We start from the raw sequence: 72,089 nt of genomic DNA, 5'->3' as shown, positions 1-72,089 counted from the left end.
TAGTAAATCATGGAATGTTGCATCGAGCTACCGTGCAATATTTGCGCAATATAAAATCGTAGGAAATAACGACATCGCCCACATACATCACAATCTGTCAATATGGACATTCCAGTGGGTAATGCAGGATAATAATTTGAATAAAAGCGGCAGAGCCGGCTATTGACCAATACCGGCGCTGCCAGTAGGCAAGGTGGGACACTAGAATGGCAATGAACGGCAGAGCCGGGTATCTGCCTGTATTGGCGCTGCCACATGACGGCCGAAATAGGCCCTTTAGTGGCATGCCCGCACTGGGCCATTCCTGACGTAGGTAGCGCTGCCGGTGTCGGGCCTATATTGGTGCAGATGTTCGCCGTGATATTGCCGTGCTAGGGCCAACCTGGTTGTGCTGCCTGGGTTGCCGGGCGATATCCGCGGGCTGGACATACGCCGCTTGCCAACGACAGCTAAAAGCCTCGCGCACAACACTCAGAGACGACGGCCCGGCCTTGCTCTCAACAATGGCCAAGCTGGCACTTTGTAGGCGATTGCGGCGCTCCTCGTAGCCAGGCGCTCGTCGAGTCACGTGGTGAGGCGGCGACCGAGCTGCGGAGAGCGCATGCGCCAAGCCGGCAGCGGCGGCGGAGCTCTGCGCAGCGAGTCTCGTGATGCGTTGCCAAGGCTACGACGAAGTTGAGGTAAAATGACGGTCAAATTCCTGGCAATGCAGAAACGTGGATCGACGTCCTTAGTAAAGCTTTCGCTTTAAAAAAAGAATAAGAAAGCTCGCCTTTGCGCATAGCGATCGCCGCAATAGTTTCCCTGTAGAGATTACTGTTGCATAAGCTGCAATTGCCGGTAAGCGGCAACTATGTGACCGGTTAATGCAAGGTAAATACGCCTGGTAGCGAAGCTTCGATAGACGCCCATACGTACAAAACATGGCGGTTCATCGGCGGTTCATGGGGCTTAGCGCCATCTGCGTGAGGAGGGAACACTTCCGGCGGAAGATAAAATAATGTGACGCCATATCCGTTAAAAACAGAAATGACGTCATTTTGTTCTCAAAGGCGCGAAATTTGTTTTCGTGGGACATTAGAGCTGTATATTCAAATGCCCCGCCATTCGACGTGATGGGCGTTTCGAGCTTTCAGCATGGCAACCGAGTTCAGCCATACGGGTGTCGAAACCGCGCCCTTGCGCAAAACATACTTTGTTTGGAGGCTGACAAACGTTTTGGGCGTAGAGTGCTCGTCCTTCGGCCAGCGCTGTCCCACAAAAACAACTAAAGTGAACAATTATATGGCGGTCGCAACTCACTACTTTGACTGAACAGGTTAAGAAACAATCAAACTACACGCGTCACCAAATTCAGACAAATGTCGACAAGCAAAGCAACACAACATGTTAAGGGGGCGTATTGTAACAGGTGAACTTTACGAGTGCCCATTTCTGCCCAATGCAAGAGCTGCATTGCATTGCAAGTGACAGCGGCGTCAACGCCCACCGCTATTGGTGGGCGCTCTTACGATGGGCGCTGAAAAAAGATATTTATTGTTAATGATCAAGTAAAATAGGGTTCTTTTCTTGCCATGCGTATATAAAATTGATTAGGAATTTTATTTCCGTTGAATGAGTCTAACTGTGTCTCGCTTTATTTAAAAAAACGCTTTTTTCTTTCGGAATGTTTGTTCCCTCCAAACATAGTCGCGCTTTGATCGCTGCTCCAATAACCACCCTTGCTGATGTTGGTGACAATTCTTTTTGAACCGCTTTTCGCCCGAAGCTTCGCCACCATTTGGATCGACCTTGGTTAATGCATATTGCCGCACGTCGCGGCGTTGCCAGGCCGTGCGGTGATTTCGGTGAGTTCTGTCGTGGGCTCCGATAGACGAACCTTCGACTTTTAAGTCAGTAGCTGCGCTCTTCTCCTTTGGACGTCCACGCAAGTACGCGAACGAGAACGAGGTGCCATCAGAGAGACGTCGCAATACTTTCGCATTCATTCAGGTAGGGATATCCAAGTGCCCCGGAAGTTTTCTTTCATACCACAAGCGGCATAACGTAGTATATTAAACCGGTAGCTTTCCTCTGAGCTTGCTTTCGAATTTTCACAGAAAGCCCCAGTTTTACCAAGGGTATAACTGCCAGTCATGGGAGTTTAAACTCTCCCTTTCGCAACAAACGGCCTTTCTCAAGGCGGTATTTGGCTAGGGAGCCACGAGTGTGTCAGAAGCACCAGCGTTAGCTCTCATCTTTCCTATCATGGACATTCAATGCACATTCAAAATGATTTTTGTTCTGAAGTGCTCTTGACCCCTGGTGGGTCGGCTTCACTAATGATATGTCTGCTACGATTATTACAGAGTATACCAGCTCTATAGCGAACATTTCTAGCGAAAGTATACGTTTGTGAACCTGTTTTTCTATTTCTCTCCATTATGTTGACTTTGATCCAGAATCTCCTGATCGTAAACTACCTAGTAGTTACAGCAAAGTAATGTGCCAACGTCGCATGTTAAGAAGTTTGTCGAACAGCCACCGATTAATCTGAGAAGCATACTCGTAATACCAAAGTTGTAATATTTTGAGGCTTGCAAGCCTCCTTACAAACATCAAGTTCAACGATAAGCTGCGCTTGGTTTCCTTGCCTCAATAACTCAGCTAATGCAGTGACAAGGCGACCTTGTTGCGTTATCTGCCGCTGTTCATCAAAAGCTTGCAAATCGCTACTCACCTGTTTGGCTGGCATGTGCTCGGTGAGGGAATCATGGCGCATGGCAGCGTGAACAAGCTCCGATATTGTTTATACTTGCAGATTCACCCTGACTGATCCTCACTTTAAATGGTCTATGCGGCTTGCGTGAACTGTCTTAAGTACTGTGTAGATGAGGCCAGAAGAGCTCACGTGAGCAATATACTCGTTGACGGCTAATATTGCACGCTGCAGCCATTACAGGATATGCGCTGTGACTAGGTCTGGTCCATTAAGTGTATAGCCAACTTCGTGTCCGGTGTGCTAAATTATGTAGCGTTCCTAAGGAGCACCACTAAAGGAAACAGATACGTAACATCATGGCAACCCATGTATATTATAATGACACGTAGTGGCATTGAAGAAACAGACAGTAACGAAAACTGTGGGTCTCGAGACAAACCCTTTGTTCGGCGAACCTGTGTCAAGACGAACAAGTGACACTTAAAGTACAACGACAGCGGAGAGGGCAAAAGTTATGGTACTAAGCAGAGGAGGATGAAGTGAGACACAAACGACGTATACGGGCGCGACTTCGTCCTCGTCTGGTTAGCGCCGTAACTTTTCTCCTTAAGTCATGAAGCATCTAACTCAGCAACGCGTTTTTTTTTCAGGTAGCCGATAACTCCGGTCCCCTCTTAGAGCACATGGTGCTGCACAGGTTCTCTCCTCACCTCGAAGACAACGGGAGGGTGACGAACACTGTGTACGACTTTAGCCCGCACCTCGCCACCCAAGACATTGTCGTAAAGATCAACGACGACCTCATAGACAAACCAAGTACTGCACAAAGGAGGGCCCTCCTCGCCTAGGACGTGAAGGGGGCATTCTAGTACGGGCCGCACGAGGTGCTGTTGAGGAACCTCTGGGACATGAACTGCAGCCCGGAAAGCGCACGGCTACTCTCCATTGCAGACGTCTCTTTATTGTATGGTGAAATCAATAACCAAAACGATCAGGCGTCACTTGGTCAAGCCCTTAAAGCTGTAGAACTCTGGGCCGCGAAATGTAAAATGAAAATTCACGAATCTAAATCAGTCATGCTCAGAGTTACAAACAGAACAAAACATCTTATTCAGTGCAATTACGAGATGAATTCAACAATTTTAACTGAAGCTGAAACAATAAATTACCTAAGTTTAACAATTTCGTAAGACTTCAGTTAGAAACCACACGTAGATAGAATTTGTGAAGCTGCAGAAAGAAGGTATGGTTCCTTTACCGCAAATTAAAGCTAGCAACCACACCCGTCAAGCTGCATGCATGCTTAACTTACGTTAGACCGACGGTAGGGCTTGTCAGTGTCATATGGGATCCGTTTCGACCAGGATTAATAAACCACAATAAACCGCATTCTTTCCCAGTATTATCGTACTGACTCTGTTTATGAAATGCTTAGGTTGCTTGATTTGCCTCCACTGGCTCAACGGCCGAAGTTGGCTAAACTTAAATTTCTTTTTTATTATCAAATGGCCACTTCAATATGGAAACAACACCCTATATTGCTTCCATGTAGGCTAGAAACGTCAGGTCAAACAATCGTTGCACGTTCTCAATTCCAAAAGCATTTCTGGACATGTACTCTTATTCATTTTTTCCGTGAGCGATTAAGGAATGAAACAGTTTGCCGGCGTCTGTTTTGCAATCCAGTAGCATCGAAGGCTTTGAGGAACGCGTTAAAAACCTTTTATGAAATGGAATTTTAGTGGTGTCGTGCAAACGTTGTCACATTGTTCTAGAATACATACTATAGTCTTTATTTTATACTGGTTGCGATATCACTGTCACATTGTTACAAACATGTATTTCTTAGCCAAAGTATTGTACTTGTATTCGGTTATTTGTTTTGCTGGTTATTGCATTGTATGTTCAACATTCATTGCTTCATGTCCTATTTACGTTCGTAGGACGTTTAGATTTTCTCGTTATGTGAAAACTTGCTGTATCCACCCTGTTACGACCAAGCCACCCAACAGTATTCTAAAATATAATAATAATAATATTATTACTAATAATATAATAATAATAATAATAATAATAATAATAACAAAATGGTCGGACACGGCTGGTGACTGTACAATAGTAAGAATGGATAAAAACCAGTTGTGACTTAAGTAGGAGTGATGTAGGCGTAAGTAGCTAAGGCGAGAACCAGGTTCCAGTTTGCCTGATTAGATGCAACATGGGTCGGAAGCCTGTGGACCAAAGTTCGCTTAAACTGCTCAGTGAGGCCGTTTGTCTGAGGGTGGTAGGCCGTGCTGGTACGATACAGATAATTGCAAGCATGGCCGACCAGACGGGCATGGCAGGAAAGGGGCTGTAGAGAACCGGTCGTAGGATGAGGTTTTTCTTTCTGGCGCTGACAATCCGGGCAGGTTGGAATGGACTGGCGAATGAAGATGTACATCCGACGCAAGTAATATTGATGCCGAAGGCGTTCGTAAGTCTTGCAGACACCGGCGTGAGCATATTGCGGGTCTTAGTCAAAGGCTGCACATATTTCAGAGCGAAAGTTCGTGGTATGACTGGAGGCCACTTCCGACCACCTGGTGAAGAGTTACGCCGGTACAGGAGGCCGTCACGATTAACGAACGGCGAAGCTTGACGACGCAGTGTTCGAGATATCGGAAGTGTGCTTGTTTCGCAGAGAACGTTAAGGAGGGAAGCGATCCATGGATCGTTGCGCTGCGCTGAGGAGACGGCGTCGTAGTCTAGAGAGGACAGCGTGTGTTCAAGGGTGGAGAGGTACGCAGCCTCGGCAGGGAGGGGGGACCGGGAGGGTGCGTCAGCATCTACATGATTGCGGCCGGAACAGTATACAACGCGGATGTCATAGTCCTGAATCCGAAAAGCCGAACGTGCGAGGCGGCCTGGTGGGTCCTTCATGAAGACAGCCAACACAGCTGCGTGGTGGTCTGTGACAACGTCTAAGGTGCCGCCATATAGATATGAAAGAAACTTGCCGAGCGGCCAGACTATTCCCAAGCGCAATTTCTCGGTAACACTGTAGTTTGATTCAGCCTTCGTGAGCGTTCGACTGGCATATGCGGCAGAATATTAGGCGAAGCCAGGTTTCCGTTGTGCAAGAATTGCACCGAGACTAACACCGCTTGCATCCGTGGCCACTTCAGTTGCAGCCGGGGGGTCGTAATGATACAACATACGAGAAGTTAGGAGATGGAAGAGAGTGGAGAACGCGTGGTCGCATTCAAATGTCGAAGTCGATATATCCCTGGCACTGCTAAGCAGCTGTGTTAGAGGGGTCATGGTAGAGGCCAAATTACGAACAAACCGGCGAAAGTAGGAGCAGCACCCTACGAAGCTCCTTAACTCTTTGATTTTCGTCAGACTCTGTAAGATGGCGACAGCACGGAGTTTAGTTGGCTCGGGAAGTATACGGTTCTTGGACACTAAGTGGCTGATAATCATCAGCTGCTGCCTATCGAAGCGAATACATACGTGTCACTTTAAGCCACACAGCACCGAGTCCATGATGAGCTCGAAGGCTGCGGGCGCATTGCAAAGGCCAAAAAGCATGCCATTGAATTCATATAACCCGTCAGGTGTAACGATGGTAGTCTTGGGGTGATCGACGTCTTCCACGAGTACTAATACTCAGTGAGTACGTACTCAGTAAAATGCCGAGCGCAGATCTAAAAATGAAACGTACACTGTAAGCAATCAAGCGCATCTTCGATCCGCGGCAAGGGATATACGATAATAATGATCTTACTAAGGCGCCGGTAATCCACGCAGAAGCGGACGGAACCAAACTTTTTTTTACGAGAACCACTGTAGAGGCCCTTGGACTATGCGATGGTCGGATGACGTCGCGTGGTAGCATGTAATCGACCTGCTCTTTAATAATGCAGCGTTCTGTGGCAGAAACTCGAAATCGCCGTGGACGCAGCGATGAATTAGAGCCAGCGTGGATGTGGTGACGAACAGTTGAGGTGCGGCCACGTGCAAGCTGAGCAACCTCGAAAGAATTGCGGGACTGGCACAGCAGGTGAGAAAGATTGGAGGGTTGAAGAGGAGAGGGTCCGTTGGCGATAGATAACTAGTTGAGGGTTTCCTTTGGGCATCGAGGTGGGCTGTAGGCCATTCATTTGGCGCGTTGAAAATGCCCCAGGAATGGATGGGTTGGACGCATACAAGACATTCACCTTGAAGCAGCTTGACAGGAAAAGGAAGGCGATTGGTCATACAGAAGATGCTGGAGCCGGTCAAGCCGGCGAGGGTTGCATAAGGCAGAAGAGTTTTCAGAGTCTGAAAAAGGTTGGACGGCTCAAAGAATAGGACTTCGTCAGAAACGTCGCTGAAGAGTTCGTGTAGAACTGACGCGGTCGCAGAAATATCCATCTCTTTTTGGACGACAAGTTGCCTTAGAGGCTGATGGGTGTTGTAAATGTAGGTGGGTGTTGTAGGTGCGCGTTGTTGATGGACTCGTCATATAGCGGAAAGAGCTCTCTCTCACCAGGGGTTCACAGCGAAAAGCACTGGTTAAGGGTGAGCCCTGTCTCGCGCACTGCATGGAAATCCTGCTTGCAGCTGGGGTGTACTCCTCTTCTTTATTACACATGATGAATCTGTCGGGGATGAGGAGAGGCATCGAAGGACATAGACACGGGATATAAAAGGACGACCTGACGGTGTAGACCCGAGAAGGTTCCATGGGAAGGCAGCAAGGCGACTTGGAAGAGTCTGTGAGCCAAACGGAAGTCATACGAGTATCTGATGCGTTTTCCTGTAAAAAGGCTTGCCATTTTTACCCCCATGTAAATAAACCCCCTCTGATAATCCTCCACGCTCCTTACCTCTTACTATTTTCCAAGTTAGCGACTCTCGTCGTGAAATTTTAGACGACGGCGTGGGCCCGCTTCGCATCTGTGTGACGCCCTGGTAGCGTAGACCAACGACCCATTTCGAAACGCAGTGGTGGCCTAGGCTGGAGAGCGACCCTCAGTGTGACGCCAGACTCCGCGACCACGTCACCCCCGAATTCTGCAGTACCTATTTCGCTGTTCATGCTTAAATACTTACACAGAGCAGACTGCTCGTTGTGTAAATATCAGGCTGCAGAAGTATGTGCTCAGTGGTAGAAACTGAACAGGATCGCAGTTGGCTTTTCATTGTTTGATGTGTGGTTCTACCCTCCTGTTTGATGAAATTGAAATAATGTTTCAACGTTCGTCCCAGCTTATAGTTAGATCATGAAACAGTTTTTCATGTCAAATGAATGCAGAAGTTGTCAGTCAAGCGTCGATCACCTCATCAGAAGAGGAAACAACGTATATCGGGAAGTGTTGGTTTTGGTTTCTATTAGTCTGCTTCGCCTCGGGTTGAAGCGCTCGCACTTTCTAGTTCTAGTTAGGCCGTGGCTGCATATTGCAAGGATTAGCGCCTCAGCGGGGGCCCTATCTCGAAAGTAATCTGCGGTGGGTAAAAAGTCTAGGCAAACAAGGGCTGATGGCTTCCAGCGCGCATTGTTCTCCAAGTTCAGTTCGCACTGAAGATAGAGGCAGCACGAAGGGAACTTCGCTCAACTCGGCTGCTGCTCTTCCTCACGGTCGCATTCTGACAGCGAGTGTCCGTGGTAATCGACAGAGATGTATTCATGTTTGCCGGCGCGCGCTTGACACTGTCTTTGTTATTTAGTTAGTTAGCGAATATTTATACAAGTGTATACGGTCGGTAAAGCTACTGTCCTTCCTTCGTATAGCTATCTAAGCATATGCTATTGCAACCAATGTTATGTCTATCGAATGAAACTGCGACATTTTTACATCGCATGTTCGGTGGCGCAGACACCGCCCGCCCCTGCAACGTGCACATCGAATATGTTCTCACTGTCTCCTCTTGATGTCGTCACAAGAAATTGAAAGAATATGACCGGCGACAATTTTGCAAAGCAATTTGGGGCAAGGGCGGCAGAAGACGCATTGAACGAAGCAAGTCATCTCGTGCTACTTACCATACTTATGCAATGGTAATACATTTAACGCGATAGCTTTAAGGGCCCCGTGTCACAGGAACTCCGGCGGCGGTGTCGAAGCTGGCTTCGGCGTAAGATTCAGATCGATGCGCAACACTTTACCACATGGTATGGGATTGCGCAAACACACCATAGCTCATATCCATAACACACCCCACCACACGGCAATGGGAGGTAGCGCTGTTCAGCTCAACCTGGCCAACTGAGCGAGAAGGGTAGCTAAGGCCGCTGGACTTCTGGACTGAGGGGCCCATCCACTGCAGAGCGGAGGATCTACCTACGCTCGTGGGCTCTTTCACATAAAGTTTATCCTCTCTCTCTCTCCATGGTATCGGTGGCGGAGAAATTCATCCCGAACCACCCCGACCACACATTCCCTCCGCGTGGCGCAAGGCGTCATTGAACAAAAATTGAATTTGTTAAAGTAAAATCCGTAGAAAAATTGTAAAGTACGACTTCACTACAACCTAATGGCATAGCGTCGGATTGTAATTTGAATGTACGACAAAAGATAAATCTGTTACGAGGAAACTCAAAGACAAACCTCTTTTCCAGCATTTCTACTATCACAGCGGTGCGCTTGGGTAGGTTACTTGCGAAAACCCCATCCAGATGGCACTCGCCTCATCCGCAGCGTAAAACAATAGTGGCGCGCAGAGGCAAAGGTGGAGAAAAAAGAAAGCTGCAGTTGCCGGGAGGCCTGACAAGCATTTAGGAATCTTTGAATGCAATCACGTTCTACTCCTAAAGGCAAAGCTTGAAGGTCCTTCAAATTTTGGCAGGAAAGACGTAAGAGTAATTATTAAAGCCAAAGCCTTATATGCCTCATCGTTCAGTCGACCTTGAACATCCTTGAGCGAAAACCGTGTCGTCGAAGATAAATCGTACAGGATTACGACTCGGTGTAGTAATTCACTTACTACACCAACCTGGCATCGTGTCTTACCTATATAGAAGTGCTCACGCAAAAATTCTGATGGCGTGCGGGTCACCATCGTCATCGTCTTCTATGAGTAAGCAAGCAACGCTATGAGTAAGCAAGCAACGCAATTCTGATGGCACGCGGGCAAAGCAATCAACGCTGACGCAACAATTTTGGTGGTGCGTGGGTCACCATCGTCATCATTTTCATTAAGATAAGAGTAAACTCAGGCACTCGAATCCACGACATTCGGTGGGAGTCGAACCTTCGAGCTTATGTGCAAGTCAAACTCACCACCTTTCACGTTAAGGCGAAGTTAATTAAGGCATAGGTAATTATTACATACTTAAATAAGGGGAATGCGGGAGATGGCGATTCAAGGGCAAGCACGTTTTCGCCTTCAACTTCTTTGGCGTTATGTTAAAATGACTGGAAATTTTATTGCGATAACAATTATATAGACACTCCAAGCTCATTTTTGACGTCGTCGGCACCGTGAGGTTCCGTATAAAGTCTAACAACGGTAAAATCGTCGCCGCGCGCCGTGCCAAGGTGAGCACGGCGTGCAGGTGAGCCGTGCGAAGTGGCACCATGCGAAGGTGAGCCGGAAACCGCAGCCTCATCTCGCGCACGCGAGAGAGGAAGGCGGCCGGAAGCGCGCGCGGTCTTCGTTCGCGCGCCTAGCTCCGGGAAGGAGGCGACGGAGACGGTGGGGGTGCGTTCTTCTCTTGCGGCTGCTTCTCACGGAATTGCCACGGAGGCGCCTATCTTGAAAGCGATCTGCGATGCGGCCGAAGTGTGCGCCCGTGGGGACCTCACCTTCAAAGCGATCTGCGGTGGGACAAAGTGCATTTGCCGAGTGCCGGTAGTTTCGTATGCGCTGCGCTTTCGACGTTTAGTTTGCGTTGATGCGAGAGCCAGCGCGAAGGTCAATGTGCTCGCTGGCGCACTTTCCCACTCCGGCGTTTTGACGAGTTTACGCGGTCATCGAGCGAGATGTGTTCATGTTTACCTGCGCGGGCGTGACACCGTGCTTGTTTATTTAGTTAGTAAGCGAATATTTACACCTTTATACGGCCGATAACACTACTGTATTTACTTCATATAGATGTCTACTAATGTGCTATCGCTTCTCCTTTCGGGCGAAACTGGAGCGTTTTTACTTGTATTGCCATTGTATTTATAGGATGACCCGAGGCAAGTTTTCGGCCTTGCCGTGATGATCTGCATAAAGCGCCTGAACGATAACATTCTATCGCACCCTCGCGCCATATGCTGTGGCTGCAAAGAAAAACATGCCGAGTTGAGCCTATACAAGGACACTTGCTTCATGTGTGCTATGTTTCCGCGCGCCTAGTGTTAGAGACAGAGCACTGAACTGGTCGAATTTTACGGCCTGAGCCTCAAACGGACCTGTGGCATCAATTCCAGGCCCGGCCCTGCCCGGCCCCATGGTTTCAAGCTCTACCCCGGCCTGAGCCCACATCTAATTGACCAGGCCCGTCCATAGCCCGTGACTGTATAAACAGCCCTGCCCCAGGCCTGCGAGTGGGTTCTCAGTAGAGATGCCGTAGAAATGCCGTTGCTCGAGAAAACATTCTTTTTTCTACAGAGCAAGCGTACAGCTAACATGAAATAGCCGGCAGAAACAATGGCTGGTGAAAAAAAGCCGGCAGATCCCACGCCCTGTGGGAATTGATGTTCTGCGAAGCAGTGTACGGGGAGCCTAGCAAGTTAACGAAACGACCATGAGAGCTCCAAGGCGTAGGTGGCTTTTTCATGACGAACATGATACGCATGTCATGAGTCCTCAGGAGTCCCTTTAGCTCACCTAAGAGACCTTAAAGGGACCCCGAAACGATTTTGACGATTTTGTACAAGCGTATTGGGTCGTTAGAGTAGGTCCTTCTGATCATGAATTGACGCATCTAAGCGCTCCATGTAAAGCGTGTAATTTATTATAAGGTTTTAAAAAGGTACATCGCTACCGATCACAGCACGCCAAGCAGCTGAGTTTTGTGCCCAAATGACGCGATTTGCCCATAACACGTCACTGGGCCAGCTATCCGATTGGCTGCCCAGAGCGCGTCATCGATAATTTTTTCAACATTATGACGAACAAATGTTGTTCGTAATAGTTTAGATGTTAGGTAATTGTTTCTATAAAAACAATGTAGCAGAAAGAGAATGCGCAAGGACATGTATCACTAAACTAAAAGCACTTCCGGCCCACAGCAAGTGTCGTCTGCTTGTGTTAAAACGTGCTCCGTGTTGACGAGAGCTGCGCGGTCAGTGTTGGTCTTGTTCTTTCGTTACGCGAGCACCATGGTTCACCCTTGTTGCGTTGTGGGCTGCAAACGTAGCGATCGGCGACATGTCAAGCTGCGACATCGTGCCCCGCTGCGAGGCAACAGACGCAAACGAGCGGAGTGGCTGCAGCGCATAGGACTTACGGTATTCAAACGGGTCCAGCATCTACGCGTTTGCGGCCTTCACTTCACGTCGAAGGATTGCCACAATAGAGTTTAGCGTGTCTGGTATTCAGGTAAACGCAAGTGCAAGTTTACTGGCCATTTAGCACGTTTTACGTGATGAACGGAGGCGCAAACCTAAACTGATTGCACGGTGCAGCCATCTGGAGGCGCAAAACTCAGCCAAACACACAGCTACGAATTTTTTTCTTCTTTGCTGCTGGCTCACATTTTTGGCAGGAATATAGTCTTGAACACGTTGTCGTTTTATACGTTTAAACTGTTTTACACTTGGTTACATGATTATTAGCTCTTTATATTTGGCTGGTTAAGCTCTGGCTGGGCCGTGCATGCCGATCAGAGCACTCACGTACGTCTACGAAGCTCCTTCATCACAGTGGTATGGAGGGGCTTTAGTTTACGCCTCTGGCTATCCGTCAAAACACCCAGCTCGACTGTGGTTACCGGAATACCGGACACGCTCGGCGCTGTGATAGAACGCTCGCAAAGCACGCGGCTTGATCGCTCTCGCTGGGGATCGACGGCCGGGCGGCTAGCGGAGAGGTTGGAGAGCCTTCGCGCGCTGGCTCCAAGACAGCCGGAAATAGACAACACCTACAACATGTCACAACATGACGTAGAGCCAGCGAAGGTGGAGCTTAGCTCCAATCACTTGGCGAACGAGTTGAGGAGGAAATGCATGGCTAGGGAGGAGGGTAACTTGTAATCGCCCGTAGCTATCTTAATATGAGACGCTTGACTTAAATTGTGATGCGAATGTTTTACTCTAGGTCTACCCTACGCGTCTACAAAATTTGTCCGAACCGTTTCAGGGACCCTTTAAGGCGAAAGCCTCAGTCATGTTCATGACTATGACTTCGACCATCAACCTTTGGCCTTTTCCTTCCCTTAGTACCACATTCGAACCCATTCCATTGGTTTCCGAGTGTTAATCTGTTTTCACTGAGTCACTGGCATTTTTGCTGAGTCATGCCAAGACTATTGTTTTTACTACCATCATTTAGTGTTTCCTTCACTTAGTACCAACGTCCGAACCCATTTCAGTGGTTTTTGAGTGTTAATCTTTTGTTGCTGAGTCATTGTCATTTTTGCTGAGTCCTGCTCATGACTATGACTTATACCATTATCCTTTAGTGTTTCCGTCATTTAGTGCCCACATCAGAACCGATTTGAGTGGTTTTAGAGTGTTAATATTTTTTCGCAAGTCACTGTCATTTTTGCGGAGTCATGCTCATGACTATGACTTCTACCATTATCCTTTAGTGTTTCCTTCACTTAGTACCCACGTCCGAACCCATTTCAGTGGTTTTTGAGTGTTAATCTTTTTTTGCGAGTCATTGTCAATTTTGCTGAGTCATGCTCATGACCATGACTTCTACCACTATCCGTTAGAGTTTCCTTCACTTAGTATCACGTCAGAACCCATTTCAGTGGTTTCTGAGTGTTAAAGGAGTACTGACACAAAAATTTTCGAACTCGTTTTTTCTGCTGTAATAAGTAGCTAATGACCCAGTAATCACGGCACGTAACCTCATTTGCTTCCGAGCGTGACAGGTAATTATTTGGAGTCTTCTTTCAGCGACCAGTCCAAGTTTTGGTTTCAGAGAGCAACGAGATGGGAGATGAGGGATTGTAAACACAGTGAGCACGCGATTGCACAAAACTGTGACATGTTCAAACCAGCACGCTCGCACACGAGCGAGCTTGGTGTTGCTAGTTCATCTGCTACGTCTGCACAAGCTTTGCGATGTCGTCGCCGTCCTCGTTCTCGTCGTTCAGCGGCGACTATTTCCTCAAGGCGGGAGTCGCCACCGTATTAAAAGTGGCCAACCACTTTTGATTCCATCCACCACAGGCGAGCTGGTGATCGCTGGAAAACGGTATAGGCCTGGCCGTCTGATCCGGGGCCGACGGCCCTTGCGATCCGTCCGCAGCTCGTAGTAAAGCACCTATATTCGTCGACATAATCAATGTCTGCATATTTATGACGCTCATTACTGACAGTACCATTCGTTTTGCCGACGGCGTTGGTAGCGATGAGAAAACGCGCTAGCTAGGCGTGCCGCTTCGTAGAGACGATGGCTGCGGCGGCTGCGCTGAACGCTTGCCAGCCAAAATCACGCCAACGATTAACCACATCGCACAACGTTTCATAACATGCACACTTTCGAGGTCACTTTACTCTAAGAGTTATCTCGTGTCAGAAACAATTGAGCCGATTTTTGTGCCGCCGTCAGCGGCGAACGAGGCCAGCGTCTCGTCTAGAGAGAGAGAAAAAAAAGCACCGGGGCGATCGGAGCGGCGAGAACAGCGCAAGCTCGTGACGTAGCGTTTTCTTGATTATTTACAATCCTTCCTTGATGTCGATGTCGCGAGGTGCTGCGCTTTGCGGGTGGCTGCGCGGGTGTACTTTTAAAATTGATTTTAAATACGTTCTAAGCTATATTCGCCGCTGATATTTTGTAGACGATGTGTGTGCGTCCACCTAAATCAATCTCACAAGTTAACTCGACTTCAAATTTTTGTGTCAGTACTCGTTTAATGTTTTTTCGCGGAGTCATTGTCATTATTGCTGAGTCATGCTCATGACTATGACATCTACCACCATCCATTAGTGTTTCCTTGAGTTAGTACCCACGTCAGAATCCATTTCAGAGGTTTTTTAGTGTTAAACATTTTCGCTGAGTCATTGCCATTTTTGCTGTATCATGCTCATGACTATGACTTCTAGCATCATCCTTTAGTCGTGCCTTAACTTAGTAGCTACTTCCGAACCCATTTCAGTGGTTTTAAACGCGAAGCATTCCTTGGCGAACTTTTGCCACTTTGGCAGTATCGATCTAATATCTAGCCATCTACGTCTTGGTGCTCTCATGATCGTATCGTTAACATGGTATTTACCAAAATTGGCATACTAAGAAAAGAGTGTATGACGAACATAAATAATTAGACATGACATGACTTTCATGGCATGTGTGTCATGTAGGTCATGAAACAACTGCCTACGTCTTGGTGCTCTCATGGTCGTTTCGTTAACATGGTAGGTACTAAAATTGGCATAGTATGACAACACTGTATGACGAATATACGTGATAGGTAATGACATGAATTCCATGAGATGCGTGTCATGTAGGCCATAAAACCGGTGCCTAAAATGACAATGACCCAGCGAAAAACATTAACACTGCAAGAACTCTCTCACAAGATTGCTCCCTTAATGACCCTCTTACCACCTTTAACGAGATCACATCCCACTACGGACTGAGCAGGAGGAAATTCCTTCCCCCTCACCAAAAATTAAGCAGGGCTCAGTCTGTCACGTTCAGGCTCTTACAGACGAGATCGTACCTCACCCCCAGAGCGCTCAATCGGATAGATTACAACTTCCCGCAATCGTGCTCCAAATGTGGGCACGAGTGCTGCTCTTTCTACCATATGCTCTGGCTGTGCCCGTTCAACGCGGGCTCTGATCTTCACGACAAGTCCAAGTGGGACGCCCTACTGCAAAGCGCGGACTTTACGCATCAACGACAGGCCGTCCAGAGAGCCCACGACGTCGCCGAGAGCCACCAGCTCCCGGTTCCGTCATGGGCGGAGCCACCAACTTGATTGGGGTGCCTTCGGCTCCCCCAATCTTTTTCCTCGGGACCTTTCAATAAAGTCCTTGTCAACTGTCAACTGCAAGAACTGCGCCATCTTCGAACTGCCCAAGGCCTCGCTCTTCTCCATTAACATGGTCGCAATATCTGTCGACGGTATTTATGCTTTTGCGCTTGTGGGCACCGGCGCCGCCGTTTCTGGTATAGCCGCCAAACTATGCCGTTCCCTGCGCAAGGTGACCCCGCCGCTCTCTGGACTGTCGCTTCCCACGGCAAGCACTCAGGACGTTATACCTGTCGCAGCCTGTTCTACACGTGTCCTATTACAAGGGGTTTTGTACATGGTCGAGTTTACTGTTCTTCCTGTCTGCTCCCATGACGTCATCAAAGGGCTGGGACTTCTTGTCCCGTCATCATGCCGCCATCGACTGCGCACGAGCTGAAGTTGAATTTTCACCGCTGTGTGACGCACCATCCCACGACGCTCTTGATCAGCCGCCTAAACTGGTCTTACTTGAGGACACCGACATTCCGCCTAGCTCTTTTGCCCTTGTCCCAGTAGTCTGCTGTGCCGTTACCGATACTACGGTCTTATTTACACCATCTGCAATATTTATAAGTCGCAAAGCCGTTCCATTGCATTTTGCAACGCTTGACATCGCCGCCGGCGTCAGCAATATTATTGTGTACAATCCACTTTCTGCGTCTCTTACGTTGCTTGTCGGCGAATGTCTCGGCCGCGCGGAACACCTTGACTCTTCGTTTTTTGTTACCGTGCCAGACGAATCTTTCCATTTTGACTCCAACGAACTCCTCGCCCTTTCACCGCTTGAAGAGTCGTCGCGTGACATGTTCTCCAGTGCCATCGCCACTACACTAACCCCTGCCGAACACTCCAGCTCCTTCAGCTTCTGCACCACTTTAGAAATTCTTTCGATGTTTCGCAGCCGCGACCAGGCCGAACGTCGGAAGTGCAGCACAATATTGATACTGGCTTACACCAGCCCTTGCGTCAACGACCGTACCGTCTCTCTGCCGACGAACGTCGCGTCATTAACGACCACGTCGACAATATGCTACGCCGTGGCGTTATTCAACCATCCCACAGTCCCTGGGCATCTCCAGTCGTTCTCGTCCGCAAGAAGGACGGGTCTATTTTCTTTTGCCTTGACTAGGGCCGATTAAATAAGGTCACGCGCAATGACGTCTATCCTTTGCCGCGCATTGAGGACGCCCTTGACAGTCTTCAGGGCGCAGAATTCGTTTCGTCCCTAGGCTTGTGTTCTGGCTACTGGCAGGTTCCCATGGCTGAAGCCGATCGCCAGAAAACGGCATATATTACACCTGACGGCCTATACGAACTCAACATGATGCCCTTTGAACTTTGCAATGCGCCTGCAATGTTTGAACGACTCGTGGACAATACGCTGCTGGCTTCAAGTGGTCTTTGTGTCTTAGTTACCTCGACGATGTCGTGGTTTTCTCAGCTGATGTTTCTACCCACCTACTTCACCTTAGGCACGTTTTAACGTGTCTCACCAACGCCGGCCTGCAGCTCAACCTCAAAAAGTGCCGCTTCGCCGCGCGGGAGCAGACCATCTTAGGCCACACCGTGTCCAAGCACGGCGTTCTACTGGACCCTGCGAAACTTCGTGCACTCACTGAGTTCCCGAAGCCTACTAACGTCAAAGAACTTCGCAGTTTTCGGGGCCTGTGGTCATATTTCCGGCGCTTTGTACGCAATTTCGCTTCGATCATGTCGCTCTTGACCCAGATCCTACGCGGTGGCGCGGACGACTCCTCCCTGCTCAGTGTTGCCAGGTTTGGCTATATATAGCCAAATTGGGCTACGGGAAAAATTTTTTGGCGTCGATTTGGACGAGTTGGCTATGTCGCTATGTTTGGGCTACTGAAAATCTGTGACTTGGCTGTGTTTGGGCTATAAGTGGCGCCCTGATCCACGTTCCAGAGGTGGCTCTGATCGGGCAGAAGCAAATCTAGAAGGCTGTGTTTTAGCTGGTTGAGCCGGCCGCGTGTCTGTGCGTCTGTGCGTGCGCTTAATGACCCCCCCCCCCGCCTTTCCTTCCCTCTCTGCGTTGTTGTCGGAGCCGGTGGCTTTGATCTTTGATGCACTTCAACTTGGACCCTCCTTAACCGTTAGGCACCCGATGCCCGGGCATCGGGATGAACCTGGGAGTAGTGGGTTTTTCACAGTACACCGTATTACAGTAGCGCACCCAGGATCTCTGCCAACGGGGGGTGACAGTTTGCCAATACCATCTAAACAACACTAATTTTGATTTCTTCACGGGAAATTGTCAAAAAATGCGCTTTTTACGAGTGTGCAGACGATTGCGCGCCTTACATCTTAGTAGCAGTACTCAAATGCGTAAGGGGTTAAACAAAAGGGGTAACAAAGGGGTTAAACAAGGGGGAGGGGGGGCTAAGTGGGCCTCAGGGGGGGGGGTACAACCCCTGAATCCCCCCCCCCCCCGTCGATGCGCCACTGCCGTATTACCATGGCTATGCTCAGGAAGGGAGAGCAATACCGTAGGGTCGGGGCCATCGGGTGATCGTGGCGCCGACATGCAAGAAGGGAAGCATGGCTGGATGACACGCTCCAGTTTGTTCATGTCCATGTCTTCCGGATAAAGTATCGCATAAAAATAATGGGAGCAAGACCCCACGCCAAAGGTGGGTTCTGGTGCTTTTACTTCTAGATAGTTTTCCCGTAACGTCATGGATGCAGATACTTATTCTGCTAATATAGAAACTTGTTTGCCACGATGACATCAGTTCGCGATTGGCCTAGGTCGCCACAGAACAAGTTGTAGCGTTCCTTTCCGAAGTCCCACGTTCGACGATAATGCTTTTCGCATTGAATCAACATAGCGACACAACTAATTGCCAGTGTTGCGTGAGGCGTGTTCTGCAGCGGGGCTCTTGCTTCGCACTTTAGTGACACGTTTAATTGAAGAAAGGTATATACGCAGACCTGCGTCTACATTGAATAATGTCGACGGGGAAGAGATTCGTTGAACAGCGGCACCTATGTACATATGGCTATATACTGGGTTACTCAAGGACTTGCGACTGTTCGTTTCGAACCTTGTCACGCCAGCTAGAGCCGGATCTCTAACCATTCGACCACTGACTACTTAGTGAGCCAGGTTGGCAGGAACATGGTGACATTGAAACATACAGAGATACAGAGATAGGTACATAAATAGCCCTCGGAAAGTTATTGAAGTGATGCAACAATGCTAACGGATTAAAAAGATAAACTGTCGTAATGTCGTCGCCGTCATACTACCATCGTCGTCGTCATCTTGCTTCTTCTGTCACCGAGAGACTCGCGACAAACAGTTTGGTCTATCAGCGAAACCAATGGTAAGCATTGCTGGATCACCAAATATGCTGTAGCGCCAACCGACGCCGTAACGCAGAGACGTTAAGGTCGGCGCTCTCAGCCGGCGCCTAGGTGCCAGCTGTGAACGACGCGAATAAAGTTGGGCGGCGCGTGCTAGCGGCGCAAGCATGGCACGCGCTAGTCCGTTCTGAAAACCTGCTGAGCTGGTCCTCTTAGTCGGAGCACTCGTGCCCAGCGCGGCCAGCCGGCCCGCTGCTTCCCTCTTTTTCGTCTCTGCGTCTACCCGACTTTCCACAGGTGCCAGGCCGGACGCTGCTAACGCGCACTTCGACAGTGCCCGCCCTCAACACCGAACCTACGCTCACGGGTCCGACTGACATTCAGACGTTGGCCCCACGCTAATCTCGATCGAGCGGGCCGCCAGGTCCGGTCGTCACTTGCTTGCCACCACGGTCGCAGCATCGGCGAGTGCCGGATTCAATGTTGCTGTCGGCGCCGACGCGGTCCAACGCGGCCTTCATCGCTTGGCGAGCCCGAATGGGGAGGATGTCATCGTGGCTGCTGCGTTCCCCGCACCGCTCTGAGGCCGACCATCCATGCACACCGACCATGGAATATCTGCATACGTAGCTTAGAGCACGAATGGTCTCGCCCCTGTGCCCTTTGCGATGCAGGGATCACCGAGGCCACGTTCCCCAAGCTGCCGCCACCAAAACCTCGTCTGCTGCTGCACTCCCAGGCCAGACCACCGCAGTGCATCGCGTAGATTTCGCCGTTCCGTCTGGGCGGGGGCCCTGTAGTGCTAACCGACGCCGTAACGCAGGGACATTAAGGTCCGCGCTCTCAGCCGGGGCCTTGGTGCCAGCTGTGAACGACGAGAATAAAAATTGGCTGTGGCTTAACTCAGCTATGCCTGGGTGTGCGTAGCGAGAGGTACGGTTAATATATGCGACGCTGAGCGCAAATAAACACGCCTCATACTCAGATAATCTTATTGTTTAGCTTGGTTCTCTCTACGGTTACATCTTTATCGTTTAGCTTCGTACGTCTGAGTGTTTAGGTTTGGTTGTTACCTCTCGTTAAGTTATGGTTACATTAAAGGCTAGACATTTTTAAAGTGTAACGCATTTATATTGAAAGTCTTCATCTTGTTCTTTCTCAATTGCCACAAAGACGGCCCGATGGTCGGTTAGGCGGGAGGATAAGGGGTTGTCGTCCAGTACCTTGAACATGTTAGGGTGCTATCCTCACCTGAATCCACTCGCCTGGCCGTTTCGTACTGACGAAGCTTCTCGAGGCGTGCGGCTCTTTCTTCCTCCGTCTCATCGGCTCGCTGCCTCCTCTTCGATTCTTTCCGACGACGAAGCCTGGCTTCCTTCAGTCTCTCCGACTCACTTTCCATATCTGCCGACGAACCCCACCGAGCCCCCCCCCCCCCTTCTATATATACGATGCAACACCGGCTCCTCCTCTGTTGCAACGCGGTTTCACCGGCTCCTACTCTGACGTTATGCCAGATGCAAGCGGCTACGCTTGCAACACGGTGGCGGCGGCGCGTCGCAGCGCTGTGGTAACTCGAGCAGACGACACCAGATGGCGCGGCGAGTGGCGCTGCCAGCTGCACCGCCGCCCTACTTTTGTAGCTCTCGCTACAAAAGTTGGCCGACGCGTGCGAGCGGGGCAAGCACGGCACGCACTAGTCCGTTAAGAAAACCTGCTGAGCTGATCCTCTTGTTCGGGCGCTCCGCTACTACCCTCCGGTTTCTTACACTGCTTCGCATAACATCGAGTGCCACAGTGCGTAGGACCCGCATAATTCTTTTGTGTGTTTTGATGCGAGAGAGAGACATAAATGACATGCGAAAGGCAGGGAGGTTAATCGGAAGGTTAACCAGTCTGCTACCTGCACTGCCAAATGTAAGGGGAGACAGAAATATAAAGAAAAATGCACACCCATAAAAAGAGGGTGATGCGAAAGCATGAAATGGACATTGAGCGAAAAAGCTGGCGTCTGTAGCAGAGAAACGGCACCTAAATTCCCATTGGCTGCGACGCCGTCACGACAGCGCCTCGACAGAGCAGATCGATTCGAAACACCTGTTGCCCTGTTGGCGTGCCAGGTGTTGCTTGAGAGGAGAGGGCATTGCCACGACACCACGTCACCATCGTGCCTCGAAGAAGCAGATACGGCAACGCGTCGCCGCGGAGCGAGACGGTTTGTCGTCGGCATGGCAGTAGCATGACGCCCGCGTGCGGGTGCTGCCGTCTCGTTCTCGGAATTCGGCGCACGGTCCGTATCTCTCTCTCACTCACCCGCACTGGGCTTCGCGTTTGCGCGACGAATTTAAGACTTAAGGGAATACTTTCATGACCGCACTAGCAGCAAAGAAAACCACCCGGCCATACCACCCACGACACACTGGCCGCCTGCCTCTCAACGGGACAAATGCCTAGACCTATTCCAGCGAAGCTGTATATGCTTAGGCTAAAACCTCCTGGTCCGACCACAGAAACCCTGCGGCGGAAATAAGCCTATCGGGAACCTTTCAAAAACTCGTGTCTCGTTTACTTGGTATAAACCGAAATTGGCATGGAGGGTGCGAATGCATGAGTAACATGACTGATAGGACATGACATCAATAACATCACATGTTCGTCATTACATCACCCTTGACGACCATTGCGCTGCTGAGCACGAGATCGCGGGATCGAATCCCGGCCACTGCGGCCGCATTTCGGTGGAGGTGAAATGCAAAAACGGCCGTGTGCTTGCTTTGTAGTGCATGTTAAAGAAACCCAGGTGGTCAAAATTCAACCGGAGCCCTCCATTACGGCGTACGTCATAATCAGAACTAGTTTTGGCACGTAGAACCCCAGAAAGAAGAACCATTAACGTTAACAAAATGGCGTGTGGCGCATACCCGCATTGGATATGCGGGTATGACCCAGGGACAAGAAAGAAAGAAAGAAGGTAAGAAAGAAATCACGTGTGGCTCATAGCCGCATTGGGCATGTGGCTATGAGTCACCGAGAGGAAAAGCGGGAGATATCTCGTCGGCGTCGCGCCAACGCCTCGGCAGAAGATCTTGTCCGCGATGCGGAGTGCAAGCGGCAATGTCGGGCCGATCCGGTGGCTCGTGCGGCCGAGCTAGACAAAAATGTAACCAATAATTGAGAAAGACTTTAATGAACCGTCGCGATTCACCAAGTGATAAACACCGGGGCAGCACATTTCTGCTTCGCTGGTTTACGATCTGTACGGGGTGCGTGGGTGGTGTAATTTTATTGCGATAGCAATTATATGGACACTCCAGCGGATTTCTGGCGTCGGCATTGTCGTCGCCGTCGCCGTGAGGTTCCGTATGAAGTCCAACGGCGATGCAATCGTCGCCGTGCGCCGTATGCAGTATGTGCGTTGAAAGCGCGCGAGGGACGCGCGCTTTCACTGGGAGCGAACGCACGGCGGAGAGCAAACGCGACTTCTTCCGACGCGCGAAAGGCTGTGGGGGGACGGGTGGGCGGGAGGGTAGGTGGCGGTTAGCTGCCGCACCAAATGCGTATTTATATAAAACGTTGCGAGGTGCGAAGGTGGTAAAGACTTCCGACGCTGCTCGACGAGTGTCCCGTTCTGATCTCGTGGAAAACCTCCGAGCCGCCGCCAGAGGCACCGGCAACAGTCACCAACGCCACGCGCATTTGGCGCGAACGCGCGCAAAACGCCGACGGCGTCGACAACAGATCTGCGTGTTGCTGATACATGTCCAAATTTATATAGCTGATAAACCTATTATCCTTACTCCGTATAGCTCTCTACAACCACATTGAGAACATAGTGCGCCTCATCCAGGCTGACTAGAACTTACACTGCGCATCTTACAACGTTATCAATGCCATGCATATTGGAATACAGAACAAAATGAAATGCAGATATGTTCAGGATACAACATACAAACAGGACCGGTCACCGTGATCTTGCGCAGTGAAAACAAAACGACGTTATACTCGTGCATAAGCGCGATGACAGTACATGGCACCTATAAGTGCAATCTCAAATTATCTAAAACAGATTAAAATGGAGGTATTAAGCGTACTTCAAGCCACGTACGTCAAAAAGCCATATGCACAAAAAAAAGGAAAAAAATCAACGAAAACAAACAGGACGCTTTGAAATCATGTTTGCATGACACTGTGTGTTAAGTGTATCTTTGTGCTTAATATAAAGTTAGACAGGTTAGTTTTCCTTCATTTTCATTTATTCCAGACAAGACAGTGTTAAATTTATGCATAAAGAAAGACTCGCGAAGCTCGCGGTAATGGCTGGTGCGGAATCCAGATTCGAGTGTCGTTACTTTGAAATTGTTAAATGAGTGACCCGGCATGTTAACACGTTTCGAGAGTGGTGGTTTTGGTTGTGATTTGGCATGCGATCTGTGATTGTTAAAGGTGTTTCAGTCTGGTCTATATGTATTGCATGTGACACTTCCCACACTCAAGCAAGTACACTACGTTGGAAGAATCGCAGTTGAAACTGTCTCTAATTGTGAAAGTGAATTGGCTAGCTGTGCCGGTAGCAGTCTATGTAGGTCTTATATGAGGGCAAAGTTTGCAATGTTGTTTATTGCAGAAGCTGCAACCGCTCGGGTTATAAGTAGTCATTTTTGAAGTATGTCACCTGTTTTTCGAGCACCTGTACACGACACGAGGTTGCTCATGAAAAACAGCCTTTAACCTGTCGCTTTGGCTAAGGATGTTATAGTGTTTACGGAGTACGCCTGGGGGGAAACCTTAGGGTTAGACGCGGAATGTGTAAGTATCAAATTAGCAGAGTGGGAGGCACTAGACTTCTTGGTACCTTTTAGAACGTCCATCTGGTTCTGTCATGCCGCTCGGTGTATCGTGTCACCGATGATCTTTTCTAGATATTCACGGTTGAGAAGGTCGTTTTTCAATTCTTGGCAACAAGAATTAAAATCGTCTTCATCGAAGCACATGCGCTGAATGTGCTGTGTATGGCTATATGAAAATCCAGTCTTGCAATGACACACGTGGCTGCTTTCGAAATGAACAAATTGAATATTATCGGTTGGCTCTTTATAGAGTTATGTAATTAGGCGTCCATAGACGAAGGTGAGTAATCATGTGTGAATATGATAGCGGGATGTGCCTGGTTGAATGCCACAATCAAGTTTAAGGGTTTTGGTGTGTTAAAATACAAAATATATCAGTAATCATATCACCGATGTAGCATTTACAGTACATAGGTTTCAGTGATACACTCTTAGGAAATGGGTCTTCGAGCACTCCCATGAAGACGTTGGCATAGTTAGGCCCTATTTTTGTTCCCACCAATGTTCCACAAATTTTGACGTAGTGAGAAGCGCTAGATTCAAAGTAGTTATACTCGAGAACTAACTTCAGCAGAACTTCGAGGGGGTGAGCTGTCAATGGGGCTATTATACTGAAATTGTTTATAGGAGTTCAAAACAGCCTGAATGGAAATCATTATGGGGAATGTTAGTATCGATGGAAGCGACATCCATCGTCACCAGAAGCGATCCTTCAGGAAGAGTTAGGTCAACAATGTCGTTAAAAAAAAGTTGTCGCAGTTTCACCTGAAAGGTGAAGCATAAATTGCGATAGCAAATTTGAAGAGAGCTATACGGAGTAATGATAGCAGCTTTATCAGCTGTATAAACTTGGACATGCAGCAGCACCGGCAACACGCAGAACTGTTGTCGACGCCGTCGGCAGTTTGCCCGCGTTCGCTCAAAATGCGTGCGGCGTTGGTGACTGTTGTGGGAGCCTCTGATATAAATAGGCACTTGGTGCCGCAGCTAAACGTCGCCTCCCTTCCCTCCCCCTCCCCCCCACGGCCTTTCGTGCGTCGGAAGAAGGCACGTTTGCTCTACATATATGGTGATTGTAGAGGAGGAAAGAGACGCCTACTTCTGCAGCCCTTAAGGGAGCACAGATCAGAACGCGCGTTTGTTCTCCGCCGTGCGTTCACTCCCCGTTTAAGAGCGCGCGTCCCTCGCGCCCTTTCACTCGCACATACAGCGTTCGGCACGCGGCGACGATTTCATCTCCATTGACGTCATACGGAACCTCACGGCGACGGCGACGGCAGAAATTAGCTTTTGAGTGTCCATATAATTGCTATCGCAATAAAAAAACATTAGTACTCTCACCAAAGCAAGAAAATGCGGATGGAATAAATTTGATTGAACTGTCCTCGTAAGGAGAGAAGTTTTCTTTGACTTTGCTTATACCGGAAACAATGGGACGGCCTGCATTACCTGGCTAATGTATATTGGGCTGCAGGTAAAAGCGTCGGGCTATTGGACTAAGTGGGATCTAGTAGCCTGCTGTCTTATCGGCGATCTTCTGCTTCATGGCAACGAATTCATCAGTAGGATCACAGGGAAATCTTTTTTTATAAAATATGCCGCCAGATCTTACGGCTTTTTTGATGAAATTTTTGTTTCTCACGAACGAGCCACCCTTGTCCGCTGGTTTTGTGATCACGACATCACGTGTGTTCAGGCTTCTAAGGACATCGGATTAGCTGGCGGAAAAATTTCTCCGGAACGGCGCGCGTGTCTTGTAGGTGTCGAGCATCTCGCGAGGAACAGCTTTGATACAAAAGTTGTCGCAGTTTCACCTGAAAGGCGAAGCATCAATTGCGATAGCAAACTTGCAGAGAGCTATACGGAGTAATGATATTAGCTTTATCAGCTGTATAAACTTGGACATGCAGCAGCATCGGCAACACGCAGAACTGTTGTCGATGCCATCGGCGTTTTGCCCGCGTTAGCTCAAAATGCGTGCGGCGTTGGTGACTGTTGCTGGAGCCTCTGATATAAATAGGCACTTGGTGCCGCAGCTAAACGTCGCCTCCCTTCCCTCCCCCTCCCCCACGGCCTCTCGCGGGTCGGAAGAAGGCGCGTTTGCTCTGCGCGTTTGCTCTACAAAGGAGGAAAGAGACGCCTACTTCTGCAGCCCTTAAGGGAGCACGGCGCAGGACGCGCGTTTGTTCTCCGCCGTGCGTTCACTCCCCGTGAAAGCGCGCCCCTCGCTCTCTTTCACTCGCACATACAGCGTTCGGCGCGCGGCGGCGATTTCATCTCCAAATGACGTCATACGGAACCTCACGGCGACGGCGACGGCATAAATCTGTTTTTGAGTGTCCATATAATTGCTATCGCAATAAAAAAATGTCGGAGTTTCACCCGAAAGGCTAAGCATTAATTGCGATAGTAAATTAGTAGAGAGCTATACGGAGTAAGGATAATAGGTTTATCAGCTATATAAACTTGGACATGTATCAGCAACGCGCCGATCTGTTGTCGACGCCGTCGGCGTTTTGCGCGCGTTCGCGCCAAATGCGCGTGGCGTTGGTGACTGTTGCCGGTGCCTCTGGCGGCGGCTCGGAGGTTTTCCACGAGATCAGAACGGGACACTCGTCGAGCAGCGTCGGAAGTCTTTACCACCTTCGCACCTCGCAACGTTTTATATAAATACGCATTTGGTGCCGCAGCTTACCGCCACCTACCCTCCCTCCCACCCGTCCCCCCACAGCCTTTCGCGCGTCGGAAGAAGTCGCGTTTGCTCTCCGCCGTGCGTTCGCTCCCAGTGAAAGCGCGCGTCCCTCGCGCGCTTTCACCGCACATACTGCATACGGCGCGCGGCGACGATTTCATCGCCGTTGGACTTCATACGGAACCTCACGGCGACGGCGACGACAATGCCGACGCCAGAAATCCGCTGGAGTGTCCATATAATTGCTATCGCAATAAAATTACACCGCCCACGCACCCCGTACAGATCGTAAACCAGCGAAGCAGAAATGTGCTGCCCCGCTGTTTATCACTTGGTGAATCGCGACGGTTCATTAAAGTCTTTCTCAATTATTGGTTACATTTTTGTCTAGCTCGGCCGCACGAGCCACCGGATCGGCCCGACATTGCCGCTTGCACTCCGCATCGCGGACAAGATCTTCTGCCGAGGCGTTGGCGCGACGCCGACGAGATATCTCCCGCTTTTCCTCTCGGTGACTCATAGCCACATGCCCAATGCGGCTATGAGCCACACGTGATTTCTTTCTTTCCTTCTTTCTTTCTTTCTTTCTTGTCCCTGGGTCATACCCGCATATCCAATGCGGGTATGCGCCACACGCCATTTTGTTATCGTTAATGGTTCTTCTTTCTGGGGTTCTACGTGCCAAAACTAGTTCTGATTATGACGTACGCCGTAATGGAGGGCTCAGGTTGAATTTTGACCACCTGGGGTTCTTTAACATGCACTACAAAGCAAGCACACGGCCGTTTTTGCATTTCACCTCCACCGAAATGCGGCCGCAGTGGCCGGGATTCGATCCCGCGATCTCGTGCTCAGCAGCGCAATGGTCGTCAAGGGTGATGTAACGACGAACATGTGATGTTATTGATGTCATGTCCTATCAGTCATGTTACTCATGCATTCGCACCCTCCATGCCAATTTCGGTTTATACCAAGTAAACGAGACACGAGTTTTTGAAAGGTTCTCGATAGGCTTATTTCCGCCGCAGGGTTTCTGTGGTCGGACCAGGAGGTTTTCGCCTAAGCATATACAGCTTCGCTGGAATAGGTCTAGGCATTTGTCCCGTTGAGAGGCAGGCGTCCAGTGTGTCGTGGGTGGTATGGCCGGGTGGTTTTCTTTGCTGCTAGTGCGGTCATGAAAGTATTCCCTTAAGTCTTAAACTCGTCGCGCAAACGCGAAGCCCAGTGCGGGTGAGTGAGAGAGAGATACGGACCGTGCGCCGAATTCCGAGAACGAGACGGCAGCACCCGCACGCGGGCGTCATGCTACTGCCATGCCGACGACAAACCGTCTCGCTCCGCGGCGACGCGTTGCCGTATCTGCTTCTTCGAGGCACGATGGTGACGTGGTGTCGTGGCAATGCCCTCTCCTCTCAAGCAACACCTGGCACGCCAACAGGGAAACAGGTGTTTCGAATCGATCTGCTCTGTCGAGGCGCTGTCGTGACGGCGTCGCAGCCAATGGGAATTTAGGTGCCGTTTCTCTGCTACAGACGCCAGCTTTTTCGCTCAATGTCCATTTCATGCTTTCGCATCACCCTCTTTTTATGGGTGTGCATTTTTCTTTATCTTTCTGTCTCCCCTTACATTTGGCAGTGCAGGGTAGCAGACTGGTCAACCTTCCGATTAACCTCCCTGCCTTTCGCATGTCATTTATGTCTCTCTCTCTCGCATCAAAACACACAAAAGAATTATGCGGGTCCTACGCACTGTGACACTCGATGTTATGCGAAGCAAGTGTAAGAAACCGGAGGGTAGTAGCGGAGCGCCCGAACAAGAGGATCAGCTCAGCAGGTTTTCTTAACGGACTAGTGCGTGCCGTGCTTGCCCCGCTCGCACGCGTCGGCCAACTTTTGTACCGAGAGCTGCAAAAGTAGGGCGGCGGTGCAGCTGGCAGCGCCACTCGCCGCGCCATGTGGTGTCGTCTGCTCGAGTTACCACAGCGCTGCGACGCGCCGCCGCCACCGTGTTGCAAGCGTAGCCACTTGCATCTGGCATAACGTCAGAGTAGGAGCCGGTGAAACCGCGTTGCAACAGAGGAGGAGCCGGTGTAGCATCGTATATATAGAAGGGGGGGGGGGGCTCGGTGGGGTTCGTCGGCAGATATGGAAAGTGAGTCGGAGAGACTGAAGGAAGCCAGGCTTCGTCGTCGGAAAGAATCGAAGAGGAGGCAGCGAGCCGAGGAGACGGAGGAAGAAAGAGCCGCACGCCTCGAGAAGCTTCGTCAGTACGAAACGGCCAGGCGAGTGGATTCAGGTGAGGATAGCACCCTAACATGTTCAAGGTACTGGACGACAACCCCTTATCCTCCCGCCTGACCGACCATCGGGCCGTCTTTGTGGCAATTGAGAAAGAACAAGATGAAGACTTTCAATATAAATGCGTTACACTTTAAAAATGTCTAGCCTTTAATGTAACCATAACTTAACGAGAGGTAACAACCAAACCTAAACACTCAGACGTACGAAGCTAAACGATAAAGATGTAACCGTAGAGAGAACCAAGCTAAACAATAAGATTATCTGAGTATGAGGCGTGTTTATTTGCGCTCAGCGTCGCATATATTAACCGTACCTCTCGCTACGCACACCCAGGCATAACTGAGTTAAGCCACAGCCAATTTTTATTCTCGTCGTTCACAGCTGGCACCAAGGCCCCGGCTGAGAGCGCGGACCTTAATGTCCCTGCGTTACGGCGTCGGTTAGCACTACAGGGCCCCCGCCCAGACGGAACGGCGAAATCTACGTGATGCACTGCGGTGGTCTGGCCTGGGAGTGCAGCAGCAGACGAGGTTTTGGTGGCGGCAGCTTGAGGAACGTGGCCTCGGTGATCCCTGCATCACAAAGGGCACAGGGGCGAGACCATTCGTGCTCTAAGCTACGTACGCAGATATTACATGGTCGGTGTGCATGGATGGTCGGCCTCAGAGCGGTGCGGGGAACGCAGCAGCCACGATGACATCCTCCCCATTCGGGCTGGCCAACCGATGAAGGCCGCGGTGGGGCGCGTCGGCGCCGATAGCAACATTGAATCCGGCACTCGCCGATGCCGCGACCGTGGTGGCAAGCAAGTGACGACCGGACCTGGCGGCCCGCTCGATCGAGATTAGCGTGGGGCCAACGTCTGAATGTCAGTCGGACCCGTGAGCATGTTGAGGTGTTCGGTGTTGAGGGCGGGCACTGTCGAAGTGCGCGTTAGCAGCGTCCGACCTGGCACCTGTGGAAAGTCGGGTAGACGCAGAGACGAAAAAGAGGGAAGCAGCGGGCCGGCTGGCCGCGCTGGGCACGAGTGCTCCGACTAAGAGGACCAGCTCAGCAGGTTTTCAGAACGGACTAGCGCGTGCCATGCTTGCGCCGCTAGCACGCGCCGCCCAACTTTATTCGCGTCGTTCACAGCTGGCACCTAGGCGCCGGCTGAGAGCGCCGACCTTAACGTCTCTGCGTTACGGCGTTGGTTGGCGCTACAGCATATTTGGTGATCCAGCAATGCTTACCATTGCTTTCGCTGATAGACCAAACTGTTTGTCGCGAGTCTCTCGGTGACAGAAGAAGCAAGATGTCGACGACGATGGCAGTATGACGGCGACGACATTACGACAGTTTATCTTTTTAATCCGTTAGCATTGTTGCGTCACTTCAATAACTTTCCGAGGGCTATTTATGTACCTATCTCTGTATCTCTGTATGTTTCAATGTCACCATGTTCCTGCCAACCTGGGTCACTAAGTAGTCAGTGGTCGAATGGTTAGAGATCCGGCTCTAGCTGGCGTGACAAGGTTCGAAACGAACAGTCGCAAGTCCTTGAGTAACCCAGTATATAGCCATATGTACATAGGTGCCGCTGTTCAACGAATCTCTTCCCCGTCGACATTATTCACTGTAGACGCAGGTCTGCGTATATACCTTTCTTCAATTAAACGTGTCACTAAAGTGCGAAGCAAGAGCCCCGCTGCAGAACACGCCTCACGCAACACTGGCAATTAGTTGTGTCGCTATGTTGATTCAATGCGAAAAGCATTATCGTCGAACGTGGGACTTCGGAAAGGAACGCTACAACTTGTTCCGTTGCGACCTAGGCCAATCGCGAAGGCGGTGCAGCCTAACGCGGCGTCTGAAATCATCAAAAGCGATGAGTTAAGAATGGGAGGAACTGACACGCTCCAGCTCGTGATACAAGACAAAAATTCTGGACCTGTCACATGAGCTTTCATAGCTAAAACACAATTAGAGCCCCGAGTAGCACTACTTGACGACCGTCAAGGAAATGCAGGTTCAGGTCACTAGAAATTCTCATTCAACGTGGTCGCTTGCGCTGGACCATGAACACACGAAATACGCACGGTACAAAACGAATGCTCGCCATACGCTATCACAAAACACGCGATTATCTCGAAGAGTTTGCTGTCACCTATTGGGAACACCGTATCTGCAGACGCCGACTGTGTTTTGACACTCACATATACTTCCAAAGACTGGCATGTTCACTACCCATATAGGTGTTGATGGTGCCGGAAATATTGTTCACGCACTTACTCAGTGGTAAAATAACTGACAACCAAATATCCTCACTGAACAAATGGGTTTTGTGAAGATAACAATTCCTTTACTAAAGCGTACCGCTATAACTTGTTTATGCCTACACTCCTAATCATTAGGTAAGCAAGAAGCAGCAAAATTTGTCCGCTTCGACACTTTTACGAACGGCCATTTCTATTAACATAACTAGGGGTCAAGGCTGCCGGGCATATTCTGTAAAGAATTACGCAGTGATAAAATACACCATATCCAAATGTCGTAATGGCAATGTTGTCTTGAGGAACATAAATTCTATTCTTAGCTAAACATTTCTAACATTTCCAGACATACATTGGTAACCATTGGTAACCAATGGTTACCAATGGTAACATTGCTAACCAAGTATTGCCATTTCGCGGACGCGCATAATGATGATTGCATGACTTACGTACATGAGGCAGATTTTCGGTGGGGCATGGTATAAAATACTTTCGTTTAAAAAAATGTTAGAGGTGGTTTAGGGGCCGCGAAAATAATATTCATACTCGATATGACTTTAAAGTTCGACAAGTATTTTCCTAAGCCATAGTAAAAATCACAGATTATTAAAAGCCTGCCCCAATGAGTTATCGTTTTATTGGGTTATGCAAATGAAGGACATGTAAACAATAAACAGGGTAATATTCAGGAAAATTTATTCCGAACATGCCGGAATCGTTTATGCATTCTCGTCCTTCTTCTTTACAGGCTCTTCTTTTTTCTACCCCTCCACCTGTCCAATCGCCTCACTTGCAGAGCAGTTCCAGTTGTATGGCCTGTAAATTGTTGTCTCGTAGCAGTAGGTTAAGAAGTCCATTTGGCAATATTCTGGTGGAAATGTACCATTGGGAAGTGGCCCACGAACGTACATCGCAGCAGTCCTCAAACCTGCATTGGAAAATATCGACTGAGCACAAGTCACTACAATTAAGCGAGAGCCGGCATGCCTATAAGAAATGTGAGGTGAAACGCAGGTCAAAGTATCCAACACACTTGACGCACTACTTTGGTGTATATGAAAATTGATATATTTTCATGGCAATGAAATGCAGCTCAGTGCTAAATATTTGCTCTATTCGAGATGTTAAAGTATTGGAGTCGTACAACACGTAAATGACTATGGTTACGAACCAACCTATCCTTGTGATTAGAAGTAACTTTAAGCCGCCTAATTGTGGACCTAGCTATTCTTAAATTTCTGAATATATATATATATATATATATATATATATATATATATATCAAGGTATACCACCGCTAATCAATCCTTTGCCTTCATTGGCTGCTGGCTTTATATGGTCACGAATAACAATAATCGAGCCTCTTCTCTTCTCTTTCACTCATAGAGAGGGTATTGAATCTGCCCGCTCTCATGCCATTAGCTGGCATGCGAGGGTTTATTAGGCACATGTCTTCTCTCCTAAGTTCACGTGTTACGTGACGCCATCGGGCAAAAAAAGCATTCCACATCCGCCCACCATTGCTCTTAGTGGTGCTGGCTAACACTCCCAGGGCTATATCTAGCACAAATAAGTCCAATGTTAGTGGACGGATTAATGGCCGTCGCTCTAGCATAAATCATAGTGCATCGCATGTGTAATGCAAAAATTGTGCGTTTGGTCACCAATGGCAACAACTTATCTTATCGTCCTTTTTCATTTACCTTTTTCGTCATAATTTTCTACATTTCAGTTGCAACCACAGGTACTAACCTCTATACGTTCAGTATCCACGTTGCCTCGTGGCTTTTATGGCCGTTATCCAAATAGAGCCCTTATGTTTCTCTTCTTCTCATTTTATTGATATATATATATATATATATATATATATAACACTACAATAGGATCGCAAGTTGGGCGAGTTCGTTTGACTGCCTTTTGTAGCAACTGTGGTAACGGCAGGGTACAAAGAGGGAAAGGCTGCCCGAAAAGTCCGGACTCGTAATTTAGTTTTATTCCTGCAGAATAATGTATTATATTCAGACACAATGTTAAATCAAAATCATTGAAATAGCCACAAAAAAGAATTGCGGGCAGATCCCACACCCTGTGGGAATCGATGTTATGCGAAGCAGTGTTAACGAAACCACCAAGTTAATGAAAGGACCATGAGAGCACCAGGACATTGGCGGCTGTTTCATGGCCTACATGACAGGAATGTCATGACATTCATGGCATGACATATCATTTATGTTCCTCATATACTCTTGGCATAGTCTGACAATTTTGGTACACATCAAGTTAACAAAACGACCATGAGAGCACAAATACGTAGGCGGCTAGATAGATAGATAGATAGATAGATAGATAGATAGATAGATAGATAGATAGATAGATAGATAGATAGATAGATAGATAGATAGATACTGTCAAAGTAGCAAATGCTCGCCAAGAAATGCTTCGCATTTAAAAAAAATAGGGGCTTCACACTAGGGTTGCGAAGACTGGGCAAACAGCGAAGCTTGCCGCCCCGCCTAGCTTTATCTCAGTATGGCCAAGTTTTTACGAGGCTATGCTTCGAGACTCGGCCACGGTTTGCGCAAGGTCACCGCGGAATCATTGACAGCCCAAGGAGCAACGAACACTCGGTCATTAAAGTATCTGGACGCCTCTGGACGCTTAAACCCTTTTGCTCGGTTTCGCGGGCACGTAACTCTGGATCTTCTGCGAATCGCCGACGTTTCGCCGCCCCTTCGGCGCCGCGATACTCGAGATCGGACCGAAGTCGTCTCATTCGCTCTCGAGTAGCGACGCGGCGGCTTTCGCGCCACGCGTTCTCGTCTTCGGGTGTGACGCTCTTGTTCGGCCGCCACACTTCGCGGCGATGTGCTCGGCGCGGAGACGGTGGGGCTTATGTGTCACCGCGGCAGCGACGCGGAGCTATCTATCCCGTGGGCCGGCGCCGTGACGTCACGGATTAGCTCCTCGTCTGCGCAGCCGCGGCAACCACTGCGCAAGGCGCGGTGACGTCACGGCTCGGCAAAGCTAGGCGAAGCGATGTGGTGCACGCGATGACGTCACGCCCCACGCAGCTGTGGCTAGGCTCGGCGCGGTCGGCACAGCTGGGGCGAAGCTTTGCTAGGCGACGCATGCTGACGTCATCGCCAAGCGGAGGTTTTGCGGCGTACACTCGACGTACCATCCTCGAGCTTGCACAGCTTCGCTAGTTGGAAGGGATATGTGCCATTGCAATTGAAAACTTTCTGCACAACCTGCAGGATCAGCACACATTTCGGGCGTACACCACGGGACTACCGCCAGCGTAAACGGCTTCGTTGTTAAAATACGCATCATTATAGAGTACCCTCCCCACAACGAATTCTGCCGGTGTACGAGTTGTTTTTGTACGAGAGTGATACTGAAGCCTGGCTATCGCAGTCAGCACTTTTGGTTGCGATGTGAGCTACTTCCACGACAATTCTCGGGCAATGATCCCTGTGTTTAATTAATATACAGACATCGGCATATAATGACCAACACTTGCAATCAAATCATGCGCGAACACATGCTCATAATCAGTTTTGTTAATGACAGAGCGTACTCTCTTAGCTTAATATGTTCGGGTGAAAGCTTGCGAGAATCAGCCGACGATCGCGGCTGAATCTTGCGCGCGCGAGGGAGAAAGGCGGGGCGCAAGCGCGCCGTCTTCTTTGGCGCGCGAGACGAGGGCAGGGAGGCGATGGAGAGGGGGGGGGGGGGTTCTATTCCGGCGGCGGCTGCTGCTTGACAGCGATCCATATCTTGACAGTGATCGGCGACGTGCATATAGTGCGCGCACGCGCGAACCTCATCTTCAAACGATCTGTAATGTGGGCAAAGTACGCCGTGCCGAGTACCGGTAGCCTCGTATGCGCTTTGCTTTTGACGTTTAGTTCGGTTGAAGCGAGGGACAGCACGAAAGTCGATTCTCTCACTGCTGCAGCCGCGCTTCCTTACTCCAGTGTTTTGACAGCGAGTTTCCGCTATTATCGAGCAAGATGTAGTCCTGTTTACCTGTGCGCGCGTGACGCCGTGCTTGTTAATTTAGTTAGTAAGCGAATGTTTGCAAGCTTATAGGGCCGATAAAACTAATATGCTTACTTTGCATAGCTGTATACTAATTTGCTATCGCAATCGATGTTTCGCCTTTCCAGCGAATCTGCGAGATTTTTCTTCTGGTTACCTCAGCCGCAGATGTTATAGTAACAGACAATGCTAAACCTTAGACGCTAGTGGCTTCGCAGTTCTCCTGGCCGTAGGATGGCACACTAAAGGCAAAAGCCGCCAAATTTACGGCGAAAATAAAATGTGCCACAAAAGTGCGTCAAATGAAGCCGGGGACATATCGCCGATGGATGGTCTAAGTTTCGTGAGCGTCAATTAATTATGGGCTTTGCAAAACACTGTTTATTTGTTTAGTCGACAGCGTTAAACGTCGGTTATACGCAGTTTGTCAAAGTGGCCGGAGAAGTCTGAGAAAAAAGAAGTTTGTATTTGGTGAAATTACGCTTCATATATTAGGCGTTATTTGTGGGGCCATCTAAACGTCTCTGTCACAGTATGAGCTTTCCTCACAATTCCAACAGCCTCGTAATATAAACAGCATGCTATTCCTGAAGGAAAGCCCACGTTCGTAGTTTATTGACGGCCTTTGCTCTAGAATGCGTAGCCAGAGATCCGGATTGCACTTAGTGTATTCAAGATGCGGCAAGTAATTTAGGCTTTTGTCCGTGGAGATTTATACCTTCCATCGAGGACAAAGTTTACTAAATGGGTCTATCACTATGGCCAATGGGCATGCGAAAGAATTACGCCCTTAGTAAACACTTCCACGATGTGCTCGAAAGCGTTATACTTCCGTTACCCGCGATGCTTCCCTGAACCCTAATAGAACTGTGAGTGACTCGGACTTCTCTTTCGGTGGAAGTGTGGGCCATTCTAGGAGTCATGGACCGAACAATTTAGCGCTTCAGGCTTAATTATGGCCATTGGAATATATTATAAAATTCTCGTTCTGTGCCTATTTATTGCGTTCTTTGAGGCACGGCCGTCGCCGGCGCCCTCCGTGAACTGGACAAGGCACCTAGTTCATGTTGGGCGATAATAAATGGCAGGTTAAAGGTGATGCGAGGGCGAAGTTCTGAGTGCCTGGGTAATATCGGTCTGTGTAACTTCTGCATCTAGGTATGTCACAGCGTTATAGCTTTGTTCTACAAACGGCGAAGTATACAGCCCTGGGAGATGTATATCCTGGGAGAGCCATATCGGCTAGAGAGGTAATATTTAGTTAAAATTAGAGAATCGATGACTATCGTGCATGGAACGTGAATTGTGTGGACGAGTTACAAGCATTGCATGTTGCAAATATAAAATCAATAATGTTCTATATTTGAATATAATGAATCATGCAATATCACATGACACATATAATTTAAGCTGGAAAGTACATATCAGTAATGTCTGCATAAAACTGGCCTTGTGTCTTTAGTGAGCCAACCCTTTTCGATATGCCAACGCAAACATTTTTCTTGCTGTCTTTACCACTGTCACGTAAAGTGCAGCTGCAGCGGAAAAAGATTAGCACAAGTGGTCGATGACCGGAGCAGGGAAATTGTTGTACGCGGTGCTCTTGTTCCCGTGCACACTGGTATCTAAGTGCCGCGTGATTCATGTTTCAAAGAGGGTCTGCATGGTACTCTTGTTTTATGCGTGCCAGGGCACAACAGCGTCGCGCGCCGCAATTTATCGGATCGGGTGATTGGTCACTTGTGCTAATCATTTCGGCTGCACCTGTACATTTGGTAAACCTGGTGTTCTCCATATCGGTCTCATTTAAAGCCATTTATTCGACTTCAAAAACGGTTTTGCGTTTTATTTTCTGTGGAATACGGCACCGCAGCCAACTACTTTTTCAAGAGCTTTGGATACAGCCAGCGATATCTGTTTTGAAGTGAAGATTTTAAGAACGAACAATGACACGTGTAATAATCATCCATTATAAACAGCAACATTCACTGTATCAACGAGTAACATTACAAGCGCAAGCTAACTTAATTTGCATTGGCCTGCAAAGGCAGGCATGTTGAGTAGACGTCTTGTACATCATTATGGTGCAATAATATGGATACAAATACCACATCAAATGAAAATAGTTCATAACATTTCTTTAGCTATAAAATGTTCCGTTTTGGAACATTTTGACACGACCATTATTATTTCATTGCCTGTCGCTGTTTTTCTTGTATTTAAACTACCCAAGGATATCGTCCGTATATGAACGTAATAATGACATACTTGCTGTTTTTTATACGTCACTGTCTTTATTTTTCCTAATCTTTTACTCTCTTGATATCGGTGTTTTAAGATCTCAATTTTCCGTGGTATTTTAGTATGTATGTTATACGACTGTTTAAATGAGATTTCGTTACTTTATTTATACATTGATGAGTTCCATCCTTCCGTGTTGCTAATTATATATGTGCTGTGCTGCAAATTGTGTGAACATGGGTCTCCACTAGCTTCGGCTAGTGGCCCAAGATTTTCTGGTGTACTCTGCTGTTGCTGTGATCGAATAACATGAAATTGTATGAAGTCGATTTTTACAGCTACCAATAAAACCTCGCTGAAACTGATTCCCACAGCGTGTAGAATTCGCAGTGTTTCTCTCACTCATCAAATGCGTCAATAGCACCGCCTTCATAGTCTGAATTGAATGAATGTATTTGTCCTGCCTGCTTACAAGAATCAGAGCAGACGCTAGAGCACTGCACGGCCCAATTATTTTATCCTCGGCGGCCCAGGCCCGCTGCTTCAAGCCAGGTACCTGCCAGTACTAGCAGCCATAAGCCAAGGAACGGCCCAGGCCCATGACTGACCGCGCGTTGGCTCTGCGAGCAATTCACTACGTACTTGTACTTTGCGCGGTAATTTCTCGCAGAGCAAAAGCAGTCACGACGCACCTGGCATGGACCTTCATAGTGAAATTCCGTGTGAAGCTTAAAAATGTCACTGTTTAGGTTTTGTGTACATAGGTATAACACTCAAAGAGCGGTGCAAATAAAGCAATGCGGAAAAACTTTTTGCGGCAGAGGATGTGTAGAGTTAATGCGAAAAGGCTGACAGCAGGAAATACTTGGAGAAATTTCTAGCAAAGCATTTAATTCAGACTTTGCAGTGCGCACTTTTGGGTGTAAGCACCAGCGATTATGTACACCTGTGGAGAATGAGGGGGGGGGGGGGGGGTTCTCGCGAAGGCGAGGCATTGACATGGATAAAAGGATTAGCCTTCCGCTCGTGTTCCTCACAAGGTGTTATTTCAATAAACGGAGACGACTTGGTGCCACACAGCACGCGAGACATCTCTTGCTGCGCAGCACGTGCTAGCAGGTACAAGGCGTGTCACGGCCTTGGCGCGTTGGCGAACTTTGTGACCAGCGTAACCGATTTCGCAATTCGATAGTGCACCAGATCAGATGAGGGAGTTTGGAAACATCCTTCATTAAATGTTTTTCTTGACTTTCAGCGCTTCTATATTTTTGAGTTCTTCGTGCATTTCTTGCGTGACGTCATACATTCTTGCAACATAAGTCATCGACACGTTGTTCTCATTAATTTTGTTATTTATTTATTTATTTATTTAAAAAGACCTTACAGGCCTCGTGAGAGGCATTGGGTAAGGGGGGCATCACAAAGAAAAGGAAAACAGCATGCATAATTGATACACAATACACATGCACAATTAACTGGCATAATAATGAATGATTTCCTGCGTACGCTGGATGATTACACAAATATAACAAAAGGTACAGTTCACATAAGAATAGTCAATTCAATGTCGTATACATAAGAATACAAAAAAGCAACTACAACAAAAAATAACAATGGACAAATAAACTGAAGGGTTACATCAGTATTGCATAAAAATATATTGGACTGGTGACGTTCTAATCAGAAAAAAAAGGAAAGATAGTAATAAAAGAGAAAGAGCAAAGTGATCCCAAAAACAAAAAATCTAACAGAAGACATGGACATAGCTACAATTGTGCTTAAGTTCGTAAAGTAAATTTTTGGCGCATGTGTGCGACATGTAGTAGTGTAGTTATGCTGAGTTCATTGCGAAAAAAAAAACAATCCACGTGCCCTCAGTGCAGCTTGCTTCGTGGGAGGGAGGGGGACAGTCTAGCTATAATGACGCTAGTTCTACTACACCCTTTATGACAACTTGCACTTTTGAAAGGCTACGAGAAAAACTCATACGGGTCTTACCATTAGCTTGCTTTGGCGAAGAAGTCACTGTGAAAACGCTGCAGTTGTATGAGTCTGGCTCATTGTAAGTCAACGTCATATCAATTTCATACGTTGTATCGTCTGAAATATTTACATTAGCACAATTAGGCGGCTTACAGTATTGTATTTCTTATTTCGCATATTACGGTGAGTGTATTAAGAGTTACATCAAATCATTCGGGAGGAGTGCAAGATAAAAAAAGTGAACGCCTCAACATATGACCTGCTTTCTTGGAAACGTAGGATATAAAATAGGTTTATAAGAAAGATAGCCACATGTAGACATCCACTCTTATACTTTTTAAATAATTAGTAAGCTCCTACAAGCTTCTGCGGAAAGAGCAGGAGAAGCGAGTTTGAAGGAAACAGGTGCTGTGAGGGACCGATGAGTTGCCTACGCAGCGCAAGGAACTGACAATCTTCATTGAAAGTTGATTGCACCTGGAAATAAACAATGCAATGGGTGCTGTAGCGGTGGTTACAATAAAATGTCACAGTTTCGCCCTAAGGGCGAAGCAATGAATGCGATAGCAACACAGCAATGTCATACGAAGTAAGGTGAGCGGCTTTCGTAGCAATATGAATTGTAGTAAACATGAGCTGATTAAGTAAGCAGGTGTGCTGCGGCTTAAGTAGACCGACATGAAGAGAGACTCGATGACCACGAGAAGGCGCGTGTGAAACGGTGGTGTTGATGAGAAGCGGTTCCCGTGGGCAGCGCGTGCGAAGGGACACACCTGTAGCGCTGCACTGCCGACCCGGGCAGCATTGCATGTGTAGCGTGCGTTGGAAAATGTGGCCCGACTATTACTAACTGATTGAACAAGCGTGGTGTGAGCGCGCACAAACAAACATTAATAGATCACACTGAATCACTGCAGACAACGACTGTCAAAACGCTGGCACCAAGCGCATACGCCGCACCAACGGGCGAAGGTACGTGCGGTCTATTGCTTCAACGGAAACTGAGCGGGGAATGCACGGCGCATAAAGGTCAGAGCCGTGTGGAGATAAGCGACGGTGCGAGCGAGCAACGAGCGCGGTTGTTGGCAGAGAAGAAGTGCCCCCCCCCCCATCCGCTCCCTCCGGCGCTGGCTTACCGCTTCCTTGCTTGCGCGTGGGAGATTGAGTGCGTTCGCTCTCCGTGATAGCGCACGGCCCCGCACGCTTCCGCTCGGGCATACGGCGCGCGGCGAAGCTTTTATCTATAGGGAACCTCACGGCGACGGCGACGACGACGGCGACGGCAGAAATCCGGTTGAAGTGTCCATATAATTGCTATCGCAATAAAATAGTCATCCCATTACCCGCGCCGTTGTCGTGTCATCGTCGCCATAGAGCTGCTGTCATACCGTCGTTGTGATTCCCTCGTGCTCGTTCCATGGCCGTTATTCCAACTTTGTCATTCCACATTCGTCACGCCCTCGAACTCCTGCCACTGTCGTCACACAGTCATCAGCATAGAATTGCTCTCATGCCGTCATCGTCATGCTGTCGTTTTCCCATCATCATCATCACTTGACAAACGTTATCGCATGGCCGTTATGCCATTGTTGCCATGCCACCTTCGTCGTTTCGTCGACGTCAATCATTTCTCATATTTCTATCGTAATTTTTCTGTCGTCATGACAGCGTGATTACACCAGCGTTGCCATGTCATCGTCGTGATTGCGTCGTCTTCATGCCGTCGGCGTCGTTCAATCATCGTCACACTAAGATCATCATGCAGGGTTCCTGATGCAGTCATCGTCACGCCAATGTCGTCAAACAGTCGTCTTCACACATTCGTTGTACCATCATCCCGACACCGCCGTGGTCATTCCCCTATCGTCATTCTAATATTAATATTCGACTCTCGTCAAGCCACCGTCGTAACACAGTCGTCGTCATACCATTGTCGTCATGCCGTCGTCGTCGTACCACCTTCGTCGATCTATCGATATGATTATTTGTTCTTCATAATTTTGTGGCCATGCTTTCATCTATCAATCGTAATGATATCGCTGTTTCATACCTTTGTGGTTGTTGCGGCTCGTTCGTTGTCCGACAGTCGCTGCCACCGTGGCCATGCCATCTTAGTCATTCAAGTTTCGTCACCCGGTCACCGTTATGTCTTCGTCGTCACGCCAATTTCGTCAGACCCTCGTCGTCATCACGCTCCCATCGTTATACCATCGTTATACCATCGTTACACCAGCATCATACCTTAGCAATCACCGTCTCATTGTTGTCATGCCACCTCTGTCGTATAAATGACGTCATTTCATTGTCATCACAGTATTCGCATCATACAGTTGTCATGTCGCCATGCTCATGGTGCATAGTCGACGTTGGCAACCGAATGCCATAGAAGGGGGTCGGTGCTAAGCTATATATATCGCATGTAGCCGAAGCAATGGAAGACACAGAATGACCACCAGATATGTAGAAACGTGTCACTAAATTGCTCGAATGCTATTCGCCTTAGCGTCGATATCCCTCGTCGAACAAGTTCTGCCGTAATTTTTGGGATGGGGGCAATACGACGACTAGGTCAAGGTGCACACGAATAAAGTGTGCATCTGGCAGATTGAAGCAACCAATGGGAGTCGCTGTGTGTTGCTTAAATTGGGGTTTCTGACAGTTGAGAAAAGCACGTATCCAGCGGCGGAAGTTGTGTCGATACGTAGCTACAATTATTGTGCAGTGAGGAGGCGCTCAGTCGCACCGATGAGAGTGTGCGACAATATGTACAAAACATTGCAGACACTCCGGCTATGTGATACTGAAACGTAGAGGTGTGGGCAACAGGTAGAGGTGTCCAAAACTAGCGAAATTGCGCAGCCTAGAAGTACAACATCCTCTTATGCAAGGGCATACGAGTCCAAGTCGCTGTATTCGCTGCCTCGTAGCTGTGCTATAGCCATGGGTGCGAAATGCAGAGGTGGACGCTCGTCAACAGTCGCATTGACTTGTCCTTAGAACAGCGCGCCAGCAACGCGGTTGTCCATTGCATTGACGTTTAGATGCCACTTGTGAATTCAGAAATTTGAGCGAGTTGGCGGATCTCTACCGGAGTACGGGCAGATTTGGTAGTGGTCGAAGCGTAAGTGCGCGGCTTGTGGTCGGGTAGGATGTGAAACTCCCGACCTTTGATGAAGTGGTGTAGACGTACCGCCATTAAAGTTGCCAGAAATTTGCGACCGAATGTGGTGTACCGACTGGCTGACTTGGCGGCTGGCCGCCAAGCTGGATCGGCCAACTACCCAGTACTGCTCCGAGAGCAATGCCCGAGGCGTCTACCGTGAATGACATGTGTGCGTCGAACTTTGAAGGAGCAAGGAGAGTTACGTTGATAGAGCGGAGGGCTGTCTCTGCGTCTTCTTTCCTGGAGATAGTCCCGTTCAGTTTCGTCTGACCCGACAGCAGGGCTTGAAGCGAGTGCAAGATGGCGGCGTAGTCGGAAGGAACCGTCGGTAGTAATTGGTGTGGCCAAGAATCTTCCACATTACTGCAGTTTTTTTTTTTTACAGTTGATGGACGTGCAAACTGAATGGTTGCTTCCATACAAGCAGCAGTAGGTGAGATCCTACAGGAATCCACGCGGTAAGCAAGGAAGGCACAGAATTCTTCATGAAGTGTGGACTCCATATACTAAAAAGACTTTGTCATGAGCCTGTAGAAGGCGCTATGGTGGTAACTGCGATGTAAGTTGTTGAACTTTAAAGCGAGTCATTAAGTCCGAGCAGCAGCTATGTCGGAGGTAGCGAGCAAGTTTGAAGTGCCAGAGAAAGCGTTCACCGCCGATTGGCCCACGTAGAGGCTTGTACTCATTTAGTGCGAACACTCGAGTGCGTGGCCACTCTACAGAGTCAAATTGCCAACGCGATCGCGAATGGAAGTGAACCTGAGCATGTGTAACACAGGGGAAGTGTCGTCTGGAGGCACGGGCTTATGGTGTCTGCTACACTATTCGGGCGCGCTACGCCTTCCTTATCCTAAATAGATCTTTGCTTTCTCTACGACATTATCTCCGTGAGAAACCTGCCTAGTTATTATGTATCGTTGGATAAAGACAGATAATTACACCTTTTTCAGTCCAATGAACTGCATCACCGCAGGCAAATATCTATGTCTGCCGAAACAGTTCGGGTTTTACTGTTGTCATAAGCTGTTACGGGAGAATTAAAATCCCTCTCCGTGAAATAACGAGTTGAATAACGAGCTTAATGGTGCCACTGCAATTCATTTTACTCAGTTTCGGAAATCCACCAGCAACATACATGCGAGGCCTGTCTTAGCAGACACGACCTTGTAGTAGTGCGGTTTTGGTTCGCTTTAGCAGATTGCAAACCTGGCTCACCCGAACAGTGCAGAAATAATGTGACGCCTCTAAGATGCCCTGCACCTGCCTAACCTTTCTTCAGCGCGTGACCACGATTGCTGCACTGGCACCTCGCAGAGTGAAGCCGCGCGCGATTGTGTTCCCTCTGACAGTGGGGGAACCCGTAGTTCGGCGATAATAATGGTCCAGCGCAACGCCCGTCGCAAGGCAATATCTAGCGTGGCAGACTTCTGATCACAAGTCCTTATGTTCAAACCACTGAATGCAGTGACGGGCGGCGTGGTGTGGCGGCGTCAGGGCACCTCGATCGTAGGAGGAATAACGCATGCATCAGCACCTGTGTCGACGAGGTATTGGACCTTCGTGACGCGGTCGGTGACGTGATAGACATCTGGCCTTCGGTTTTTCGGTTTTCTTTTCGTGAGACCAGCTCGGTGGCCAGCTCGTTTATTTTATGGCTGAGCAGCTCGTTAGTGGTGTCTCAATTGAAGAGAATAAGAGCGCACCAAGGTCTATGATCCTGTTGGCCATTTGTACTGTAAAGGTGTTTATTAGGCACCAGCCTTTTGGGCCGACTGTTATTTCAGGGTCCGAGCTCTCAGAAAGCGAGGCGTTTTTCTAGGAAAGCGCAGGAGGCCAGGAGAGATCAACCCACTAGAAAGAGCTGGAGAGCATGACCCACTATGGCGTTCGTATCCTTCGCTACAATCACCCCCGGGAGCGAAAAGGGAGCCGTCGGCCGACCTAACAGCTAGGCACTATAAGCGGGTCATCGTAGGTATTGAGCGCTCGACCTTGGCAATGTGGTGTCCACTACGGCGCAGGACAGCAGAAGGTTCTACAGGTTCTATGACGTACTTGACGTGATATGTGCGTTCGACGATACGGTAGGGGCCTTCATACCTGGGCACTGGTTCGGATGAGAGACTAGGTGTAGCGAAGGAACCAAGAGCCACACAAGCGCTCCAGGAAGGAAGGTAGGGGCAGAAGTGGTGTCACCGCCTGTGCTCTTCTGACGCTCTTGGTCATTGGATGTAAAGACTTGTTCGAGATCACGGCATTCTTGAGCGTTGCCGTGTCAGAAATGGGCGCACATTCTGATGCATTCGGCCGGTACGGTAGAATTCTGCCGACCGTACAATAAGAAAAAAGGTGAAAAGCCAGTGGTGCTCTGAGTAGCAGTGTTATACGCGTAAGTTACAAAGGGCAGGATGGCGTCCCAATTAAAGTGGTCGGAGGTGACGAACATAGCAAGCATGTACCTGAGCGTACGGTTGAAGCGTTCTGTAAGGCCATTGGTTTTGGGGTGGTACGCCGCACTTGTGCGATGAAAATGTGGCACTCCTTCAGAATGGCTTCAACTAACTAGGACAGGAAGACACGTCCGCGATCACTGAGAAGTTCCTGGGGTGGCCCATGTCGCAGGATGAATCGCCGAAGCAGGAAAGAGGCAACATCGCACGCTGTAGCTGCCGGTAGGGTGGCTGTTTCGGCGTATCGCGTCATCTGGTCGGCTGCCACAATGCTCCAGAGATGTCCAGCAGACTTCACCCATACAAATCAATGCCGACGCGTCCAAACGGCCGGCTAGGGCAAGGTAAAGGTTGCACAGCGGCTGCCGAGAGACGGGCTGAAGATTTCCGGCGCTCGCAATCGGCACAAGAGCAAACAAACTTGTGAACGTAGCTGTACATCCCGCGCTAGTCAAACTGCGGTTGAAGGCGCTGGTAAGTCTTGAAAACTCCGGACTGCGCACACTGTGGATCAGCATTGAAAGCTGCGTATACTTCGGAACGCAGACTGCGGGGTACCACTAACGACTACTGGCGCCCGTCGGGGTTATAATTGCGTCGATGTAGCAGGTTGTCGCGAATCGCAAAATGATGTGCTTGGCGACGCAACGTGCGAGTGCTTGGTTGTGCAGATGAACCAGAAAGCAAATCTATAAGGAAGGCAATCCAATGGTTCTTGCGCTTCTCAGAAGCGATAGTGTTAAGGTCGAGCGAAGAAACAATAATCTCGGATACTGAGGAACAGGCATTGTCAGGCAAGGGAGAGCACGAGGGGGCGTCGGCGTCAGAATGCTGGCGTTCGTTCCGGTACAGCACGCGGGTATCATAAACCTGCGGGCCAAGTGCCCAGTGAGCAAGACGGCCCGAGGGGTCCTTCAAGGACGACAGCTAACATATTGCAGGGTGGTCCGTGACTACGTCAACTGGACGGCCATATAAAAAGGCCGCAACTTAGTCAGAGACCAGATGATGGCCAAGCATTCTTTTTCTGTCACAGTGTAATTTGTCTCAGATTTCGTAACCGTACGACTTCCATAAGCGACGACACATTCAGGAAATCGTTGTTTGCGTTGGGCAAGAACAGCGCCGAGGCCAACGCCGCTGGCATCTGTGTGCACCTCAGTAGGAGCTGTCGGGTCATAATGACGCAAAATTAACGGAGACGTAAGTAGATGACGCAGCTTTCTGATGGCCTCGTCGCACTGGGATGACCACGAAGTGAGAGGGCCGTTGTGTGTAAGCAGTTGCGTCACGGGTGAGATGATGGCGGCGAAATTGGAAATAAAGTGTCTGAAGAACACAGACCAATGAAACTGGGCAATTCTTTGACGGACGTTGGCTTAGGGAATTCGGCAACGGCCCGAAGTTTGGCTGGAACGGGGAGTATCCCATCCTTGGATACGACGTAACTGAGGATTGTCAGCTGCCGAGCTGCAAATCGGCACTTCTTTAGGTTTAGGTGTAGGCCAGCGTTTGTTAAGCACGTCAAAACACACTGTAAGCGTTGAAGGTGTGTTGTGAAGCCCGTCGCAAAAACTACAACGTCGTCAAGATAGCGCAAGCAGGTGTGCCACATAAAGCCGCGAAGAACTGTGTCCATCATGCACTCAAAAGTTGCGGGCGCATTACAAAGTCCAAAAGCCATTACATTAAATTTGTATAAGCCTTTGGGTGTTACAAAAGCTGTATTTGACCGATCGGAGTCTGTCATGGGTACTTGCCTATAACCTGAGCGCAGATCTAAAGATGAAAATAATTCTGCGCCTTGTAGACTGTCAATGGCGTCGTCTATGCGCGGGAGAGGGCACACGTCCTTGTGTGTGATCTTGTTGAGGCGCCGGTAGTCGACACAGAACCACACAGAGCCATCTTTCTTCGTAACGAGGACCACAGGGGATGCCCATGGACTGTTGGAAGGTCGTATCACCTCGCGGTGAAGCATGTAGTCGACTTGTTCGTTGATTACACGACGCTCTGCAGGAGATGCACGATACGGGCGTTGCCGCAATGCGGTTGCGAGCCAGTGTCGATGCCGTCTGTTACAGTTGATGTCCGGCCTAGGGAAGATTGCCGCACATCGAAAGAAGAACGAAATTCTTCTATGAGGCACAAAAGTCGAGATCGCTGGATGGGCGTAATGTCATCGGCAATAGAAGAACTAAACACATCACTGGACGGTCCCTCACAGGTAGAAATAGCAGTGAGCGAACTGGAACTAGCACAGCAATTGCCATCAGGGACGTCTATAACTTGCATGTCTTCGATCGCTTGTACATGGCCGAGACATTCCCCTCGGAGTAGCATCAGAGTATGGAAACAAGTTGCAAGCGAAAATGGTGCTGTAGCCCTGTTTGATGCCCACTGTCGCAAAAGGTAGCGGCAGGCATGTCCACGTGAGGAAGCGGTCAGATGGAGACAGTAGATCAACAGCGTCCGAGAGGACACTGCAGTACAGGGGCAAGACCGTTGACGTGTTGGGGGAACGTGGGTGTTGTCTTGTACAAGTAGCTTCCTCAGCAGAGAAGTATTGTCGGTGAGCGGCAAATCTAACAACGGCGAGAGTTCCATCTCGCCCCGTGCGCAATGAATAACGGCATTGTCGCGCGAGATGAAATCATAGCCCAGAATAACGTCATCAGAACACGAGGTCAGGTCGCCAATAACAACACGTGCAGCGCAAGCCGCTAAGGGGTGGATATGCTGAGCAGTGGCTGTGCGGAGGGACCATCCAGAAAGGGGCGTCGTGACTTTACGAAGTAGGCGGCAAAGCTTAGCGTCCATATGACATACGTCGGCTCCTGTGTTCACGAGTGCAGATGCGCGAACACCGTCCACAAACACTTCGATCACGTTTGAAGGACTGCGTTGAGGACTTTCGCGTTTCTACGGCGCCGCCGCCCTTGCCTCTTGGTCTGCGATGACTAGTTTTCCTCGTCCCCAGTTACGGGACGGGGTCGCATCGGCGACACTGAGCGACGGCGTGGAGACAGTGAACGGCGGGTAGTTGGCGTTGGCCGAAAAGTCGGTTACATAGCCGAAGGGCGGTCGTAATTTCGACATTTGAACAGGCTTGTCACGGATTATGCAGCGATAGGCGCCTGAACGTGATTCCTATAAGGAGCAACGTGACCGGCATAGCCACACGCAAATCATATCGGCCGGTTGTCGGAAGTACGCCACCGTTTGCTGGGGCAGGTCTCATCCATGCAAGAGGTCTCGTTGTACAGAGCTGCTGCTGGCATGACGACATGGTGGACTGCAGTCGGGGCCTAGCCGCGACGTCGGCATAACTGAGAGGCACACTCGGAGAGAGTGGTTGAGTCCTCACGACGACTTCAGCGTAGCTGAGTGGTGCAGCCGTCGGGACCTGTTGGGGCGTCGCGACAACATCAGCGTAGCTTAGTGGAGCGGCCGCAGGAAGATGTTAATGCTGGTCTAGCAAGACCTTGGCGATTTCTTGCTCGATCACGCGACGGAGCGTGGGCAAAACATTCGCGTCAGGCTGTTGCACATGGTGCGGCTGGGCGAAGATTATATCAAGGAGAGCTGACGTGCAACTTCCTCCCGAATGAACGCTTTCATTTCTGTAGGTAGAGCTGACAGGTCGGAGATCGTGGCTGAACAAGCAATGTGTTCCTCACGTGATGAAGGGCGACGTGTCAACGAGTGTCGCCTTCGTAGCTCCTCGTAGATTTTGCATAGACTGACGATTTCAGTCACGAACTGAGGATTTTTTGCAAGTAGCATGTTGAACATATCCTCGTCGATCCCTTTCATAACATTTCTTATTTTTTCAGATTCCGACATCGTCGTCTTGACTCTTTTGCATAAGTCCAGAACATCTTCAATGTAGCTGGTAAATGATTCACCTGGTTGCTGTGCACGTTGTCGCAAATGCGATTCCGCTCGCAACTTGCGCACCGCAGGGCGAGCAAACACCGCCAATAAAGAAGTCTTGAACGAGGACCACGTCGGAAAATCGGTCTCATGGTTGCTGTACCAGAGACTCGCGACACCCGCAAGATAATAGAGCACATTGCTCAGCTTGGCGGGCTCGTCTCATTTGGTGAGAGCGCTTACCCTCTCATCAGCCAGTCCTCCACATCGGTTTCGTCCACGCTGCTGAAGATGGCAGGGTCCGTGCGGAGAGGCACACATGAGCACATAATAAACTGAGGAGGTGCCTGCTGGGATGGTGTAGTAGAAGACTTGCAAAAAGCAAAGGCAGATGTTCCAATTACTAGATTACCATGCGAGCGGGCAGTCAGACTAACGAAAGGTGAATGTTAAAGGGGTTACAACCAGGGAGAGTTAATATTAGAAAATAATTTAGAGAAATCAATTTAGGTAAAATAAATGCATCTGAGGTGTTCAATACAGATACAATAATTAGCGGGGTAATCGTTTTGTTTCAGTTAAATAGTGAAATACTACGCAACACAAATCTCTGTGAATATTTCAGGGTCCGGCCTCTCAGGACGAGTGGCATTTTTCGAGGAAAGCGCAGGAGGGCAGGAGGGATTCACCCACTAGGAAGAGCTGGAGAGCATGACCCACTATGGCGTTCGTATTCTTCGCTAGAGTGCCGACAAGTCGGGAGATTCTGAAGAAGACACGCTGAATATCATGCGCAGCTGTCGAGACAGCCGCGGCAGGAAGCGCTTGCGAAGGATTGATGTGTCCAGTGAAGCTGTGCGGTCTCTGATTAGATGCGTTATGCGACGCAGGAGATCGGTGGGTTTGCGGTCACCGTGTTACTCTGCGGTGAGCGGCTGTTGCTAGCGACACCGTTCTCACTCGATTGCGCGTCGTATGAGTTCCGCCCTGACATAGTCGTACGGTTTCTCAGCAGGTGAAGAGCGCATGATGTGGTAGTGTGCCGATGATGTGATTATTTCGTCCTTTGAGAAGCCACGTCTACTCGGTGAAAAAGCGACTCCATGCTGAGAAACCACAGCTGCGACGACAGCGACGGGTACCGTGGGGTTTGACGTCGCATTGTTTTTGCGTTTGTTCCCCATGGTGTGCTGCAGTGGGCAGGCCTCGAGGCTCGACCGTCTTGAATAACAACGACGAGAAGTCGTGAAAGTCAGTTGACATCGTTGGGTCGGATGAGGAGGTGGCGCGGTGGTGTCTTACGTCGGGGAGCATCCCAAGGTGGTACACATGCGGGAAGGCGTAAGGTAATCTCTGTTCCACATATTTTATCTAGTCATCGTTAGAACACAGGTGACCGCGAGCTGACGCGTTGCTGCCTAGATGGCGGATCTTCTGCCGGATCGTTCAGATGTGCCACCTTCTGCGGTTCAGGTGTGCCACCTGGTTCGAGGGTGGGAATCGTGCTGAGGCGCAACTTCGCCTACATCGGTCTGGCGATGACGGCTGGCTAAGGCCTTCCAGTCCACGAATTAGAACGAAAAAAGGCATCCAAACGCAGGTAGAAACAAAAAAGATGCACCAAGCTATCTTAGAGCTATGTATGAAGCAGTGATATTGCGCAATAAGCGAAAAAGATGGATTCCAACACAGATGCGCTCGTCCTAACTGCGCGTGCCTAAAACCGCAACCGGAAGTTCGACATTACTCAACAAAAAAGGCGGGCTTATCCCGGAGATTGCGAAGTCTATACATTAATCGCCCTTTCCGAAGGTGGTACAGTCTGAAAATATGAATGTAAAGGAAAGGAAAGGGTAAAGGGGCCCTGAACCACTTTTTATCCAAGGTTAGAAACGCATTTGAAGTTAAAATAGACTTAAAATAGACTTAGAAGTTAAAATAAAATTGAAGAAATAATTTGCCGCAAAATGTACTTGACTGCGATTCAGAAGAAGCGGAATTATTGGCAATCAAACAGCGTTCGCAGTGCTTGCACTCCATCTTTAATGATTTGCACTGAGAAGGCTATGGTGGAGTGGGGTGAGCCCAGAACACTCCACCTTCTGAACGTCACCGTGGCCTACCATTCACGTTTGATTTTAGATGTTAACGTAGACGCCAGTACTTCCGATTTTGGGGCCTACGGCGCCCCTACCACATGCCAAACGAAGTTGTGCTCAGAGAGCCGCAGTGCACTTAGACACTGGACCGTCGTGGCACCTAGCGGCTGCCGCGGTATCTACGCTACGTAGCAGACCGCAGCTGTACATTCAACTAGAGTGCGTAGGCACGAGAAGGCTTGGGTGCGTGGTCGCGCTCAATGCTCCAGTCTGACGGTGCTAACGTGGTGCGGACCGGCTCAGTCCTTCACCAGCTTGACCGACAGATATTAGCCATAACCAACCTCCTATTTTGAAGTGCTGTCAATAAGTCTGCCAAGGCGCCTAACCAGCAGCAGCCAGTAGTGACCGCGAGCTGTGAAACGAGCCTGTGGTCTTAAGTTAAGTTTCGCGTGGTTCGAGACTGATTGAGCGTACAAAGCTAGTCGAAATTAGCGGGAGACGACCGCTACGACAGCGATAAGCAGGCTGGTCAAAAATGAATTCTTACGAGCGCGTCCGCGGCCGAGCGGGAACAGAGTATAGTCGGCTTCTTCCGGAAATACGTAATTATCATTAAAATTCGAAAGCAGAGTTTCTCTTACTTCAGCCTCTTCATTAAACTTCGTCAATAAATATACACATTACAGTATGAAGAAGGGCACTGATCCAAACAAATCCAAACACTCTTCTTGATTGATGTCAGCTATTGACAAATAGCAACCCTGTCTCCTGGACGATTCATGACGAAAGAAAATGCCCAGAAAAAAGTGAGAAACTCGGCTTCGGTTGAAAAGAATGCTTTTGAGAGAAATGTGAATTCGTGCACCGCTTACGAGTTGGACGCGCCACGCACCACGGCAAAACTTGGCTGAGATGTTCATCACGGTGTACGCTATCCGCGGACCATGTTTTTTTCACCAAGCTCGAGGGTTTGTTCAGGAACCGTTTAAGTAAAGCGCTCTATGTAAGATGGCATTAAATCAGGTTAGGCTGGCGTAAGATGAGGTCAGGGGACTCAGCAGCAAATGGGTATAAAACAAAGAAATGGAAGGTTTTCTGGGAAGCGTCCGTTCGCTCAAAAATAAAAACACAAAAATATAGAGCATACCACATGGTATAATAATGCGGCCCGGAATACCTTGTCTTTATTCGAAGTCAACTGCTGTTGACTCGGTTTTTTATGGCGAGGCATTACAGAAAGTGAGTTCAACTGCGACGTAATACGTATGCCAGGTACGTAAACCTCTAAATTGATGAAGTACTAGCTGTGAATCTTTTTTTTTGAGACAATAATGTATATATGTATATATATATATATATATATATATATATATATACCACAATTGAGCGATGGCTGAGGCTCGTGCCTGCGATGAAATAGATTGCTGCTTATTATCTATTATTGCAGAATTTTAAAGCATAATGTAGAAAGAAAGCGTTATTGAAGAGCTAACGCCTTCATCATACAAAGCGCTAAGAAAGTGTGTGTATAATTTTTTGGTTTTGTTTGCTGCCGAACGATTCCTTATGCTTTCAGCGATTTGTTTCATTGCGGACAACTTAGATAACTTACAATGCATAGAGCAATACTATACTCACCTGTTGTGCTGTTGTATTTCATTTCAATTGGTGGCGTCGGAGGTATAACAAATGTTGCGCTATAAGACGTGTTCTGCCTAGGGTGAAAATCGGTAAAAAAGGTGGTCCTTTTCAAAATACCATACAAATGCACCCACTTCAATATTTAATCTTTAGCTTTAACATGTGCACAAACACATTCATTTAGCTCGAGCACGATTACATTTCACCTGTCTGATGATATTGGTCTTTAAAGGAAGTTCAATAGTCAATCTACATCGCGTCATTGTGGACTTATAAGCAATATCGCTACCTAATTAGAGGCGAAATTATTTCTCTTCCAAACCATGAATGATACGTAATACTTGTGATTACGAAGTCACGCCAGTTCTAAAGAAAACAATTTCGTGAAATGCCCTAACATTCCTATACCTGATAAGCTCTACTGCTAAGGTGGCATTGATTAGGTAGTCCATAAAGATATGACTGCAACCCACTCCCTACGAACAAAAATATTTCTCACCACTACAACTGTAACCTACACCCAATTTTCCGTTCCCATTCATATGACGGTTTGGGTTCAGCGGTGTGAGATCAAGATGGCAACGCAGTTGTCGACGCTGGTAAGCAATGTTTACCATACTTTTTTCTCCGGCCGTCAATATCACTATCTTCTGAGAATTATTAACCTATCTTGGAAACTACACTTTCGCTAATATTGTTAACGTACCGCTATTTGAAGTACATATACCGAGTGTTTCGACGAACACTTCAAAATAATTGTAAAGGTTGCTTGTGGCAGACAGCGCAATTTTACTTCATGAGCTGGTCTACTCGAAGAGGCAGACATTACTTGCACAAGAAACTGAAATGCATAATGTACTAATTAACCAACATTCACTAATTTAGTTTTTAACTAATTACCTTACGCCCATATTGCAATTTACAAATTCTAGCAATGGAGTTCGCATGGCGGATCCACTTGGAACGAATTGTCAGGATAACACCAGTTTCCAGATATTAATTCCCGAACATTGCGGAGAAATGCATTGGCATTCCAGTTACTTTTGTGCTTCAATGCATAAAACGACGTTTTGTTAAGAAAGTAACTCGAACGCCGGTGCATTTCTCCGCAAATTCGGGAATTGATATCTAGAAACTGGTGTCATCCCAAGAATTTGTTCTAAGTGGATCCAGCTCGCGAACTCTGCGGCTAGAATTTGTAAATTGCAATATAGGCCATACGGTATTTAGTTAGAAACTGAATGAGTGAAATTTCGTTAATTAGTCGATTATATTTTTCAATTCTTTAAAGTAATGTCCTCCTTTTCGAGTAGACCATCTCATGAACTAGAATTGTGCCATCCGGCACTGCCAAGCCATAATTTTTGTTAAGTGTCCGCTGAAACACCCTGTATACCTTGACGAATGTTAGGTTGACCTGAAGAACTCTGTCTGTATACCTGGTAAAGCTCCTGAGGTGTTTTTTTTTCCTTGTTTACTGACGTATACAGAGGGCTAAAGCTTAATTTTTGACTGCCAATACATCAGCATTTGCATTCTCAAAGCAAGAATTCTGTCCTATTTAACTGCATTTGTCTAATCGGGAGACAACACAATGTCCAATGAGATCCTGCCTGCGCTGAATATGCCTCGCGGAAAAGCAATAAAGAAGATTTCCTTAACTTGATCGTAAATCTTCTTCTTCTTTCTGGGGTTTTATGTGCCAAAACCAGTTCTGATTATAAGGCACGCCGTAGTGGAGGGCTCCGGATTAATTTTGACCAACTGGGGTTCTTTAACGTGCACTACAACGCAAGCACACGGGCGTTTTGTGCTTTCCCGGCCGCGGCGGCCGCATTTCGATGGAGGCGAAATGCGGCCGCCGCGGCCGGGATTCGATCCCGCGATCTCGGGCTCTGCAGCGCAACGCCTTAGCTGATTGAGCCACCGTGGCGGGTAACTTGATCGTAAATAAGGACTGTTAATACTTGCTCGAGGAGTTTTGTTTTTAAATCTAACAGCTCGACAGAAAGCTGTGATGCATCTTGCTTAGGGATTCGATTGCGTTTTGAGCGATGTGAAATTACATGCACAGGTCTTTATAGCGCTTTCGCGGTAAAGGTTTTCGCACATTACACCTAGGGCGCTTCCTGCATTCGCCAAACACGTACCTGCGGCGAGCATTGCCGTTGTCCCTCGGCGTAACCGCGCTAACGAGCATATCGAAAGATGAAAGCGAACGCGGAGCGCAGCGTGAGAAGAAACGCGTAGTGCCACGAAATACTTGCGATGACCGCTACGAGATGGCGCCAGAGAAGCGCGCCGTCCTTTGTTCACCGATGGCATGCTGCGAGAGAGCCCAACGACACCATATAAGGAAACAAAGTGCTGCATTAGCGGAGGTCTGCCTTTGGCGGCAGCTGAAAATCGTGCCCACGCGTCACGCTGCTTGTCGCGATCCTCCGATCAGCGAGGCAGTCGCGTCACACTTAACTGCGTTTGCGACATGCCGAACGACACACATTGTGCACGCCAACGAATATATCGCAAAATGAAAACACATATTGAGCTGCGCTCAAATTTCGCATTAGGGAGTACCGTAATCGTCGGTGAATTGTTCTTCCCGACTGCTTTGCCAAGATGGCCCACTAATTTTGGGGTCCGCATGGGCAAACAAATGGTATGATATGGCGGTTTGGGTACCATCTCATCGCTTGTACCCCGCGTTGACTTCGCCGAAAGGCAGGCGAAATCGGGAGTGGCCCGAAAATGTTTGTACAATCGTGGAGGCTGATTGCAGAAATTGGAATCAATACAGTTTTATTGCGCCCTAGGCCGGTATCTTGTAGCGATTCCGTTAAAGAAATAATGCATTTTCGCGCTTATCGCGCCTAGTCAGTGGTAAGAGCGACGGTCCGCTCGCGTTATCAACGGGATCAGCCGGCCGTGAGCGGTAAATGATAAGACTAGTGTAAAATAAGTCATAAGGCATCGCAACAAAATCGCGGCCCTAGTGGCGCTATAACGTAAAATGATTCCAAACTTCGCCTGTCTGTCACGCGACGTCACGAAAACCGCGATAGCTCCCTATCTGATGCAACGTGTACACACTGATTATGCATGATTGAACCGCACAAAAGAAAAATAATCGTTCCTGATTCAACGCCTTTTCACCATTAGCCCTCTGCTATTGGTCCAATGTTTTCTGGCTACGCCCTCTTCGCTTGTCTGTCACGTGACCTCACAAAACCGCGAAAACCAACCACGTCAAAGTGACGTGCACGCGAAAAAAATGCATTCATATGCCGAACAAAACTAAAAATTTTTCTGAATAGCCACAGACTGCCCCGTTGAGTAAGGAATAGGAGATGGCTGCCCGCCGATCGCTCAGGCACTCGCTACTCGCACCTGCCGGTGAGCATGTATTTATTTGCGCATGATAAACCTTTTTGCGTGGCAGTAAAACGTTATCGAGCCTTTTCGCCATGCCTACAACATCGCTCTGCCAACTCCTCCTTGCTGAGGATCCGTTTTAGCGGCACTCTTATTCTTCTGTTGCATGCCGCCACGATTTTCGACCAGCCACCGCAAGGTAAGTAAGGCGAAGCGGACCAATCGGAGGAGCCGGCACCACCCTCTTCATGCGGTTATCTATTTTCACTGTGCTGGCTCGGCCCCATCAAAACCATCTCCACTAGAGCGTGCTCCTCGCCTGTTGTCAGCCAATTAGATAAGAAAAACCGCTGAGTCTAGACAATGTTATTGATTTTGAAAGCAAACAAAGGTGACCTCCTATAAACGAGGAGAGAGTTTGATTGGTTTGTTCAGACGACGCTGTGGGTCACCGCCCGATGCTTGCATCGGTGGTTACGTAAATTTGACGTCGGGAGTTTGGAATCAAAACAGTTTGGAATTATTTTACGTTATAACGCCCTACAAATAGAATCGTTCCAAGCGCGGATCCCTGCGGCACTCCCGATTTCACGTGTGCTAATCGGGAATTATTCTCGTTAACCAAATCGGTTTGATAGCGGTTAGTTGGGAACTCAGCTATCCAAATGTACGTGAGTGTTTAAGTTAAGACGGGTAAGCTTTTTTATTAGCCGAGTGTGAGGGAACTTGTCGAAAGCTTTTTTTAATCCACAAACACGGCATCAATTAGTCACATCTCACGTACAGCATTAGGAATATCGGTAATTAACTCAAATATCTGCGTTTCGCATGGTCGACAGCGCAGGAAACCATGCTGGTTAGAAAAAAGTAAGTTATTTTTCCGCAAATACTTCATGACTGAAGATGAAATGATGGGCTCGAGCAATTTGCTGCCGATACTAGTGAGCGACATTGGCCTGTAGTTGGGTAAGAGCGGTCACCCGATTGAAATATAGGGATTACGCGGGCTACCTTCTAGTCGTCGAGTTCACAGCCTGTGTCGAGTGATTGTGTGAAACAAAGCACTTAACATATGAATTACTTGTGGCGTTGCTATCTTAAGTAGCTTGGGCCGTATGTCGTCAGGCCCAGGTGCAGAATTCGCAGGAAAGCGACCAATGGGTGCTGCGACGCTTTCAGGAGTATATATATATATATATATATATATATATATATATCTTGCGTATTAAAAGTTAAAGAAAGAACAGGTAGAGTAGATACTAACGGGGATTTCAACAGGATAGTCAGCGCTAACGAAATTACCGAGTTCGAATGCGGCGTCTGACGAGAATAAGAGTTTTCCGTGTTTGCCTATTGATATTTGAGATTTTGAACCGTAATTTGTACTGACAACTTTGCAAAAAAAAGTTTGCAATTGCTTTTTATCATGTTTGAGATATCATTGTTATCAAATTTGTCTTTTGCTGTTTCGATTACAGTTTTACATAAGTGCGCATGTTCACGGTAACGCTTCCAATCATCCTCAGACGTCGTCAGTTTCGCTCGTGAGTGTAATCGTTTCTTTTTATTTATGCAACGTTTTACATCAGTCGTGAGCCATGTGCTTCGTGTTGATGTGGCTGTAGCGAGATTAGGTATGTACTTTTCTCTTAGTAAAATATGTTTGCCGCAGATAACTGCCCTGTTTTTGTTTGTATTATGGTCGCTAAGAGAGCTTAAGAAATCAATAGAAAATGAAGACAGTAGACTAGAGATCGCCTTAATATCTGCTCGCCCGTAGTCAAGTATAGTTTTCTTTGTGTTACTTGATTTTTCTCTCAATATTTGGAATTCACAGTGCAGGATTTTGTGATCGCTAATGCCTTCTAACACAATGACAAACATGTTCTTTGGACCAGTAGTGAGCACGAGCTCCAAAATCCATTCGCCACGCGTGGGTACAGAAAACAATTGGCTTAAGTCAAAGAAAGAAAGCAAGTTGCAATTTTGCCACTGTCGTTTTCTTTTGCCACCGAGAGTTTCACGTGCCCGCCAGTCATTATAGGGATAATTAAAATCCCCAGCCACAATAATTTGGGACCACTGAAATTGCGTCTTCATGGTATTTAGTGACTCATTTAGGTTGTCTGGAAAGTCTTCGGTTGAATCTGGCGGGTGGTAACAGACCCCGATAGCACAAGTTACAGCTGCAGAGAGGCGAAGTGCAACCCAAAAAATTTCTAGGCCCCTGTCAGGTACAATGACAAGTCCCTGCTTATCTGCTCTTGTAGCGATTAACACTCCACCACCTCCTGACACCGTTCTGTCTTTTCTAAATACTGTAAAGTTTTTAAACATAGACAGCTCGCTGTCTGACACGTCAATAGATAACCATATCTCCGTTCCAAGAACGATATCAGCGGAACCCGCTTCGAGGAAAGCACAAAAATGGTCAGCTATCATTTATAGCGAGAAAACGTCTTACCAGATTTTAGATTCATTCAGCATTGACTGAGTGAAATTGTACGTTGTGTTGGTCAGTGCGACTTTACGCATATGTTCACAGGTATTAGTTTCATTAAAGCAGTCTTCACCATTGCATTCCTTCACACCGTCTTTCTTTGCACAGAAAGAATGCAAGAAAAGTGGTTCACTTGTGTTGAGTACCTAAGTGAAAAAGGATGAAGGATGATCAATAAGGGGGCTGTCAGATGGAGTAGATAAAGTGTCTGAGAAAGGCTAGCCAACGTTTCGAGAGGACGTGGCCCTTGATGAAGATAGGTCCTCCTATCTAAATGTAGGCCAGGCATTCTGATGCACTTTATCCCTCTTAATAAGCTTTATACTATAGATGAAGCATGTAATTCATAGACCAAAATAAAAATAAATCGCCATTAGCACTAGAAAATACAACGTTCTTCGTACTCCATGGAAAGACTAGTGCATCAGCGAACTAATAAAATAGTGGTTTCACTTTGTCACTTAGTGATGACGTGTGACGACAGCCCGTCATCGCTTCATACTGCGGCAGTTGAGGCTGAAATTCAGGACTCCTAGCGACCTTCTCTTACGACGTTAGCAATCTAAGCAAGCTGCGACCATGAACATAGGGTATAAGGAATATATTACGTAACCCTTCGTGCAACATGCAGGTCTTCTACGTCCAGTGCTCGAAGATCGCCGCACTTAACGCCGTAATACAAAGGTTCTATTCAATGGCCCGCACCTCAACTGCCTTAGGAGTCATGTGCCTGCAGCATATCCGTGTGCCGCAGGACGTTTTTCTAATTTCTCATTCTCACGCTAAGTATGCAGCGCAGCGGCCAGCAATCACTTCAGCAATCTAAGCAAGCTGCGATCATGAACCCCAACTACGCGCGGTGGGTATGAGCGATATCACTTCCATTGGTTCTGCTCTCGACTATGAGTGCGTGGTCATGGCGGTCGAAGAGCACTTTGTGTAACGAAATTGAAAACCACAGGACGTTCACGCCAAGAAAAGAAAAAAGTTACACGCTGGCCGAACAAGACACACTTCCCACCTAGCGCTACCCTCAACGTCCGCTAACGCACCGGGAATGTCACGGAGAAGCCGTGTGGCACAAGCTCACGTGGTCTATAAATCATGCGGTCGGCAGCGCATCGCCAGCTTGACATGACATCTTATCACCAAGTCGAACCAAGAAATGGAGGATGTGTTCTTTCGCTACATTATTCTTCGGTCAGCTTAAAAGTTCGGATCAAAAGAAATTCTTACCACTTGCGATATTCCTAACTTACCGTAAGGTAAGGTAGTTTGTTTTATGTTACTGTTTTATGTTACTTAATTCACTAGGCATGACGTCAAATTGCCCCTAGTGTTACCGATGCTTCTCTTCTGACCCGATTGACATTCCACTTACCACAAAGGATTCCTCGAACTATCCACAGGTTTAACTGTTTAAATTTTGCGCCGCATCGGGATGAACATGCACACACATGCGCTCACCTCGTTCCTAAATAAGCATCGCAGCGCATGGGCAGATACTTTTAAATATTCTAATACGCCGATATCACTCACCATCCTGTAGCATGTAAAGCAAAGGCCTTTTCTAGAGCCCAATTCGAAATGACATTGAAGGTAAATCACAGATGACATTGGCATGGTCTGATACACCATCGACCCGAACAACGGTGTCACGGAGTCCGCAACAAATAAGTCGAGTTATGACCAGCATTGACTAGTCACCCGCGTAGGGCACGTGACGGCTTCTTCCAGGCTATAGCGTATTGCAATGTCTATGATGTGCTGTAGCGTGTTCACAATTATTCGTAGGCGCCATGCTCTTTGGATGCGCGTATGCGATATTTAATGTATTTATATAAGCCGTTGACATGCATACGTGTGAGTGAAGCTAAAACAGCGAGAAAAAGCAGAACGCATATATATATATATATATATATATATATATATATATATACATTCCATGACGTCACTACGCTGACATACATAAAAGGGAGACCCGTCTAGCAACTCATTGAGTTCATTCTAAGACTGCCATGGGTAGGCCACGTAAATTAAAGACACCAGACGAACAGCGTGAATACAATGCTCGACCATGTGTGGTGTTTGATAGAGCTTCGCTGGACATTCACGTTCGCAGGGCGGGATGGCGGCCAATTTTTTAAAGCAACTGTGATCATTATATTACCCCCTTTAACTTCTTCATATGTATACGTATATTCATCATCATGGTCAGCCTCATTCTCTTCAGCGCGCGGCCTGCTAAATAAACCGTCGATGTTTAACAGCTGTCTCGCAAGTGGTGGAGGCTCCTCTCGACTCCTTGGTCCTCTACTACTTCGAGTTTCCCTGGAGCTTCGTTCAGGTCACCGCTTGCTCCGCCTTTCCGCCACCATACCCCAAGAAGATCCACCAGGAACCTCCGGTGTCACCGTCTCTGCCCCACCGGCCGTTCCTTCATGGCCCGCCAGCACGCGGCAGCGCGATCCCATCATGTTCGCTGGCCTTCGTAGTGACGACTGACGACTGGCTGGACAATTAGGACCGAGCGAGTGAGTGCAACTGGTGGGATGATTTTCACAAGCTTCGCAACGTCGCATTCTACTTCACTGACGCGGCCAGGACTTGGTTTCTTAACCACGAGAGCACCTTGCCTGACTGGGCGGCATTCAAACACCAGCTTCGGCAGATTTTCGGCGCCCCAAACGTTCACTCTGAGGTCGCCAAGAAAAGGCTCCATGGACGCATGGAACTTTCCGGGGAAACATACACCTCTTATATCGAGGACGTCCACGCCCTTTATCGCCGTGTTCACGGCACCTTGACGGAATCTGATCGTGTTCGTCATATCCTAAAGGGTATTGCCCACTTCGCGTTAAACACGCTGCTGATCAAGAATCCGAATAACGTTAACGATACGATTGTGACTTGCCAATACCTGGACGCACTACAGACAATGCGTTTACAACATGTCGCCTGTGGCCCGCCTCCTTCCTCGGATATGGACCTGCGTATGCTGATTCGGACTCTCATACGCAAAGAGCTCGAAGTCCTCCCGTTCTTCAGCTTCAACCTTCGGTTCTTGGCCTGCGCGACATCATCAAAAAGGAGCTGTCCTCAATGACCTGCGCTGCGAGTTGTGCCCCACCTTCGCCGTCGACCTAGTATGCTCAGGTTGCGGCTATGCAACCAGCGTTCGTTCAGACAGCGTCTCCTGCTCCTGCTACTGCTCCCGACCATCTGGCGACTGTAGCACCCCGTACACCTGCCACACCATCTTACTCTACCCGTCCTATGTCCCGCCTCTTTTGTTATTATTGCGGTATTCGCGGGCATATATTGCGTTTTTGTCGAAGACAACAGCAGAACGCCATGGCTACGATGTTTATGAGAGAGACCTGTTGCTTCCTCCGAGTCTCTACCAGCGCCCGCTTTCCCGACGCTCCCTTTCTCCGCCTCCCAATCCCGAAGCGCCTCGTGACTACCGTCCAGGGCGCCGCTGCTCGCCCTCCCCTCTCCGACTTTCGACAGCACCCCTGCTAGGCCACCCGCACTCCTGACTACCGATCGGAAAACTAGATTGTGCAGTTTTTCGAGCGAAAGCTGCATGGCTCGCACAGACTACAATTCCTCCAGCGTGCCCGCCCAATACTTTATTCGTGTGTGTAGTGGGTGTACCTGTTCCAGCGTTGATTGACACCGGAGCAGCAATTTCTATTATTCACGCTGACTTGTGCTCTCGTCTACGCAAAGTTACTACACCTAACAATGGAGTTTCTTCTACGTTATGTAAATAATGTTGTGATTCGGCCATCGGCGAAATGCACCTTTCGAGTTTCGATGGACGGGACACGCCACCATATCCAGTATCGCAGTGTTGACTTCCTGTGCTCACATGCTTATACTAGGGTGTACTTTCTCTCTATGGCGTCTGCTTTCATCTCGTGCCGTCAACGTATCGTTAACTTGACGGAGACTGACAATTCCGACGACGTGTACGAACCGCGCTTTCGCTTATGAACTGCTGACGATTGTATGGTGCCACCTGGGTGCAAACAACTTCGTGTGCTAAACTCTGACATCACCTATGGTGCCGTTTCAGTTGTGCCGTCAGCACGTTGCCTATCCGAAGGAATTGCTCTGACACCCTGCCTTCTTCGATTCACCAACGGCGCGCCCACTTTCGCTGTACTCAACACAACCAATGAGCCAGTACTGCTTCCTAAAGGCGCTGTTGTCATTTGCGTTTCTCTGCTTACCTCGACTACTGCTGTTCCACAGCCACCCACAGCTATAGATGCGGTCCCTGCTTCTGTTCTCGCTAGTGCAATCAGCACCGATCTAACGCCACAGCAGACGGAGGAGTTACTGACGTTGTTATCCAAGCATAAAGACTCCTTCAGCATAAAGACTCCTTCGACAGAAGTCTGTCCCTCTTCTGGGACAGACTTCTGCGACGGCTCATCGCATAGACACAGATGCAAATTCCATCGTTCACCGGCGGCCATATCGCGTTTCTGCCGCCCAACGCCAGATCATCGATACTCACGTTGCCGACATGCTGAAACGAAGCATAATCCGCCCTTCCTCAAGCCCTTGGTCGTCACCTGTCGTTTTGGTTTTTGGTGTGTAAGAAAGATGGCTCAGTGCGATTTTGCGTAGACTAACGTAGACTTGAACAAAATAACCCGCAAAGATGTACATCCACTGCCCATGACGGCAGCGCACATTCCCATGACGGCCGGCGTTCTGCCGTCGGCGGCCCGCACAACACAGGACGCAGCAGGTGTGATGACTTTAGTCAGGCGTCTACGAAGATGGTCACTCATGACAGAGATGTGCGCGCCGGTATCAATCAAAGCCGTTACAAGGACACCATCCACATACACCTGAAGTAAATTTATTTGCGTTGGCAGGGTCAGCAGAGGAATTTCAGTTCGGGTCGATGTAGCAGCGTCACCCCTCGGAGCTGCACCCGTCAGCTTTCCGACGAGCGCCGGTACGTGGGCGACGGAGAACGGCGAAGAGTAGCTGGGCGAGGCAGCGGGCGTCGAGGAGAAGGCGAACTACTCTGCCGTGTAGGTAGCGAGACCTTAGTATGGTGGTAAGCCTCTGTGGGTTCTTCCAGCGGCGGGGACTACTGGTGAGCGATGGTATTTTTGAAGGCAGAACGAAATGAGGGCGTCCAGGTGTTGCGGCAGTGACGGGAAATATGGCCAACACGTCGGCATTTGAAGCAAATAGGTCTGTCATCTGGTGTTCGCCATTCCACTGGCTTACGATAGGGCCGTGAGGGGTGCTGGTTCCGCGGAGCCGGGGCAGTAGTAAAGGCGTCGAATCAGTTGATGGGGCAAACAGAGGGAACACCAAGCTTCACCAACTCTTCGCGAACAACGGACTGGATGAGAGAAACTGTCGGCCGAAAAAATCGTTCGGGGCATACGTCTGGGAGTGAACCGGCGATGCGACCTCTATCTCTCGGCGAACGATGCGCATAATGCTCTCGGATGTGGTCGGCTGGGGAGCGGAATGGCCTTCGCACGATGACGTAGCGGCTGTACTTGGAATACGAGTATACTGATGGACAATTCGACGGCCTTCAGCTTCTTTGAGACGTCGGCATTCACTTATGTTGTCCTCGATGCTGGTACAGTTCTTGTACACGAGAAGGTTAAAGGCGTCGTCAGCTACGCCTTTCAGCACATGATTCACCTTTTGATCTTCCGGCATTCGCTCGTCCACCTTGCGGCAAAGGGCAAGCACGTCCTGAATATACGTCACGTATGACTCGATTGACGTCTGGGCACGAGTTCCAAGTTCCTTCTTCGCGGCTCGTTGTCGTCCAACTGTCCTTCCAAAAAGGTCACGCAGCTTTTTCTTGCATTGCTTCCAGCTCCTCTTCGTGTGTCTGAAACGAGACTCTTGCCGTGCCTTTCAACTAGAGGGACCCCTCAACACCGCAAAGCTATATATGACAGCTTGCTCACCTACCTTATAAGAAGCGAAACCATTAACTTAATCTAGGCACCTCACCGGAAAAACCACTGGGGTTGCGTTTTCATACAAGTACAATTTTCTATTTTTTTATGATTTAATAAACGTATTTCTCTCTCCCTCTCACTTTCGCATACAACACGGCCTTCCAACGCACTACATGGTACTCACCCTTTTTCCTTGTGTATGGTCGTCAACCGATCACTATCCTCGACGTTTCTTTCTTCGTTGTTCCCGTGCCCTCGTCCACATCAATGTGTGAGCAGTTTGTTTCGGGCATTGCCCGGTGTCGCCAACGCACCCGCCGCAACGCCGACGCCAGTCCGCAAGACCGCAAAACTCGCTATGATGCATCCCACCGTGTCGTTTCATTCTACCCTGTGGACGAAGTGTTGCTGTGGACCCCTGTTCGCTCTCCTAGATTATGTAAGAAATTTCAGTCCCGTTTTATCGGGCCCAACACTGTTCGGGAACAGACTTCGCCAGTTAACTATCATGTCACTCCCGTTGGACGGCCGCTGGCCTGCCAAAGAGATTGTGCATATTTCACGCTTAAAGCTTTCATATGGCGTTCGCCGCCATAAGCAACCACCAGGTTGGCCGCTTCCACGCGCGGGGGAAAATGTGTGAGCATTTTACTACCCCTTCATCTTCTTCATCTTTATATATTCATCATCACGGCCAGCGTCATTCTCTTCAGCGCGCGGCCTGCTAAATAAACCGTCGAGGTTTAACATCTGTCTCGCCGAGCTTTCTTAAGTTTCAAGTCTGTAAAATGTCGCCAAATTGTTTACTTAGTGACAAAAAAGGCAGTTGGCCGCTCAATAGAACAATTTCTTTCTGAACACACCAAGAAATTTCTAATCTAGTGACAAGATTGCTTAAAAGGCAACACTGCTCACTAGGTGGCATGCGTTAATTCACTCAGCAACATATTGTAACGCGAAGAGACATTTACAAAGATACACAGACACACATCACAGGCGCTTCAGAATTGTACTCAAATGAGGTGCAAATCATTCAAGTAATCTCACTGTTGTCTATGCACCTTGACCAGTTCGGGCGTCTCGTTCCTGTAGCACCACCAGCAAATTCGGGATTACCGAATTTTCCCGACTTAAATGGTCATGTCATTGGGTGCACGCAGTAAATACTGGGTGTTCGCCATTCCTCAGCAGATGAACAAAAAATTGGCAGGTTGCAGAAGGTGACTTTGGGGTATCACCCACGCCTGAAACGAATGTGAGGGCCATACAGATCGGTCCTGGGGAGCATAGAACCATTTTGACAGCTGCTTCAGGTGGGTTACTTCCTACATACGGCTGATGCTCTTCTGAAATGAAGGTCGTGAGGGCACCGTCTAGCCACAACATTTGTGCCCGTTAGCCTGCCTGCAGATGGGCTCGCAGACAACCATGCTACAGATTCAAGACGCGGCTGGCTTTTGCCGCTGAGGGTCTCAAACTCTGCCTCAGTCTGCGACACTAAACTATTAGTGCCAGAAACCGGGAGGGCTTCTCTGCTAATGCAATCGGCGACACTACCTCAACGTTAAAGAGCGCAAAGGCCATGGATGCGCCGGCTCACCGGGTTATGCGACCGCTTCAGCCTCCGCCGTAGGGCTGCTTGCGGCAGCCCCCCACTCTCGCTTTGTATTTCCGACATATATCAATCCAGTCACTGGAATGGTGATTCGGCGGTTTCTCAAAGTTTGCATTGCAAAGTCGTTTTATGCATTTTGTGATTTTCCCAGTAACAAGACCCATAAGCCTAGAAAAGCTTTGGCAATGTTGGTCTGACGAGCGCGGGTTCTTTTTTCCCTGAACGTCACCTCGTCCCAATGTTACGGCTACACATATCAACGCCTGAGTTGTGAGCAGTACCTCGTCGAATTCTAGTAATTCATTTCATTTTCATTTCATTTCATTTTATTTATTTTCACTTCACTTCAGGAAGTAGATGGCATGGGAAGAAAAAGCTCTTGTGAGCTTGACTAGGTTTCCCAGCCGATTACAGTTCAGCATGCAGACCGGTATACAAAAAACTGGCGTACATAAGTATAAACACACAAAAAGCGTACATTATTCTCGCAATAGGTTGCAAAAAAAAAAGAACACAACAGCTACACGCAATAAAAAACATCAAAGATAAGTTCAAAGCTGACATTTTAGACATCACCTCACCAAGAAAGCATGAAGTGCAGACTTGCAACAATAAATATCAAAATCATTTTGCGATAACAGATTTAACACAGAGGGCAAAGTTGTTCTCAGCATCTGGGCCCCGTAATTTGTGCGCGGTGTTCTTGTTTCGTACTTTCTCATGAGCCGTAAGGGATACGAAGAAGAATATTCAGCTAATTCTGCCAAATCTGCAAGCATTGGAATATTGTTCTTTATTTCATATTTATATCTAAGAACAAGGCGTAAGTTATACGTGTTGAAAACCGTAGGGATATCGGCCGCTTGGAAGAGCTGTGCAGAAGGGTGATCTCTGGCTAAGTTATAAATGATGCGTAAAGCTTTCTTTTGTAGGACGTGGAGCTTCTTTAAGGATGTGTGCGTGCCAGTGCCCCATACAAGTTGGCAATAATTCACTTGAGACATAAACAATGATTTGAAAAGCAACAATTTGATATTAGTTGGAAGAACACAGTTATTGCGGTATAAGAGGCCAACAAAACGCGAGACAGCTAAACACACGTGGTTGACATGCACATCCCACAGCAACTTTTCCGTAAACCAAACACCAAGGGTTTTAAATGCTGCTACGATTTCTATGTTTTTGGAGCTATAAGTCAAAGATTCACAAAACGATACAGTTTTACCCTTAGGGCGGAAAATGATCGCTTTCGTTTTGGCTGCATTAATTTCTAGTGCATTTAGTTTCGACCAGCCTTCCAGTGCGGCAAGCATTTCGTTAGCTTTTCTTATCAGTTCGTCGGGATTTTCACCGCTGAAAAATACACTGGTGTCATCCGCATATATAACATAAAATGAGTTATGAATATTGACAATGTCGTTAATATATAAATTAAACAGAAAAGGCCCCAGTATACTTCCCTGCGGCACACCTGACGTAAGGCCTAGCGTTTCTGATGAGTGCCCATTAACATTAACGTATTGACGTCGATGCGACAAATAAGAGTTCACGAGTTCAGCGGCACGTCCTCGAATCCCATAGCTTTCAAGTTTGGCAAGAAGTATTTTATGATTTAAATTATCGAAGGCTTTCTTAAAGTCAATAAAAAGGGCTAGTACTAGGCGTCTTTCTTCAAAGTTTCCAAGAATGAATTCTTTCTGCGCCAGCAACGCAGTTTCAGTCGACCTATTTTTCCTGAAACCGTGTTGGAATGGCGTCATAACGTTATGTCGTTCAATCAAACTGGATAGACGTGTTAAAATAGCTTTTTCCAAGCCCTTGGAAAAAACAGGAAGTAACGATATCGGCCTATAGTTATTCGAGGGCATCAACGAGCTTTGGTCCTTCAACGGCCACTCAGCAAATGCCCACGTTGCGTCACGCACCAACACGAGAGATCGGCTCTTTGGTCTCACTGCGTCAGCGACCACTTCAAGATGTCATAAAATGTGCGAAAGAGCTGAGAGTGGCCTAGACAGCCCTGACGCGGAAACATCCGAAGGTCGGGCAGATGGTTTCGCTCTTTGCGTAGCTATTAGTACGTCCGATTGCTTCGGTGCTTCCATGATTCCTCGGGTTCATTTTCTGGGCCATAGTGGCGTCATCAGGGACGAGATATACGACTGGCCGGGCGAAGCTAATTCCTTCCGCGTAAGCTAACTCCGGAGACTAGTATGCTTTAGTGGCAGTAACCTCGTCAGCTTTGAGCACACACCTAGAGAATCCGTACTCATTTCCAAGTGCGAACAACAAACATTTGAATATGGGAGAATCAGAAACAAGTAGTCATAGACTGAAACGCGTTTTGGCAAACATCCAAAAGTAACTGTTTCATTACATCATACTTGTTACTGAAGCTGCGCGGATCTATTGCTCTTACAACCCTTGTGTCGTATAAATGGGAAAATGTAAGTCACTAATAAACTGTTGTGTGCGTTTACATTATTTTCTCAAGCGCTGCGCCTTAACAATCTCGAATGTACTAAATTCTTGCATAGAGAACACAATATTATGTAGAGAACACATAGAGAACACACCCCGTTTTCCAACAGTAAGCTTGTAGTCCCAACTTAAACGTAATTTAGAAATTCTTTCTATAACCAATACCGGCTGTAACAGGCAAGTAGAACATTTTATCAAAAGCAAGGCTTACCATATAGAGGTTAAGCTCTCGACGACCTCTCGCGAATGTTCCCTGGGCACCCTCACTGTTAGATTCGACAGGCCAGCAGAAGAGTGAAATTAATAAGGCTGTTAAGCAGCCACACTGTAACGTGCCAGCAGCAAAATTCGCCATTTCAAAAACAAACTACAGGCGTGACAGACTTTTTGCTGTAGTCTTTCTTCACAGCTTAGAAGACCGTCGTGAACTACGGCAACAAGGACTTCGGAAATCCCGTCCTTTACAACTATATATATATGATGTAGTTTAAGGGTATCATATATACAGTCTGTGAGCGAGTACTATTCTGAAGCTGACATTTTCGAAATATTCAGTCTAAGAAAAGACAGATCTAGGAATACATGACGGCATGGAAAAATCCTAATGACGTTAATAGGACTAACGAACTGATGAGGTCGCCGGTCTTTTTTTTTTGTCATGTTTTATTTTCAGACGTGCACGAACTGTGAACTTAAGGAATTTTGCTTACCTACGATAGAGGGTTTTCAAATTTTCAAAAGTTGCCGGTCGCAGCTAGAACGATTCTAACCCTTGATATACTTGAACTCGAACAGGCGTTCATTACTTCTACCAAAAATCTAAATGCTTCATTGAATAATTATTATAGCTACGCTTACTGCTTCTTTTAATTCTTCATTTACTGCGCATATTATTTTCTACGAATTGTAGGTAATGAGTTAGCAAGCTGTATCTACTTGGAATCAATTTCCTGGACTGCACCAGTTCCAAGATAGTAATTTTCAAAGGGTGCGACGAAATGCATTGGTGTTCCAGTTACTTTTGGCTTATATTCATCAAACAGCGGTTTCGTAAAAAAAGTCATTGAGTAACGTCGGACACATTGAAAAATAATATCTCTTAACAGGTGCAGTCGTGAGAATTCGTTCCAAGTGAATAAACCTTGTGGACTGACCGGCGATAATATGTAGATTCAAATATGTGCTGTAAAGTAAATAATTAGAGAGTTAATTGCTATAATTGTGTTATTTGTTCCATTAGGCATTTTGTGTTTTTTGTAGAAGTAACGACCGTTTCATCTAGTAAATTAGATGAAGGGTTAGAATTGTGTTATCTGCAACAGGCAATGTTTTTTTTTATATATATTTCGTGCAGTTCAAAAAACACACTATGTATTGGATCAGAAATACGATATTTTCATGTTGTCCAAATTCCTCAGTCTCGTATCAAAGCATGGCAAAGAATGACCGCACACGAGCTCCACTATAGTAAGTGTAGATTGTTTCGTAATTGACTTTTTATTCATCTTAAATGACTATGGGCAAGAGTGCCAACACAGTGCTGAAGCAGTTTGTGAGGGTTGCTTATCCCTCGCGTGCGTAGTACGGCTTCATCCGCACTGCGTGGACGACTTCTGCACGGGGACGGCATCGGTTCGTACCAGGAGAGTGGTGCTTTAACAGGAGATGGGCACAAATGTGATTAGTACGCACTTCAGAGAAGCTGACTGATGTTCGCCTGTGCTGCAACATGCACAACCCACGAGCTTCTAGTCTGTTCCTATAGTGTATTTTATCGCGAAACCCACGCGAATTTCCAACTATTCTACCGTATTTCTGCAATGCTTTGCGGAGGAGATTCTTGCTCTCGGGAAAATGCCTTCACTCTGCCGAGCGAACTCTGCGTCAGTAGTACTGTACCCGATCATAGATGCTGTGACCCTACGTTTACGAGCCTTTGGCAATATTTGACATCTCGCTTTCCTCGAGATGAACTTAACAATACTATTCGGCCTGTCTTTGTTCTTAGTATGCACGTTATTAACGTCGTGAGAACCTTCAGTTCCGAGCTCTCTGGATTGGTTCTACTCAAGCTGTTTCTTTTGAGCAGCTGCAAGAAGAAGTCCAATAGCGTTTAATTAAGCTACATACCTAAAACGTTGCCAAAATATACCATTCATTTCAAACTTTTCCTGAATATAACACTTTCTAACACTTGTTCCGAAGTGTTTAAAAATGCAGTATTTCACCTACACGAAAAATAATTAGCTGTATAATAGGCTGTAGTTCCTACTTAGTTCCACTTATACTTCTTTTTTAAAGCGAGGTTGAATCTATTCGTACTTGGAGAAAACCCGACCACTGACCGATAGACCCAGTCCAAACCATGGGATGTTAGGCAATGAAAACTTCACTTTAAACGTTTTCACCAGTGTTATGGAGACGTCAATATCACTATGTAGTTCAGATAATGGCGTTTCACGAATCTTTTGTTTCATTTCTTTTTGCTTTGAGCAGTTTTATCGTTATGTAATCATAGCCAGGACATTTATGGTTATTCATGTTGAATCCTACTAGAATGATATGTGACAGAATGACACGTAGCGAATTACCTTCGTTTCAATGTTTACCAAATATTTATCAAATTATTCAAGCGTGGCTTGAATAATTTCAGGAGTAATGTGTTGTTTTGGTGGATTCATCTATGACACTATTGACAGTGCGCAACATTTCGTGATTTTCACTTTGCTTATCTACAAACCAGGTAATGACGCTTTTTCAATAAACTATTAGTGCTACCACTGTGTCCCTGGTGTTTCGAAATTCGTCTAAATAGAAACCCTCAAAACACTACAAAGCGCTCGCATACGTAATTTCAATCAAAGGCAATTATTAACACATAAATTTCGACTTTTCGTACTCATAAATAATTACGCAGGGCCTTAGTTTCACCGAACATAAGTAAGGTGCCTCGTTTCGTTCACCGAGGACACCTGAGCGAATCTCGTATGACTCAAATAAATAGAGAAACACCGATGGCATATTACATGTTTGCAACACTCCTAATAAGACCTGAAACGATAAAATTTCGCATGTCATCGCGCATAACATGTCCCCCATTTTTGTGTTTTTCTGTGTCAGGTGGAGTTCTCTCGGAACATTGGAAAGCGTAGTTGAAAGCAGCATCGTGGCGCTTATCGAACAATGGCCTAAAGTCTTTCCTTTTCAAAAACTTTATTTTTTCGAACGCATTTATATTCACTACGCAGATTTGCCGTGGTGGTACGTCATTGCTTGTGAAGCTTGAGTATAATGTCATTCTTATTTCTGCCAGGGCCTTATGTTAAATTTACTTGTATCACCTAGGCTGCGAGTGCAAGCAATGCGCAATTTATCGAACAGACCGGAATAAACCCTAAGGCTCTGAATTTAACCTCGGCATTGCCAATACGTACCCCTTAATTTCGCTAAGT

General features: G+C 48.0%; 1 protein-coding gene across 1 annotated transcript; it reads right to left on the bottom strand.

The window, feature by feature from the left end:
• Positions 1-31,921: 31,921 nt before the first annotated feature.
• On the bottom strand, positions 31,922-58,718 carry LOC125940371 (uncharacterized). The gene is made up of 4 exons (XM_049656457.1): positions 58,543-58,718; positions 52,704-52,780; positions 39,490-39,591; positions 31,922-32,134 (listed from the first exon to the last, which is right to left on the bottom strand). The coding sequence occupies exons 1-4, from the start codon at positions 58,611-58,613 to the stop codon at positions 31,968-31,970; spliced, it is 417 nt and encodes a 138-aa protein (XP_049512414.1). The 5' UTR covers positions 58,614-58,718; the 3' UTR covers positions 31,922-31,967.
• Between the last annotated feature and the right edge of the window lie 13,371 nt (positions 58,719-72,089).

Source organism: Dermacentor silvarum, chromosome 9 (genome assembly GCF_013339745.2).
Source record: "Dermacentor silvarum isolate Dsil-2018 chromosome 9, BIME_Dsil_1.4, whole genome shotgun sequence".
Classification (NCBI taxonomy): domain Eukaryota; kingdom Metazoa; phylum Arthropoda; class Arachnida; order Ixodida; family Ixodidae; genus Dermacentor; species Dermacentor silvarum.
The sequence above is the reverse complement of the archived record's forward strand: the minus strand, read 5'-3'. Positions and strand labels throughout refer to the sequence as shown.

What these genes read in the sequence shown, in the direction of transcription:
- LOC125940371 (XM_049656457.1), bottom strand. Translation starts at nt 58,613, where the DNA reads ATGCGTAAAGTCGCACTGACCAACACAACGTACAATTTCACTCAGTCA. An exon ending in GAAATACAACAGCACAACAG is followed by an intron (nt 39,592 to 52,703) that starts GTGAGTATAGTA and finishes TAAATATTTCAG; the next exon opens with ACGATACAACGTATGAAATT. An exon ending in TTCGCCAAAGCAAGCTAATG is followed by an intron (nt 32,135 to 39,489) that starts GTAAGACCCGTA and finishes TTTCCAATGCAG; the next exon opens with GTTTGAGGACTGCTGCGATG.